Source organism: Choloepus didactylus, chromosome 13 (assembly GCF_015220235.1).
Source record: "Choloepus didactylus isolate mChoDid1 chromosome 13, mChoDid1.pri, whole genome shotgun sequence".
Classification (NCBI taxonomy): domain Eukaryota; kingdom Metazoa; phylum Chordata; class Mammalia; order Pilosa; family Megalonychidae; genus Choloepus; species Choloepus didactylus.
This window is the reverse complement of record NC_051319.1, coordinates 19,729,903-19,801,991: the sequence shown is the minus strand read 5'-3', so window position 1 is coordinate 19,801,991 and position 72,089 is coordinate 19,729,903.

Below are 72,089 nucleotides of genomic sequence, written 5' to 3'. Positions count from 1 at the left end.
CAGAGCCAACCCTTATCTGCCCCATATTGTGGCCAGAATACATCCAGCAGCAAAATACATTCTTTTGTCTAAACATAACAAATTTGATCATTTTTCTTTTATCCTTTCCCTTGGTCTGATCACTTTCAGCCCAGTGTTTCAACATGTTCCCCAATGGACTATTTAGGGGAATGTTCCCAGGGGACCTACAGGTACCCCTTTCCCTTTATTCCTGGCTTGCCGACTGCCTCTATTGCCCATTCTGAGTCTTGTCTGGGCATCTTTCCCTTAGGATCAGCCTCAGACTCATCAGAATGTTCCAACAACCAAGGTAATACTTGATATTCCTTTTTTTTTTTCTTACCTTGGTCTATGCACACAGTTACCTGGTTGCTATGAGGCATGTTTTTCCTTCCCCTTTTCTTGTCCACAATCAGCAGACCTAAGTGTCTGATCATGGGTCTCACTAGCAGTCAGAGGTGGGCCCCCAGCGACAGAGTCTGAGACTGCTTAAACAGTGCGGCGTGCCTTCCCCTCTTCCATCCTGGGGGTCCTCCTTGATGCTTTGCATCCCGGATGAGCCCCCAAGTTGTTAGAAACAAGCAGTATACCTTAAAAATGCTCACCCAGTTGTGGAGGAGAAAAGAATTTATTCACGATCTTACAAGAACAGGCACACAGCCAGAAACATGGCAGGCACACGCCCGCCCCCCCCCAAAACATGGCAATAGTTATATCCTACACCTAATATGCATGTCCCTCCTGTTTCCCCATTGGCTGGGTACTCCAGAGGTTACAGCTTATCCGAGAGAGCTATTTAGCCCGCCTTTGGGAATTTGAATTGTGCAACCTATCTGAGAGTTAACTAGTTCAAATGCTTCGCCGAGAGTCCCTGCCTTTGACCATACCCCTACATTCTTTTAAATTCCAGTAACCCTGGTTATCTTTCCCATGTAAGGAACTGGTGCTGATTCTAGACTTACATCATGGTGCTCTCTCTCTCTTTCCTTCCCCTCACCCCGGGGCTAGTTTAAGCCAGGTCTTCTGCCCAATCTCTATCTTTCCTATTCCATGTAACCTTTATGTGAAGGCCAAACTTAACACTTTCTTACACTAATTTATAATGGAAGGATAATGGAAGGATTTTTTTTTTATATATACTCCTAGGGACAGTCACTATTAGCAGTCTAGAGACCCACCCACTAAGAAGAAAATGATTTTAAAAAGGGCTGCTCTCAGTTTTCTTCTCTCTAGAGTCTAAGGAAGGAGAAAACTGCAGCACAGATAGCTTTGTACTTTGCATAACAGTGAACCTTCCACTGTTGAGTAGTAAAACTGTGATTTGAACCCAGCTGCCTGACTCCACACAGATGCTCTTAACTATTACACAGTGTTACTTTTGCTGGAGCCCTTAGAATAACTGTAGCAAAATGTGAGGGAAATTAGAAAATGTTTTTTTTTTTTTTCCCATCCAAACAACTAGTCAGCAAATGACTTACTCTTTTCATTTAATCAGAATGTATTTGCTCTAATTTGTAGTTTCTATATACTCATGGATGTTCTTCTTATTCATTATGTTAGGTTGGCCTGATGCATTGTAGCTCTGAGTCTGTCTCAAAGCCCCAACGCTGCCTCAAGGCCCTATGCAGTTTATTAACTTCGACTCCAATGGCCTAGTTCCTAGATTTAACTCTCAAGAGGAAAAATGTTAGGTCTAGTACCCTTTGGGGACTAGTCACTGCCAGGAATTGGATTTTCTTAGGTCATGGGTCCACCCCTGATCCAATCAGCTGTGGTTGCTGGGGAGGGTCAGGAGAAGCAAAGCATGGCTATCTAGGCATTAGAAGTGTTGATGTGAAAAATTTCTTTGTGAGGTTGAAATGACAGGTACTGTAGTCAGATTTAATACAAGGGGATGAAGCTACCAAGGAATACTATTCAATACTAAGTGGTGATTCCTCTTTCCTTAAAGGAGCACTACCTCACTGCCAAGGATTATTACTACCTTCTCCCCCACCAAGCTCCTCGAGAGGAAGGACCTTGTAATATCCTCAGTACCTACATCAGTGTTTTGACAATCAAATACTTCTCTAAATCCAAAGTCAGAAAGATAAAGTCAATTTTTTTTAACCTTTTCCCCTTTAGTAAAGTTTTGCCCTTGTCCGAGATGAATAATAATTTGAACAAGATTAGGCAAATTCTGTGCTTAAGATACTAATATGGAAATCCATTTAATGAACTCAAGCCCATTTGACATGCAAACTTACTCCTGAAACAGCTGTTGCTAATTCTTTACAACATTATGATTCTTCATAATCTACATTCCTGCATTAAAGTCTTATTTTTGTCGCCACTGAACCATTTTCATATTGCTTTTTACATATCCTAATAACCTAAACCTTGATGTCAAGCATGATTCATAAACCATGACTAAATGCATCTGGGGCAGCACAATCTAATATCAAGTAAGAAAGGATTCTATTAATGCTAACAGATATCACTTTCAAAATACAGTTGTTATGTTGAAAATTGTTTACATATTAGCCAGGGGTTAACCATGTCTCCATAGGAAGAGACCAATTGGAAAGCAATTTTTATAAAAACCACCGTGTCTTCTGATTTAGAGTTAAATCAGTGGTTCTCAACTGTGGACAATTTTGCTCCCTGGGAATATCTGGCAATGTATGGGGACATTTTTGTTTGTCACAAATGGGGCCTGGGAGGTGGGAGGTGTGCCAGTTTGAATGTATTATGTCCCCCAAAATGCCATTATCTTTGATGTTATCTTGTGTGGGCAGATGTATCAGTGTTGACTAGATTGAAATTCTTTGAGTGTTTCCTTGGAGATGCACTCCACCCAAATGTGATGACTCTGATTGGATAATTTCTATGGAGGTGTTACCCCACCCATTCAGGGTGGCTCTAAATTAAATCACCGAGCCATATAAATGAGCTGACAAACAGAAGGAGATCAGTGCAGCTGAGAGTGACATTTTGAAGAGGAGCTACAGCCGAAAGGGACACTTTGAAGAACACACTGGAACTGAGAGAGGAGCTTCAGCTTACAGAGACATTTTGGAGATGGTCTTTGAAAGCAGACTTTTGCTCCGGAGAAGCTAAGAGGAGACAAATGTCCCAAGAGCAACCAAGAGTGACATTTTTGAGGAGCTGAAGCCTAGAAAAGGACATCCTGGGAGAAAGCCATTTTGAAACAAGAACTTGGAGCAGAACCCAGCCATGTGCCTTTCCAGCTAACAGAGGTTTTCCGGATGCCATTGGCCATCTTCCAGTGAAGGTACCCAATTGTTGATGCATTATCTTGGACACTTTATGGGCTTAAGACTGTAACTGTGTAACCAAAGAAACCCCCTTTTATAAAAGCCAATCCATTTCTGGTGTTTTGCAAAAGGGCAGCATTAGCAAACTAGAAAAGGATGCTCTACTGGTATCTCCAGGGTAGAAGCCAGGGGTGCTACTAAATTCAGCAATGCACACAACAATCGCTGGAACAAAAATTTATCCAGCCTGATACGTAAACAGTGCCAAGGTTGAGAAACTCTGAGTAAACCACAATAGGAATCCAATGGTGCACCACAAACTGACAGTCACCAAGAAACATGAGCCCTTTGGATGGGATCAGTCCTAAGGGTTGAGCAATTTTATAGCTGGTAACTATTTCTCTTGTTCAAACTGCAGCAACATGGAATCCATTCTGGAGAGGACTTCCTCTAATGAGTCAGAAAACATCTTTAACAATGTTGACTAATATCTGCATTTGGTCTAGTGCTTTAAACTTGTCTCTAATGTATGGTAGTGACTGCTAGTGATGCATCAGAGTCCATTTTCACCTTTTTGCATGGGAATGGAGTCAATTATTGTTGGGAACATGGTTGTTCAGCCAGAGACCGTATTTCCTAGGCTCCTTTGTATGTGACTCTCTCCAGGGGCAAGAGTTGACCTTAAGTTATTGGGATGGATGCTTCCATAGCCATCTTTCCTTGCATGTCTGAATATGGTCTGGCAGGGCAACAGGGTTGCTCTGAGTCTCCAAATGACTGAGTGGAACAGAGTGACCCTGACAACCTAGTTTCTACTATGCGAAGGAGAAATAAACTTGTATATTCTTTAACCACTCTATAGCAGGGCATCTTTATTACAGCAGACTAGCCTTTACCTTATTAAACACATGGTATATATTTCTAGTAGTCATTTTGATGACTGGTGGTATTGGTGGGGTAAACTTGAGAGGACTTGCAACTGAGCAATTTATGTGCTAAAGTATTTTGACCAATTCATCTTCATTTATCCATTCAATAAACATTTATTAAACCTATACTATATGCTTGAGATAACTATAAAGGATAAATATTCCTCAGTAATAAATTCTGGGAAAAGTAAAGGTAATATTTGTAGTTTGTTCTCCTTTAAAAGGATATGAATGATGATCCTCAAACTTCACCCTCTCTACCAGTTCACCTGAGAACCAGATGAAAGTTGCAAACTGAAAGGCCCTGGGGTCATGCAGGTAAAAATAAAAGAGTAAGGCTGGGAGGACTGTGGGAAGATGACAGTGTAGGTAGCTCCAGAACTCAGTCCTTGCCCCCAAACAACTATTAAACAGTTAGGAGCTGTCTGAAACAACTATTTTGGAACTCTGGAGGCCAGAACACTGTATAACATCCAGGGAAGAGTGGGAGGAAGATCCTGAAAAATCACAGTAAAGAACAGTAAATTGCTCTTTTCACATGGCAGCTACCAACACCCATCCCCTTACTCTTGACGCAGGCTGCTGCAGGGTCCAGCCATGGCTAGCTGCTGGTAACAAAGATGGACGTAAAAATCCTCTTCCCCAAGAACAGGGGTGAGCAAGGCTGATCACTGATCACAGCTTTTGATTAGCAAATTCAGTTCATTAGGGGCCCAGATCTGAGGACAGCTATTGTTCCAAACTGCCATGGATGGGGCAGTTGTGGTGGTGACTTAAAGATACTGCACTTCCTCAGGACTCAGGGGACAGTTAATTGAAGGGCTGCATTTGCTGGGCAGGCTAGGAAAGCTCAGCTTTGGGGATCCATGGGAGAAGCTCTTGGATCACTTCCTGATCCCCTTCCCAGGGCACTATGGAGATAGTCTGTGCCCACTTTGTGGATCCCTGGCCCTGTTTTGTCTGGGAAAGTCCTCTCCATTGTGATCCCTACCAGAATTTGCCCTCTAGGCAAAAACAACTTGAGACAACGAAAGGAGTGTAAGAAACTATAGATGCAGACAATCTGGGACAAAGACTTACCAGTTTCAAACACCCTAAGGAGAGAAGTCTGTCTTCTGGGAAACAGAGGGGAAAACCAAACCCTTATTAACAAGGAACCTCCAAAGCAATTAAGCAAAAACCCAGGACAAGACAGAGGCCTAGAAAGATAGGGAAAACCCTGCACTCTGTATTTGACTTTGTGCAGACCTTCCTGATAGGAGGGCTGAAGCTCAAGAAAATCTCTGTCTTATCACCAGCTCATTACAAAACCAAGAAATAGGTGTCTCAGGGAATAAATCCCATGGTTAATATTTAAAAAATTTAAAAATATACAGTATGCAACAAATGAGTACAAGATAAATAAAGAAACAGGAAATGATGGTCCATCCAAAGGAAGATCATAAAAATACAGAAAATACCAATGAAAAAGACAAAGAATGTGGGCATACCAAACAAATCCTTTAAAGAAATGATCTTAAAAATGCTAAAGGAGATGAAGGAAAATACAGAGAAAAAAACTAAAGGATATCAGGCAAACAATGAACAAGCAATATAAGAGTCTTAGTAAGAGATAGAAATTTAAAAAACAAAAACAAAAAAACAAAAAACCCTAACAGAACTAGTGAAGTTGAAGACTACAATAACTGAAATGAAAAATGCCCAGGATGGTTTCAAGAGCAGACTGGAGCTGGTAGAGGAATGAATAAGTGAATGTGAAGGCAAGACACTTGAAATGAGTAAGCTGATGAGCAGAAAGAAAAAAGAACTATTCAAAGATAAAATAACCTAAGACACCTCTGAGACACCATCAAGCACACCAATATGCTCATTATGGGAGTCCCAGAAGGAGAAGAAAGACAGAAAGGGACAGAAGGAATATTCAAATAAATAATGATAGACAACTTCCCAAAGTGAGTATTCCAGTTTGCTAGTGCTGCCATTTGCAAAACACCAGAGATGGATTGGCTTTTATAAAGGGAGTTAGTTTGGTTACACAGTTACAGTCTTAAGGCCATAAAGTGTCCAAGATAAGGTGTCAACAATAGGGTACCTTCACTGAAGGATGGCCATTGGCATCCAGAAAACCTCTCTTAGCTCAGAAGTCACGTGGCTGGCATTTGCTTGTGTTTTAAAATAGTGTTCTCCAAAATGTTGCTTTTGGGGCATTTTGTCCTCTCTTAGCTGCAACTGTTCTGGAGTCCTTCTGTTGTGAGCCCCTTTATAAAACTCCAGTGAACTAATCAAAGCCCATGCTGAATGGGTGGGGCCACATCTCCATGGAAACAATCAGAGGTCACACCCTAACCAAAGCTGTCACTCACAGTTGGGTGGGTCACATCTCTATGTACCCAACCTAATTCCAGTATCCCACAACATTGGATTAAAGAATATGGCTTTTTCTTGGGGACATAATATATACAAACCAGCCCAGTGAGCAAAAGACATGAGTATCCACATCCAAGAAGCTCAGGGAAAAGCAAACAGGAAAAACATGAAGAAGAATACACCCGATTGTATATTGATCACAATATCAAATGCAAAGGACTTGCAAAGAGTTCTGAAAGCTTCAGCAGAAAAACAGCATGTTACATACAACAGAGTCCCAAACTGATGAGTCCTGATTTCTCATTGGAAACCCTGGAGGCAAGAAGGCAGTGGGTTGAAATACTTAAAGTGCTAAAAGTAAACAACTTCCAGCCAAGAATTTTGTATCTGATCAGACTTTCATTAAAAAATGAGGAAGGGATAAAGACATTTTCAGATAAACAAAACTAGACCTACCTTACCAGCAACACTAAAGGGAGTTCTTCAGACTGAAAGGAAAGGAACTAGACAGTGGTTCAAAATGTTCTAAAGAAATAAAGATTGGTAGTAAAGGAAACCATCTGGATAGTTATAAATTCCAACATTATTTTAGTGTATTATTTGGTTTGTAACTCTACTTCTTACTTCCTACAGGTGCTAAAATGCAAATGCATTAAAAGTAATGATAAATTTATGCTTTTGGACATAAAATGTACAAGGATATAATTGGTAACAAGTACAAAAATAATGGTGGGGGGACTGAGGGGTATAGGAAAAGTGTATGTGCATGCTATTGAAATTAAGTTGGTGTCAAACCAAATATGATTGCTATATATTTAGGATGTTAAATTTTAACCCCACAGTAACCACAAAGAAAATAAATAGGAATATATATCCAGATAGAAAAAAGAAGGTACTCAATATGGTACAACACAAAAAATCAAATATATAAAAAAGTAGGCATTAACAGAAGTGAGGGACAAAATAAGGTATAAAACTAACAAAGGCTAAATAGCAAAATGGCAGAAGAAAGCCCGTATTTTCAGTAGTGACTTTAAATGTAAATAGATTAAATTATCCAGTTGTTCCAGTTTGCTAATGCTGCCATTATGCAAAATGCCAGAAATGGACTGGCTTTTATAAAGGGGGTTTATTTGGTTAAAAAGTTAGAATTTTAGTCATAAAAGTGTCCAAACAAAGGCGTCAACAATAGGGTACCTTCACTGAAGAACAAGGATGGTGTCTGGAAAACCTCTGTCATCTGGGAAGGCACAGCACATGACTGGCGTCTGCTCCAGGCTTCTGGTTTCAAAATGGTTTTCTACCAGGATAGTTTCTCTCCTGGAATCTGGGGATGTTCTCTTAGTTTCTCCCAAGCAAACTCTGGACTAACAAAAGTCTACTTTTAATGGCCATCTCCAAAATATCTCTCTTGGCTGCAGCACTGAGTTCCTTCTGTCTGAGCTCTTACAGGGCTCCAGTAAATTAATCAAGACCCAAGCTGAATGGATGGGGCCACACCTCCATGGAAATAATCTGATCAAAATTATCACCTACAGCTGGGTAAGTCACATCTTCATGGAAACAACCTAATCCAAATATCCCATGTGATTGGATTAAAAGATCATGGCTTTGTCTTGGGGGACATAATGTATCCAAACTGGCACACTGGTTGAAAAGCAGAGATTGGTAGAATGCATAAAAAAAATGTCCCAACTCTATGCTGTCGGCAAGACTTATAAATTCAAAGACACAAGTAGGTTGAGGGTGAAAAGGTGGAAAAAAAATACATATACCAGGCAAGTAGTAACCAAAAGAGTGCTGGTTTAGCTATACTAATAATAGATAAAATAGACTTTAATTCAAAAACAGTTATGAAAGATAAATATGGTCATTATATACTGATAAAGGGGACAATTCAGGAGGAAGATGTAACAATTTTAAATATACATGCACCTAACAGCAGAGCTCCAAAATATGTGAAGCAAATACTGACATATTTGAAGGGAGAAATTGACAGTTCCACACTACCAGTAGGAGACTTTAATACATCTCTCTTGATAACGGATGGAACATCTGGTCAGAAGATCAATAAGGATGTATAAGACTTGAATGATATTCTAAACTAAGTAGCCCTCACAGACATATATAGAATACTTGACTCCCACAAAAAAACCAGAATACACATTCTTCTCAAGTGCACATGGATCATTCTCCAGGAAAGACCATATGTTGGGTCACAAAACCAGGCTTAATAAATTAAAAAATATTAAAATCATACTATGCTTATACTTCAACCACAATGGAATGAAGCTAGAAATTAATAACAGATGGAGAAATGGAAAATTCACAAATATGTAGAAATTAAACAACATTCTTATAAACAACCAAAGGGTTTAAGAGGCAATCAGAAGCAAAATTAGGAAATATATTGAGGTAAATGAAAATACAACACATCAAAAATTTACGGGATGCAGTGAAGGCAATGCTGAGAGGGAAATTTATAGCTCTAAATGTTTACATTAAAAAAGAAGAAAAAGAATCAGAGACCTAACTTCAAAACTAAACCCAAAGTGAGCAGAAGGAAGGAAATAACAAAGATTAAAGCAGAGATGAATGAAATGGAAAACAAAAAACAATAGAGAGAATCAACAAAACCAAAAGTTGGCTCTTTGAAAAGATCTACAATATTGACAAACCTTTAGCAAAAATGACAAAGGAAAAAACAGAGAGGATACAAATAACTAAAATCAGAAATGAAAAGGGAGACAATTCTACTGAATTTGCTGGGGAAAAAAAAGGACCATAAGAAGATACTATGAACAACTGTATGCCAATAAATTAGATAACCTAGATAAAATGGACAAATTGTTAGAAACACACAATTTACCTGTGTTGACTCAAGAAGAAATACAAGATCTCAACAAACCAATTAGTAGTAAAGAGATTGCATCAGTAATCAATAGACTCCCAACAAAGAAAAGCCCTGAACCAGATGGCTTCATAGGAGAATTCTACCAAACATTCCAAGAAGACTTAACTCCAATTCTGCTCAAACTTTTCTAAAAAAATTGAAGGAAAGGAGCATTTCTTAATTCATTCTATGAGGTCAACCTCACCCTCAAACAAAAGTCAGAGAAAGATACTTGACGAAAAGAAAAATACAGACCAATATCTCATATGAATATAGATGCAAAAATTCTCAACAAAATACCAGCAAACTGAATCCAATAGCATATTAAAAGAATTATACACTGTGATTAAGTGGGATTTATCCCTGGTATGTAAAGTTGGTTCAACATAAGAGAATCAATGAGTGTAATACACCACATAAACAGAATGAAGAGAATAATAACACAGGAGCATCTAATTGACTAGAAAAGGCATTTGACAAAATCCAACACCCCTTCAAGACAAAACTTAGAACACTAGTAATAGAAGGAAATTTCCTCAACATGGTAAGGGCTTATACATGGGCTTATATGAAAAGCCCACAGCTAACATCCTACTTAATGGTGAAAGACTGAAAGCCTTCCTTCTAAAATCAGGTGTAAGACAAGGATGCCCACTGCCACCACTGTTAGTCAACAATGTACTGGAAGTTCTTGCCAGAGCAATTAGGCAAGAAAAATAAATAAAAGGCAACCAGATTGGAAAAGAAGAAGTAAAACTTTCTCTATTTGCAGATGATATGATCCTATATACAGAAAATCCTGAAAAATCCACAACAAAGCTCCCAGTAGATAATAAATATATTTAGCTAGCAGCAGGATACAAGATCAACAACCAAAATCAGTAGTGCTTCTATACACAAGCAATGAACAATCAGAAGAAGAAATCAAGGAAAGAATTCCGTTCTCCTAAAATAATCAAATATCTAGGAATAAATCTAACTAAGGATGTAAAGGGCTTGTACCCAGAAAACTACAAAACATTGCTAAAATAAATCAAAGAAAATCTAAATAAATTTAAGGACATTCATGCTTATGGATTGGAAGACTAAATATTGTTAAAATGTCAATCCCACCCGAAGTAATTTATAGACTCAATGTAATCCCAATCAAAATTCCAACAACTTTCTTTGCAGAAATGGAAAAGCCAATCATCAAATTTATATGGAATGGTAAGGGGCCCCAAATAAATAAAACCATCTTTCAAAAGAAGAATGAAGTTGGAGGACTGACACTTCCTGATCTTAAAACTAATTACAAAGCTACAGTAATCAAAGGAGAATGGTAGCAGCACAAGGACAGATATACAGACTAATGGAATCAAACTGAGAGCTCAGAAATAATCCTCATATTTATGGCCAACTGATTTTTGACAAGGTGGCAAAGACCACTCAACTGGGAAAGAACAGCCTCTTCAAAAAATTGTGCTGGGAAAATTGCGAAAAAATTTGCAAAACAACAACAAAAAAACAAAACAAAACAGGAGGACCCATACCTCACACCATATACAAAAATCAACTCAAAATGGATCAAAGACTTAAATATAAAAGCTATAACTATCCCACTCCTAGAAGAAAACATAGGGAAGCATCTTCAGGATCTTGTGTTAGGCAATGGTTTCTTAGACTATACCTAAAGCACACACAGCAAAAGAAAGACTAGAGAAATGGGACCTCATCAAAATTAAAAACTTTTGTGCCTCAAAGGATTTTATCATGAAAGTAAAAAGGCAGCCTACACATTGAGAGAATTGGAAATCTCATACCCTACAGGTTTGATATTCAGAACATATAAAGAAATCCTTCAACTTAACAACAAAAAGACAAAAAACCCAGTTAAAATGGCCAAAAGACTTGAATAGACATTTCTACAAAGAAGATATACAAATGGCCAGAAAGCACATGAAAAGATGCTCAACATCATTAGCCATCAGGGAAATACAAATATCTTTGAACACCTATTAGAATAATTGCTATATAAAATATGGAAAATAACAAATATTAAAGAAGATGTGGAGAAATAGGAGCACTCACTCACTGCTAGTGGCAAGGTAAAATGGTGCAGCCATTATGGAAGAGTTTGGCAGGTCCTCAGAAAGCCAAGTATAGATTACCATATGACCTGGAAATCCCACTACTAGGTATATATCCAAAAGAACTGAAAGCAGATATTTGCACACCAATGTTCATATTGGCATTATTCCCAATTGCCAAAAGATGAAAGCAGCCTAAGTGTCCATCAACCAATGAATAGGTAAATAAATGTGGTATATACATACAATGGAATATTATTCATTTGTGAAAAGGAATGAGGTTCTGATACATGTGACAACAAGGATGAACTTTGAAGACATCATGTTGTGTGAAATAAGCCAGACTGAAAAGGACAAATATTGTATGATCTCACTAATTTGAAACAATTAGAATTAGCAAACTCATAGAGTCAGAATCTAGAATATAGGTTGCTAGGTGATGGGGTGGGGATAAGGAATGGGAAGTTAAGTCTTAAAATGTACAGGGTTCCTATTTGGAATGATGGAAATGTTTAGGTAATGGATGGTGCTGATGGTAACACAACATTGTAAAAGCAATTAACAGCACTGACATATGTACCTAAATATGGTTAAAAAGAGAAATATTAGATTTTATGTATGGTAACAATAAAATTTTTTTAAAAAGTACATGGAATTATATTACACAAACAGGAACCCTAAGTTAAACTGTGGACTTTAATTAACAGTACAATTATAAAAATGTGAACAAATGTTCCACACTAATGCAAGTTATTAGTGGTGGGGTAGTATATGAGAAATCTGTATTTTATGCATGATTGTTCTGTAAACTCACCCTTCTCTAATAAAGAAAAAGAAAAGTAGTAAGGCTGGGTGGCAGGACTGTATTAATCTGGATAGTATAAGCCACTAGTTGCTACTAAACTCCAAAACATTGATGCTATAAGGAAATAGAGATTCAGTTGCCAGTGTTAAGAGTAGCTAGAAATATGGATTTTTATGTGATCACTCCAAATTTTGAAATGTCGGCAACTTGGGCAAAATGTTTACTGAATTACTTGGATTGGTAATCAATAAGTAAATCAACACACTTATTCAATTCTAAAATATGGGGTAATTTCAGTGGACTGGATGCAGAGATCTACAGTGATGGACGGAGCCCTACGTACAGATGGATATTGTGAAAGGAAAAAGTTCAGGAACGTTTTTGAGGTGCAGGATAGGGACAGAGATCATGTTGAACATGACTGTCTAGAGACTTTCCAAATTTATTTTCAAGTTACTTTTTTAGTGTGATCATCCAGATAAACTATACTGCTAAGACAATAGGAAAACTTCTATGAAAATAAATTTGTTTATGGAATGAAATTATAAAATAATATGACTATACCATTTCAGAAACACCATGTAAACAGAGCAGTAAAACCCTCTGAAATCTTTCTAGAAAACAAAGAAAGCTTTTAAAATTAATAGTGGTTGGATCACAAAATACCCAGGTTATGCTCCCATAAGCAACATATGAGAATATCTATTTATTGTAGGTTTGTCAACATTGTTAGGAATGTTTTTCACGTTTGCCTATCTGATAGCCAAAAATGGTATTCTGATGTAGTTTTTTGTTTTGTTTGTTCTTTAAATTTCACTAGTTGTGTTTTTTTTCCCAGTATAGCTTTAATTTCCATTTCTCTTATTGTAAGTGGGTTGAGCATCTTTTCATATTTTATCAACCATTTATCAGCTTATATTATACACTTATTTTTATTCTGGGTTCCATTTATAATCGGAATTTGAGCTCTCAAAGAGGCCTTCTCACTCTGAGTCTGGCAAAGGATCCTGGCACCCTGACAGACTGAAGACAGTTGGTATTTAGCATGATCAAAACCCCAAGGTAGTATGGTCGTATGCAGAAAACAAAGAAACTTCTAGTGAAAGGTAAATAAAGGGTAATTGCCAAAATCTAAGATATACTACCTGGTCAGAAACTAAAAAAGTGATTTTAGTCATCTAATGAGGGATAAGGAGTATTGAAATTACTTTTACTTTTCCTCAAATTTCAAGTTTCTTTTGAAACAACTTTCTATTGATCAAAATTTCCAGAAACTGTATTTCTTATTATATATTACTTGTTAGGTAGGAACAGACATAAGAAAAAGCAAAACTAAAAGTAATGATAGCTCATGATAAGTGCTAAGAATCAGACTCTATAAGTCACTTTGTGGGTAAGAAAAATTTTAGAACTATAAATGACAAATGAGGATATAGATAAAAATTGAGGATAAATGTTACCTAATAATAAATTTTGGAAAAGGTAAGCATTAAATGTAATGGTTTTAATGGAGAACAAACATGAAATATGTTCTTCATTAAAAAGATAATAATAGTGTTCCTCAAACTTTCTCCTTTCCCCTCTCTACCAACTCACCAGAGAGCTAAATGTATAGTTTGAAAACTTCCCCAGATTATGTTGCTTGGACTAAATTGGTGCTCTGAAATATGAACACAGAAAAATATTTACTCCTGATTCTCCCTCCTCTACATTCCACAAAATATTAATAAATAAAAACGGGTGAGAAAAGCAAAGTTTCAAAGAAGCTAGAAATTAGGAATTTTTAACTGATCTGCAAATACCAGGAAAAAGTTTATCTGGCAAACACATGAATAAAACCCGAAGGCAGAAGTGTGGGGCCACACTTGTAAAGACCAAGAGTGTTTGTACTAACTGCAAGTTGGTAACCCTACCTTAGAAACAACAGGCCTTCTGTTCTCAGCAAGGAAGCTGTCACTTCTACAGTGGAAGTAGTTTTCTGGATAGTGTAGGATGGTGTTTTAAGTCACCACCTTTGGAATTGCATAGAACCTGGGTTCCAAATATTAATACTAGTACAACAGTGAGCTCAGTTTTGGAGAATGCCATAGTCTGTCACATGGGTGGCTCCCAATGAATTATAACTTCTGATATTCCTGCCCTTTTGTTGTCCCTTCCCCTTGAATGTGGGGTAACCCTGTGACTGACTTTAACTATTGAAATGTAGCAGAGGTGACGCCGTACTGGTTCTAGACGTAAGCCTTAAGATGACTTGACAGCTTCTGCTTTGCCCACTTGGAAACCTTAAGCCACTTAGGAAGTGGGCTACTGGGCATAAAAGTAAGTGGGCCACCCCTGCTCTACTTTGTTCTTGAAACCATGTTTCGTGCCTTCTGGGCACAGAGCATCAAATAATGGTCATTGATTTGTGATTACTCTGTCCTGGAGGATGAAACTTCATCCTAGTAAATTAGTCCCTCAGCTGCACCAATTTAAGAACACTCCATTGCTTTATCCAACTGGTAGCTTCTGGGTGGTACAGTTCATGTTTGTGATAGGATCAGTGAATTCCGTGGACACATGCCCATTGCTGCCTCTTTTTCTACGATAGTTTCTTTGGTCCACTGGGATGTCATATAGCATGCCATGTCAGTGCATCAAACATTCTATAAGCCCTTAAGTAACGGTGCTGACTGAGGACCTATGGGTAAACAAGACAAACCTTGACTCAGAATATGTGCCAAATTCAGCCAAGATGAATAACTGCCCCTTTCAGGGAAGAAGTTGCCTAACTTTCCATCTTGATACTTCAAGTCCCAGGTAACAGTCTCAACTTGGACCCTGTACCCAGCAGTGCTCAAAATATCTGAGTTTTCCCCTTTTCCCAGAATACAGTTACATGAGTAAACAGCCATAGAGCCCTTTTGGGAAGGACGGGGGGATTTATTATCTCTGTACTTACAGTGATGTTGCAGGGTTCTTCCTTCTGGGACCTGGCTTCTCCTTCAGTCACTGAGCTCTGTACATGGAAACTGGCTCAGTTCCTAAAACTGGGAAAGGGATCCTGACTTTTCATGGGGCAGCTGCCCTTAGACTCCCGATCATTGATCCTTGATTTCTTTTTATTGTAAAGATTGAGCAATTTCCTGTTGACTGCCCGCTCATCTTGCTGTTAGGAGGATATTGTGTTCTGTGTAGCTCCCTCCAACCTTGTCTTTCATTACTATACTTGCATACATGTTTCTTCTGATAGTTAAGAGCCTCTCCCTGACTTCTACTGTTTTAGGATCCTATTGCCCTCTTTGCTAGCAGGGACCCCAGTTATCTAACACTGTCTCCTTCTGCTTATCCTGGGAAGAGTCACCACTGAGCTTCTCAGCAATGCTGGAGAACTTCTCCTCTCACCAGTTCATTCCTTATCACTTTGAAAATGTACTGTTTTCTGGGCCGTCTTGGATTCATAATTTCTGGGACCTTGTTTCATTTGAACATACAGAATTAACTGAGAAACCATCAAACACTGACATTATTAATAGCCTATAATTGGGAGTTAGGAAGTTCTAAATTAGTAGAAATAAACAATAAGAAAAAATCAGCTGGATGTACAATTGGACCATCCCATTATGGGATAAAGACACAATAACAAATATCTCACTACTTTAAAACCATTATCATTACTTTTATTATTATTAGTTTTAAAATAAGGTTAAATTATTTTTTAAACAACTATCAATGTATGTTTAATTTGTTTTATAAAAGGTTTAAAGGCTGTACCAAAATTTGTCCATCTTCTCTGAGTTCTGGGATTATCAGTGATTTACTTTACCTTAATTGCATTTACTATAAAGTTATCCAAAATTTCTACTGTAAATATTTATTAATTGTGTACTATTTTTACTTAAAATTTTTACTTAAAATTAAATCGCATGTCTATTTTTCACCAAAATAAATATTCCTTAGTTACAGTATTCAAAGTTCTACAATGTTAAATAAACTTTTAAAGTGTTTTTTCAGTGTTTTGATATAAATATCCTCATTCATTCTATCAATGATCTTCATTGTATTCTTAAAATTTTTCCACTCAGATTCCTATTCAATTTTTCCCATTTATTCTTAAATTCTTTGTTAATCAACAACAATAATAATAGTAACTGAAATATGTGCAGCACTTAAAATGAACTAGGCACTATACCAGCTCAGGGCTTTTTATACATTCTTATTTGTAACCACACTGTGATCTAGGTACTATTACCCTTGTTTAAGCAGATGAGAAAATTGAGATACAGCGAAGCCACTGTGGTTTGCCCAAAGTGACACAAATTTGCATAGTGAAGCCGTAGTTTGGCTGATTCCAGAGCCTCATTTCTCAGTCCCCATATCTGCAGTCCACCCCCTGCTTTTCAGCACAGGCATCTTGGTATTGTGAGGTTAGGATCATTGTTTATTCCCACTTTTTTGGAACTGGATACTGATTTCTTAAAAAAACACACACACACACAACAAAACCATTATCTCCGTACTGCTTAAATGGTGTTTAACAGCAGGCTTAGAGAGCTTCAGCTTCTGGAGGTATTTTTTTAAATATATATATAATTGAGATTGTTCACATACCATACAACTATCAAAAGATCCAAAGTGTACAATCAGTTGCCCATGGTACCATCATACAGCTATGCATCCATCAACACAATTAATTTTTTTTCAATTTTTGGAACATTTTCCTTACTCCAGAAAAGAAATATAGACAAAAAAAGGAACTCAAATGTCCGGCGCTGCCCCGCTCGGTCCCCGGTTCCCGGCCGGCGAGGGGAAACAGGGAAGGAGAGAGAGAGATGCAGACTGCGCGAACTAACCTGGTCATGAATCACGACTCGAACCACACGGCAGTTGTGAAAGCAAGCCCTTTACTACAGCTAGATGAACATTCTGTGTTACTGGTTCCCACACGGGGCACGGCGCCTCGTGGGAGAGCAGCCTCGATGTGGCCGTCAGGCACGGCTCCTTGTGGGCTGTCTCACCCTACCCCGTCCGGGTAAGACCTTTTATACACAATTAACAACCAATAAGCTTCTAGGCTAGTATCGCGTATACAGGATTTCGATTGGTAGGAGCGGGTGGCGGATACATGCGTCACTATGCGGAAACAGGATGCAGGCGCCATCTTGGCTCACTCGATGGGCGGGGGTAACTCTAGAGCAGGCTGCAGCGCATACGCTAGGCCCGATTCGGGAGGCGGCTTTCCACATATCCCCCTTTCTTATTTATTTTTGACCCAGTGTCTCCAGTGATGAGCGTGCTCCCGTGAACCCAAATGGTTCACAACCTCTTTGGTGCTTTGGGGAGTCTGGACTAGGCCTCAGCCATCCAGCGGCGGAGCCTCTAGCACCAACCAGAATGCTCACGTCATATGGAGACCGGAGAGTCCGTAAGCTGGAAACAACGTGACTCTCCCTGCAGTGCTTTGCCTGGCAACTGGGGAACAACGACGGGGGCAGGAACAGCAGTAACCAGAGTCGGGGGTGTCACTAGGTGTCTCTGTGCAATGGCTAGGGTCCAGTCTGGCCACAACTAGGACTCTGCCCTAGAGACCCACCTGAGACAAAATTATGACTACTGGTGTCGCCTTTTACACCCGAGAAACAGCCATGCGATTCGCTACAAATTTTGCTCCAAAGCGCCCCACCTGAGGCGACCAGGAAGGGGTATGGTTAATAAATCGGTCACTATCGGGGGTAACAGAGGTGGGAGTCATAGCCATCATAGTGGTAACACGCAATTGCTGCTGCGCTTGAAACAGGCGTTCTAGCAAACATTTAACAACGACTAATCCCACCAATAATCCCACTGCAATGAGGATCCAATTAGTTAAATTGGGCCAAGAGAACCAGGAAGAAACACTGTGCAATAGTTTCTGTAGAACCTCGCCTAACCCGGAGAGATCGACTTTAACGGGTTTTAACTTGATCCCCCCAATTGTGTCTAAACTAGACTCCACCTGTTGGGAGAGATTAACAAATTCAGGAAAATATGACCTTTTCAGCCAATCAGAGACTCTGGAAATGCTTCCGGTCACGTTGGCCCTGACAGGAGTGACACAGAGTTTAACCGTAAGCCACCGGGTGTCACATGTTTGCTGAAGCACTCTCCAGAGTCCATCTATTTCCAGTCCAAGTTCATCTATCTCCGCTTGGAGTTTCTGAATGGCCTGGAAATTTAAGTTCAGCATCTGATTGTGGCGGCGTAGCACGTCTCGGGTAAGGTTGACCAAGCCATTTACCGTTTCCATCGTTATGGCGAGCTGCCGATCTGTCCATGCTTGTAGCACAGCCTGCCCGATCGTTGGGACAAACAAAGAGGAAGCTACACTGGCAGCATTCGATAGCCATTCTTTTATGCCTCTTGGACGCCTAGACTTAGAGAAGGGGATATTGTTAAGTGAAACAACTTGAGAAACAGGGCCAACCCAGTCGGTTGCCTTGACGGGGAGCCAGACATAACTTGGGCGATACACTAGGATAGCGGGGCGGCGAGGCATCCGGGTCTTTGGAACGGTTGCAGACTGTAGGAGCAAACCCCGGAAGGAAAAGGCACCTTTGAGTCTCCTTTTACTCAAGATCCCTTCACAAGACTGGCGGCTCTTCCCTGTAACGTTAAGAAATTCAAGCAAGACTCCCTTACTTAACTCGCCATTACCAGTTTCACAAGTAGCATTCGCCGCAACTGTGGTGTTGACAACCTTGACAGAGAGGTTAGCAAAAGAGAGGATCAGTGTGTCATTGGTGAGGGGGAAGGACTCGTTGAAGCTTGTGGAGGAAATATAGTTCCACTAAAAAGAAAAAGGCAGATTAGAAGGATTGCTATAGGAGAGCAAAGAACAGAGTTACCAATCCTCTTTTTGGGCAACCGCGGGGTGGTCAGTCCTACTATTATCGTCTTGTCGGTCGTCGCCATCATCAGCAGGGTCGGAGGCTTGGTCTAATGGTTCAGGTTGTATATTCGTTGGCGTTTCTGACAGCTGTTCCTTGGCTTCTTCAGGTGATGTCACGGTTCTCACCAGTCTTTCCGGAACCCACACTGGTTGACGTCCTGGTTCCTGGGGAAAAACACAAACAGAGCCTCTGGCCCAGCTGAGCACCGGGTCAGGGCCTTTCCACTGCCCCGACAGGACATCCTTCCAACGGACTAGACCTCTATGCGGAGGACTCGGGGTGGTGTGTTGCAGGGCAGGTGTCATTCCTTGTGAATTTTCGTTTAAAAAATTATATGTGAGCAAGGCTACAGACAGTCGAGCTTTTGGGGACAGGCCGTGGCCTATACCCTCTTTCTGTTTTTTAAGCAAGTCTTTGAGAGATCTGTGCGCTCTTTCAATGATTCCTTGCCCCTGAGGGTTATAGGGGATGCCATGTTTTAATTGGACATCCATGTTGTCACAAAATTTTTGGAAGGATTTACTAGTGTAGGCAGGCCCGTTATCCGTCTTTAACGTCTTTGGCTTACCCCAAGCTGCCCATGCAGCAAGGCAGTGTGCAATGACGTGGGAGACTCTTTCTCCTGGTTCAGCAGAGGCAAATAAAACTTGGGAGCATGTGTCCACCGACACATGTAAGTACTTGATCTTACCATACTCTGAATGATGAGTGACATCCATCTGCCAAGTATCCCCTGGGGTGAGACCCCTAGGGTTGACCCCAACCGAGGGGACTGCTCTCTGCTCTGCACAATTGTTGCAGGCTCGGACAATATCTCGAGCAGCTGCACGTGGTATGCTGAACCGCTTAGCTAGGGTACCTGCATTGATGTGAAACTTGGCATGGAATTCTCGGGCTTGTTGATACGGTACCAGCGTCGGAAAGATGTGCAGCTGTCGAGTGGCTACATCTGCGCTATGGTTCCCCTGGGCCATAGGGCCAGGCAAACCTGTGTGGGCTCTAATATGGGTTATGTAAAAAGGGTGTTGCCTGGTCCATATAACCTCCTGTAGTTTGGCAAAGAACGTCCTTACTGTAGAGGAATGTTTAACAATGCCCACCGTTTCTAAAATTTGTACAGAGTTCACAACATAAGCAGAATCCGAGACGACATTTAAGGGCTCGGAAAGGCTTTCCAGGACTGCAATGATAACCTGCAGTTCTACCCATTGAGGCTTTTGTGGTTGGAAGAGCACTGTTTTAGGAGTGTCCCCCTCCACACAATACGCCCCTGTTCCAGAGCTGGAGCCGTCCGTGTATACGGTGGGGGCGCCTGCTAGTGGCCTAGGAGAGGTTACTTTGGGAAAAATCACTGGGTGCCGGGTGACAAACTGCAAGAGAGGAGCCTTAGGGAACTGATTGTTAATGGGACCAAGAAATGTACACCGGAGAATGGCCCATTGATCTATGCATCCGGTGAGTATCTCAAGCTGCTGGGAAGAATAAGGCACCCTGAGATTTTTGGGCTGCTGACCGAAATGCTGCACAGCCCTTTTAATGCATTCTAGGGCCAAGTCTGCAACCGCTGTAGGATAGTGCTCTAGGACTTTTTTGGGGGAAACTCCAGGGTGGACCCAGAGCAGCGGCCCCCGCTGCCACAGTACCGCAGTGGGCTGTAATTCTGTCGGCAGCACGCAGGCTTCAAAAGGCTCATCAGGGTCTATTCTCTTCAATGCAGCGCCACTGAGCGCCTGTTCCACCTGGCATAGTGCTCGCCTTGCCTCTGGAGTGAAGCTTCGAGGTGAGTTTATATTAGAATCCCCCTTCAACAGGTCGAACAAAGGTGTTAGTTTGACATTGGGTATTTTTAGGTATGGACGGATCCAATTGATATCCCCCATGAGTTTTTGTAGATCATTGAGAGTGTGTATATTGTCTAGCCTGAGAGACACCTTTTGGGGGGAAACATGAGTGGGTGCGACTTTCGCCCCCAGGAAAGTGGTAATGTCAGTCATTTGGATTTTTTCAGGGGCAATCTCTAGGTTAGCTTCTCTAAGAGTAAGGACTAAATGTGACAAAACTGTTTTAAGAAGATCTGTGTCTCTATGGGCTAAGAGAATGTCATCCATATAATGGATGATTTTCACTTGAGGGAACTGCTGCCGAGTGCTAGCTAGCTTCGCAGCGACATACAGCTGGCACATGGTAGGACTATTAGCCATGCCTTGGGGCAGGACTGTCCATTCAAAGCGTTGACAGGGCTCCTCTTGATTACTAGAGGGCACAGTAAAGGCAAACTTAGGGGTGTCTTCAGGGTGGAGCGGAATAGAAAAGAAGCAATCTTTCAGATCTATGATGAAAATCGACCAGTGCTCCGGTAATGCCGAGAGGAGGGGCAGTCCCATCTGAACGGGCCCTAAAGGCTCCATGCAATCGTTAATAGCTCTTAGATCATGTAGCAGTCTCCATTTACCAGATTTCTTTTTTATTACGAATATAGGGGTGTTCCACGGTGACGTGGAAGGGGCGATATGGCCCTTTTCTAGTTGTTCTGATACTAGGGCGTGCAACGCTGCAAGTTTTTCCTGTGGCAAGGGCCACTGAGGCACCCACACCGGAGCCTCGGTTTTCCATTTTAGTTTTATAGGTGTGGGTGGGAATCTCTCCTCAGTGGCCCCTATGAAAAACCCAAGCCTCGTCTGTCAGACTTGGGGGCAGCTTGTATAGGCTCCGCACGTCCGTGCAGTGAAGCTCCTAAACCCTTGCCGGGGGTATACCCCATTTCTTTTAGCAGTCGCTTAGAGGTTGGGGAGTAGCCGCTAATTAAAGTAACGTCCATTTGGGTCAGAATGTCTCTTCCCCACAAAGACACAGGCAGGGCTAATACATAAGGCTGGAAACTGCCTTGGTGTCCTTCTTCATCGGCCCAATGAAGGGCAGCTGCACTGAGCATGGGCGCTGAAATTTGGCCTATTCCTCTAATGGGCTCTTCCGCCCTGCTCGTTGGCCAGGTGGGGGGCCATTCTTGTTGTCTTATGATAGACCGATCGGCCCCTGTATCGAGCAGGCCCAAGAAAGATCTGCCTTGCACCTTAATGGTTAGCATAGGTCGAGACTCCAGGGACATATGGAGTCCCTCAAAAATCGCTCCACTGGATCCGAACCCTTTTTCCCCTCTCTGTCTGATTCTGCTTGGAAAGACTGCATGTAAGCTGGGTAAGAGCAGGAGCTGCGCCAGCTTATCACCTTCTGCAATGACTAAGGTGCCCCGCTGAGATTGAACCATAACTTGGGCACGGCCTGTGAAATCTGAATCTACAAGTCCTGGTATAACTGTTAATCCTTTCAGGGCCGTGGATGCTCTTCCCAATATGAGCCCTACAGTACCAGCCGGTAAGGGCCCCTTGAAGGAGGTCCCTACTAACTGGACACCCATGGAGGGGGTTAGTACGAGTCTGGAGGTGGCACAGAGGTCCAGTCCTGCTGAGCCGGGGGACGCACGAATTTGATCGGATCCTGTGTTGTCGAATGGCATGCAAGGGGGTCCGTCGAAAGGGCGGACCCCCTCTTCCCGTTTTTTGGAATCTGCTCGGGGTGGCCAGAGAGGCGTCTACCCTGCGCATCGAAAACCGATTTACAGTCTTCTGCGCGGTGGGGGCTTTTGTGGCAACGGCCACACGGCCTGGTTGCTGCACCTGGTTCGCCAAACCGTTGAGTGGCAGGGGGTTGACGTCTATTGGGACAATCTCTCTTAAAGTGCCCTGATTGGCCACAGCCATAGCACCCGTTAGACTTTGCCCCTAAGGTTCTCGGGCTTTTTGTAGCCACCTGTAGGGAGCTGGCTAGCATGGCAGCTAGACCTGCATTAGTTAAAGGGCTGCCAGCATCTCTACAGAGCCTGACCCACTCTGTCAAATTTTTTGCTCTGTTTTGTGCCAGGATAACTTTGCACTCCTTGTTGCACTGCTCAAAAATCATTTGCTTAACCACAGTCTCTGCTACTCCTGGATCTGAGAAGATTCTCTCAGCTGCGGTTTGCATCCTGGCTACAAAATCCGCAAATGGTTCTGTGGGGCCTTGGTGTATATTGCTGAGTGAGGCCTGAGCCTCTCCCTCACCTGTTAGCTTTTTCCAGGCACCCACAAAACAGCGGAAGATCTGGGCATAGACCTCTTGTGGGAAACCCGTTTGGTTCTGGGCATGGGCGCCTCTCCCCAACAGCATGTCAGCATTCCACCCGCCACGTCTCCCCGCCGCATTCCTTGCGGCCTGCTCTTCAGCTAACTCCTCAAACCATGCTTTCCAATCTATGAATCGGCCTGACGGCAAGCAAGCACGGGCTAGCTGAAAAATATCTGCGGGTGTATGATTTAGAGCAGAGAGGTTCTCGATCATGTTCAAGGTATAAGGGGCATTGGGGCCATACTGATGGACGGCCTGCCTCAATTCCCTCAATAGTTTGTAATCATATGATTCGTGCCGATTGCCACCTTGGGGATTGATAATAACCGGGTACATTTCTGAGACTGGCTGCGGCTCAAGTGGCTGGTAGCCACCCAGCATGCCAAAAGGTCTAAATGTTGTGAAAGGGTTCCATCTCCAGAAATGTCTCCCACCACTACCTAATGGCAAAGGGTCCTGAGGGCCTGTATACTCGGGCGGGGGGTACGGCAAAGGTTGCCCCTCCCCTGACCGACCCATCGGGGTTTCCGGGTCTGGCAGCAAAGGATAATTACATTTACTGGGCATGGCCACTAGAGGGAGCTCTCGGCGAGGTCCTTTGGTGGGACCGCCCAAGGCGTCAGTTGGGAGCTGGGGTGTCCCTGGGGGTGCAGCGGTAGACATTGGCGGGGCGGAAGGCCGCACGGGTGTGGCGGGAGGCTCCTCCCACTCAATTAGCGGGGATGCTTCCGCCTTCTCGTCAGTATCGCTATCTGACTCTGAGTCAGAGTCACTGGACTCCGGCGGTTTGCCCTTACAGGAGCCGTCCGCTGACGAAACTGACTGGGTTTCTTGGAGCGCGCACCGTGCTTCTTGCAAGACAGAGGACGGGCTTAGGCCGGTAGCCGATTCTAGTTCAAGGACCGCACGGACGGTCTCCCATATGGGTACTAGAATCGGGTCCATACACACGCCCGTCTGGCGCGCTCGGTCTATGTCGCGACCGAGCTTCATCCAAGAGGGTAGGCTAAGGCTGCCGGTGCAGGCAAACCAAGGGGCAAAAGTATCAACATCATCAAGAAAACGCTGAAGGGAGCTTTTCCTGACCGAGATACCCCGTTGTTTCAAAAGGTTCTTTAAGGGAGCTAAGAGAGGTGAACTTCCGGACTGCCCCATGATTGCAGTCGGCACTATACTTCAGTCACTCGGAGAGCTCTTCCGAGTCCCCCGGGGTCACCTGAAAACCCACGGGCCCTAACTATCATGTAATAAGACGCACTCACCTTCTCGCGTTGATCAGGCGCGGGAAGTCCGCCGTAAGCTCGACGCGCAGCGCTGCTCTCCTCACAGAGGGACCGTCGAGAGCGAGGCAGGAGGAGGAGCTTCCCCGTACGGGCCACCACTTGTCCGGCGCTGCCCCACTCGGTCCCCGGTTCCCGGCCGGCGAGGGGAAACAGGGAAGGAGAGAGAGAGATGCAGACTGCGCGAACTAACCTGGTCATGAATCACGACTCAAACCACACGGCAGTTGTGAAAGCAAGCCCTTTACTACAGCTAGATGAACATTCTGTGTTACTGGTTCCCACACGGGGCACGGCGCCTCGTGGGAGAGCAGCCTCGATGTGGCCGTCAGGCACGGCTCCTTGTGGGCTGTCTCACCCTACCCCGTCCGGGTAAGACCTTTTATACACAATTAACAACCAATAAGCTTCTAGGCTAGTATCGCGTATACAGGATTTCGATTGGTAGGAGCGGGTGGCGGATACATGCGTCACTATGCGGAAACAGGATGCAGGCGCCATCTTGGCTCACTCGATGGGCGGGGGTAACTCTAGAGCAGGCTGCAGCGCATACGCTAGGCCCGATTCGGGAGGCGGCTTTCCACACTCAAATCCTCTCATACCCCTAACCACGCCGCCCTCCACTATTGATTCATAGTTTTGGTATAGTACATTTGTTACTGTTGATGAAAGAATGCTAAAATACTACTAACTGTAGTATATAGTATATACTATATATAGGTATATATTTTTTCATATACACCTCTCTATTAACTTCTAGTTATAGTGTCATGCATTTGTTCTAGTTCATGAGAGAGATTTCTAATATTTGTATAGTTCATCAGAGACATTGTCCACCACAAGATTCACTGTTTTATACATTCCCATCTTTTAACCTCCAGCTTTCCTTCTGGTGATATACGTGACTCGGAGCTTACCCTTTCCACCAACTTCACACATCTTTCAGCACTGTTAGTACTCTCACAACATGCTACCATCACCCCTGTCCATTTCCAAAGTTCACCCTAGTTGAACATTCTGCTCATAATAAGCAACCACTTCTCATTCTTTAGCCTCATTCTATATCCTGGTAACTTACATTTCAGGTCTATGAGTTTACATATTATAATTAGTTCCTATCAGTAAGACCCTGCAATATTTGCCTTTATGTGTCTGTCTTATTTCACTCAATATAGTGCCCTCAAGATTTCTTCATCAACCCATTTTTTTAAAGATGGTTTTGTTCACACACCATACATTCCGTCCTAAGTAAACAATCTTTGGTTCCATGTATAGTCACATATTTATGTATTCAGCACCATTGCCACTATCTATATAAGGACATCTCCATTTCTTCCACTAAGAAGGAGGAGTCAAAGGAGGCAGAGAGACAAAAGAAAGAGAAAGAAAAAAAACAAAAATAAAAAAACAAAACTTGACAGCTAGAAAGCAACAAAAGGAAAGATAGCATTAACCTAAAGTAGAATAAAGAGTCAGAAACATCACCAATGCCAGGAGTCTCATACCCTTCCCTTATTACCCACCCCACCCCCCATGTGCATTTAGCTTTCATATATTGCCTTTGTTATATTAAAGGATGCATAATACAATGTTTCCGTAAATTATAGCCTCTAGTTTCCATTGATTGTATTCTCCTCCCAATCCCACCCTATTTTTTTTTTATTTATCCCTTGTATGGAATTTTTTTAAAAAATTCATTTTATTGAGATATATTCACATACCATGCAGTCACACAAAACAAAGCTTACATTCAGCTGTTCACAGTACCATTACAAAGTTGTGCATTCATCACCAAAATCAATCCCTGACATGTTCATTACCACACACATAAAAATAACAAGAATAAAAATTAAAGTGAAAAAGAGCAGTTAAAGTAAAAAAGAACACTAGGTGCCTTTGTTTGTTTGTTTGTTTGTTTTCCTTCCCCCATTTTTCTACTCATCCATCCATAAACTAGACAAAGGGGAGTCTGGTCCATATGGTTTTCCCAATCCCATTGTCACGCCTCATAAGCTACATTTTTATACAATCGTCTTCAAGATTCATGGGTTCTGGGCTGTAGTTTGATAGTTTCAGGTATTTACTGCTAACTATTCCAATTCACTAGAACCTAACAAGGGTTGTCTATATTGTGTGTAAGAGTGCCCACCAGAGTGACCTCTTGGCTCCTTTTGGAATCTCTCTGCCACTGTAGCTTTTTTCATTTCCTTTCGCATCCCTCTTTTGGTCAAGAAGTTGTTCTCCATCCCACAATGCCGGGTCTAGATTGCTCCCCGGGAGTCATATTCCACATTGCCAGGGATATTCACTCCCCTGAGTGTCTGATCCCACTTAAAGGGGAGGGCAGTGATTTCACCTGCCAAGTTGGCTTAGCTAGAGAGAGAGGGCCACATCTGAGCAACAAAGAGGCGTTCGGGAGGAGGCTCTTAGGCACAATTATAAGGAGACCTAGGCTCTCCTTTGCAGCAACCATCTTCCCAAGGGCAAGTCCTGTGGTAGAGGGCTCAACCCATCAAATCACCAGTCTGTGAGCACATCAGCAACCATCAAGGTGGGGAAGCCCAATACCCCTGCATTCTCCACCAGCTCCTCAAGGGGGCTCTGCATATTTTTTTCATTGTTTTTATTTATTTTTTAATTAACTCTTTTATTAGTTAATAAAAGATATTCAGCTATATAAAAAAATTTATAAAAACATACACTAAAAAAACATTTCAAACAAACCACAACAAGGGAGTAAGAAAAAGACAACTAACCTAAGATAACTGCTTTACTTCCAACATGTTCCTACTGTACCCCAAGAAAATAACCTAATATACCAACATTTCTGTGAACTTGTTCCTACCATACCCATCAGAAATTAACACATCATAGTCATTCCTGACCATTCCCAGAATGTTAAATTTACCCTCGATAGCTTATCTGTTCTTGTTGAGTTATAATCCCCCCTTCCTTAATTGTTCTGTATCACTAGTACCCCTACATTCTACATTATAAATCATTTGTTTTACATTTTTCAATGCTCACATTAGTGGTAGCATATAATATTTCTCTTTTTGTGCCTGGCTTATTTTGCTCAGCATTATGTCTTCAAAGTTCATCCATGTTGTCATATATCTCATGACATCATTCCTTCTTACAGCTGCATAGTATTCCATTGTGTATATATAACAATTTTATTTATCCACTCATCTATTGAAGGACATATGGGTTGTCTCCATCTCTTGGCAATTGTGAATAATGCTGCTATGAACATTGGCATGCAGATATCTGTTTGTGTCACTGCTTTCAGATCTTCCAGGTATATACCAAAAAGTGCAATTGCTGAATTGAAGGGTAACTCTGTATCTAGTTTTCTAAGGAACTGCCAGACTGACTTCCAGAGTGGCTGAACCATTATACAGTCCCACCAACAACGAACAAGAATTCCAATTTCTCCACATCCTCTCCAGCATTTGTAGTTTCCTGTTTGTTTAATGGCAGCCATTCTAATTGGTGTGAGATGGTATCTCATTGTGGTCTTACTTTGCATCTCTAATAGCTAGTGAAGCTGAACATTTTTTCATGTATCTCTTGGCCATTTGTATTTCCTCTTCAGAGAACTGTCTTTTTGTATCTTTTGCCCATTTTATAATTGAGCTGTCTGTACTCTTGTCCTTGAGTTGTAGGCTTTCTTTATATATGCAAGATATCAGTTTTTTGTCAGATACACGCTTTCCAAATATTTTTTCCCATTGACTTGGCTGCCTCTTCCCCTATTTGACAAATTCCTTTGAGGTACAGAAACTTCTAAGCTTGAGGAGTTCCCATGTATCTATTTTTTCTTTTGTTGTTTGTGCTTTGGGTGTAAGGTCTAGGAAGTGACTGCCTAGTACAAGGTTTTGAAGATGTTTCCCTGTATTATCTTCTAGGAGTTTTATAGTACTGTCTTTTATATTGAGATCTTTGATCTACTCTGAGTTAATTTTTTGTGTAGGGTGTGAGGTAGGGGTCCTCTTTCATTCTTTTGGATATGGATATCCAACTCTCCCAGCCCCATTTGTTGAAAAGACCATTATGACCTAGGTCAGTGACTTTGGGGGACTTATCAATGATCAGTCGGCCATAGATCTGGGGGTCTATCTCCGAATTCTCAATTTGATTCCATTGATCAATATGTCTATCTTTGTACCAGTACCATGCTGTTTTGATAACTGTGACTTTATAATAAGCTTCAAAGTCAGTGAGTGCAAGTCCTCCCACTTCGTTTTTTGTTTTTAGAGTGTCTTTAGCAATTCGAGGCATTGTCCCTTTCCAAATAAATTTGACTACTAGCTTTTCCAAGTCTGCAAAGTAGGTTGTTGGAATTTTGATTAGGATTGCATTAAATCTGTAGAAGAGTTGGGTAGAATTGACATTTAAAAAAAATTTTTTTTTGAAATAAATTCAAACTTACAGGAACAGTTGCCAAAGCAATACAAAACCCATACACAGAACTCCAGCATAACCCAACCCCCCCTCCCCCGATACCCCAATCCACCAACTTATCCTGTCACACCACCATTTCTTTCTTTCCCTCCCTCCCTCCCTATGTATCATTGATCATCTATTGCTCTATCTTCTGAACATATGAGAGCAAGCTGCACACATCCTTGAACAAACACTATAATTCACATATATAATTCCCATGAACAAGAACATTCTTTTATGCAACCCCATTAAGTGCAGCTAAGAAGTTCAAGAAATTCAACACTGATACAAAGCTTACATTCTACATTTCCCCCCCCTTTTTTTTTCCTTATGTCCCCACTGTGTCCCTTTGAGTCTCCTCTCCTCCATCCTCAGTTCCCATCCAGGCTCATCCTTGGCATTTAATTGTCATTATCTGTTTAGACTGTCTTTCTCCTTTTTTTTTTTTTTTTCTTTTTCAATTGTGGAAACATATATATGGCCTAACTCTTCCCATTCCAACCCCTCCCTAGCATTCCATTAGTGGGATTAATCATATTTAGAATCTTGTAATGCTATCACCTTCCCACCATCCATTACTAGGAATTTCCCTTCACCCCAAACAGCAACCCTACACTCATTTCTTAATTCCTCATTGCCCCTTCCCCCACTTCTCATAACTCATACTCTACTTTTCATCTGTATGGTCATATTCTCTGATAATTTCTTTGTGTTTACTGTGGGGCTTAAATTTAACTTCTTAAATCCATAACAATCTTGTTTTTCTTTGATACCAACTTAACTTCAATAGGATACATAAACTATGTTCCTATACTCCTTCATTCTCCCACCTTTATGTAGCTCTTGTCAAAAATTACACATTTTATATTGAGTCCAAAACCACTGATTTGTCATTAGAGTTATGTATTTTATATCCTGTAGGAAGTAAATAGTGGAGATACAAATCAAAAATTATTGACTTCTATTTGTATTCCATTGTGATCCAAGAATGTGCTTTGAATATATTCAGTTTTTTTTTTTTTTTTTTTAATTTATTGAGGCTTGTTTTATGTCCCAGCATATGGTCTATTCTGGAGAAAGATCCGTAATCACTAGAGAAAAATGTGTGTCCTGGTGATTTGGGATGTAATGTTCTATATATGTCTGTTAAAATTCTCTATATCTCTCTCTCCTTTCTCTGTTTCTCTGTCGGTAGGGCTCCCTTTAGTATCTGAACTAGGGCAGGTCTTTTATTAGCAAATCTCTCAGCATTTATTTGTCTGTGAAAAATTTAAGCTCTCCCTCAAATTTGAAGGAGAGTTTTGCTGGATAAAGTATTCTTGGTTGGAAATTTTTCTCTCTCAGAATTTTAAATATGTCATGCCACTGCCTTCTCACCTCCATGGTGGCCACTGAGTAGTCACTACTTAGTCTGATGTTGTTTCCTTTGTATGTGATGTGGTGAATTGCTTTTCTCTTGCTGCTTTCAGAACTTGCTCCTTCTCTTCAGTATTTGACAGTCTGATCAGAATATGTCTTGGAGTGGGTTTATTTGGATTTATTCTATTTGGAGTTTGCTGGGCATTTATGCTTTGTGTATTTATATTGTGTATTTATATTGTGTAGAACAATGTTGTGTTTTCCCCAACAACTTCTTTGAATACTCTTTCTAGACTTTACCCTTCTCTTCCCCTTCTGGGACACCAATGAGTCTCAAGTTTTGACATTTTATTTTATCTGTTGTATCCTTGAGATCCATTTCAATTTTTTTTTATTTTTTCCCCATTCTTTCTTTTGTTCTTTCATTTTCCATTCTGTGGTCATCAAGGATGCTGAGTCATTGTTCATCTTCCTCTAATCTTGTATTATGAGTATCCAGAGTCTTTAATTTGGCCAACAGTTTCTTTTATTTCCTTAAGATCTTCTATTTTTTTATTTACTCTTGCAATTTCTTCTTTATGCTCTTCTAGGGTCTTCTTTATGTCCTTTATGTCCTGTGTCATGCTCTTCTTCATGTCCTTTATATGTCCTGTGCCATGCTCTTGTTGTGTGATTTTATGTCTTTGATTAATTGCGCCAAGTGCTGTGTCTCTTCTGATCTTTTGATTTGGGTGTTTGGTTTTGGGTTCTCCATATCATCTGGTTTTATCATATGCTTTAAGATTTTCTGTTGTTTTTGGCCGCTAGGCATTTGCTTTACTTGATAGCATTCTTTCTGTATATAAAAAAATACCAATCTCTAAACTTCAGCTAGCCAGCAGATGGCATCTGAAAGTCACCTATTCCCCTCAAGTCAGTTCTCCCTGACTTTGTCTTTGTGGTGTGTGGGGATCTGATTCTTGTGGGGTTCAATTGGTGCACTAAGTTTGGGTGTGTTTTGGTGCTGTCTGCCTTGAATGTGGGGCGTGTGTCTGGGTGGTTAGGGAGGCAGAGCAGCTTTAATAATCAAACCTCCTAGGTGTTCCCAGAGATTTAAGGCTGTTACATGAATCTAAGCTTTCATTTCAGTCTTGCCACAGATTGTCTCTGCCACTGACCCACAAGTCCTTGGTATTGGCGTAGGGACCCTGGGTTTTCCGAGAAGTTCTCTATCCCTGCCATGCTTTTCCAGGACCTCTGCTGAGGGAAGGCAGTGCCATGTCACAAGTGCGTGCCAGCCTCCAGGGAAGCCCTGGGCCACTGGGCCATGCAGGGGTGTTCCCAGCCTGCTTTAAAGATAGTTGAATGGGGTGTGTTAATTTCCCCCTTTTTTCACAGCTCTGCCTTCCTAGTTGCAGGACAGTTAGTTGTGGGTGCACTAAAGGCGTCCACAACTGATATTGTGGTGTGTGCGTGGTGCTGTGGGAAAGACACCCCGTCACACTGGGTTTCTTGGCATGGCTCTGGGCTGTGGGTCTGGCCCCAGGCAGGAGCATCCCCAGGCCACTGGAGAGATGTCTGCAAGTGGTGCAGTTTCTTTCTTCTTTTGACTCCCCTCTGTCCCACTATCCCTGAGACAATCAGCAGTGGGTGTGGGGAGGGCTATTCTCCATGCCAGACACTGAGGAGTTGGCTACAACCTGCTCCTGCAGTGCTTCACTGCGTGGTTCTCACTGCCATATCTGCAGCTGCTCCTGGTTTTGTTTTTTTTTTTTTTTTTAAAGAGCTAGTCCATCTCCAAATGCCAACCCATGGTTTCCCCACACCGCAGCATGGCTGCAGGACTTTCAGCCAGCTTAGTCACTCATTTCAGAATGCAGACTCCCGGTGTCACCAAATGCACTCTACCTGTGGATTTAGCAGACCTTGGCCAGCTGGTGCCTTGCTGGAACTTGTGTTCTGGGTCACTTTCTGGCTTTTATCTAGTATTTTTAAAGGAGGTGTTTTTTTTGCACTGTCTCACCTAGTTGCCATCTTAGGTTCTTCCAGAATTGACATCTTAATGACATTTAGCCTTCCTATCTATGAATATTGAATATTTTTCCATCTTTTAAGGTCCCTTCTATTTCTTTTAGTAGAGTTATGTAGTTTTCTTTGTATAGGTCTTTTACATCTTTGGTTAAGTTTATTCCTAGGTACTTGATTCTTTTAGTTGCTATTGAAAATGGTATCTTTTTCTTGACTGTCTCTTCAATTTGTTCATTTCTAACATATAAAAACCTTACTGACTTATGTGCATTAATCTTGTATCCTGCTACTTTGCTAAAATTGTTTATTAGCTCTAGTAGCTGTATTGTTGATTTCTCAGGGTTTCCCAGATATAAGATCATATCATCTGCAAACAATGACAGTTTTACTTCTTTCTTTCCAAGTTGGATGCCTTTTATTTCTTTGTCTTGCCGGATTGCCCTGACTAGCACTTCCAGCACAATGTTGAATAACAGTGGTGACAGTGGGCATCCTTGTCTTGTTCCTGATCTTAGAGGGAAGGCTTTCAGTCTCTCACCATTGAATATTATGCTGGCTGTGGGTTTTTCATATATGCTCTTTATCATACTGAGGAAATTTCCTTCAATTCCTACCTTTCAAAGTGCTTTTATCAAAAAGAGATTTTGGATTTTGTCATATGCTTTTTCAGCATCCATTGAGATGATCATTTGAGTTTTCTCTTTTGATTTGCTAATGTGTTGTAATACACTGATTGATTTTCTTATGTTAAACCATCCTTGCATGCCTGGAATGAACCCCACTTGGTCATGTTGTATGGTTTTTTTAATGTGTCTTTGGATTTGATTTGCAAGTATATTGTTGAGAATTTTTGCATCTATATTCATTAGGGAGATTGGCCGGTAGTTCTCCTTTTTTGTAGCATCTTTGCCTGGTTTTGGTATTAGATTGATGGTAGCTTCTGTTCTAGTTCGCTAATGCTGCTGGAACGCAAAACACCAGAAATGGATTAGCTTTTATTAAAGGGGGTTTATTTGGTTACACAGTTACAGTCTTAAGGCCATAAAGTGTCCAAGGTAACACATCAGCAATCAGGTACCTTCACTGGAGGATGACCAATGGTGTCCAGAAAACCTCTGTTAGCTGGGAAGGCACATGGCTGGTGTCTGCTCCAAAGTTCTGGTTTCAAAATGGCTTTCTCCCAGGATGTTCCTCTCTAGGCTGCAGTTCCTCAAAAATGTCACTCTTAGTTGCACTTGGGGTGTTTGTCCTCTCTTAGCTTCTCTGGAGCAAGAGTCTGCTTTCAACAGCTGTCTTCAAACTGTCTCTCATCTGCAGCTCCTGTGCTTTCTTCAAAGTGTCCCTCTTTGCTGTAACTTTTCTTCAAAACATCACTCACAGCTGCACTGAGTTCCCTCTGCCCGTGAGCTCATTTATATGGCTCCACTGATCAAGGCCCACCCTGAATGAGTGGGGCCATGCCTCCATGGGAATATCTCATCAGAGTTATCACCCACATTTGGCTGAGGCACATTTCATGGAAACACTCAAAGAATTACAATCCAATCAACACTGATAGGTCTGCCCACACAAGACTACATCAAAGATAATGGCATTTGGGGGACATAATACATTCAAACCAGCACAGCTTCATAAAATGAGTTAGGTAGTGTTCCGTTTTCTTTTATGTTTTGAAAGAGTTTAAGTAAGATTGGTGGCAGTTCTTTTTGGAAAGTTTGGTAGAATTCCCCTGTGAAGCCATCTGGCCCTGGGCATTTATTTGTGGGAAGCTTTTTGCTGACCGATTGGATCTCTTTGCTTATGATTGGTTGGTTGAGGTCTTCTGTTTCTTCTCTGGTCAGTCGAGGTTGTTCATATGTTTCCAGGAAATTGTCCATTTCCTGTACATTATCCAGTTTGTTGGCATACAGTTGTTCATAGTATCCTCTTATAATTTTTTTAATTTCTTCAGGATCCACGTTAATGTCACCCTTCTCAATCATTATTTTGTTTATATGGGTCTTCTCTCTTTTTGATTTTGTCAGTCTAGCTAGGGGCTTGTCAATCTTGTTGATCTTCTCAAAGAACCAACTTTTGGTGATATTTATCCTCTCTATTGTTTTTTTGTTCTCGATGTCATTTATTTCTGCTTTAATCCTTGTTATTTCTTTTCTTCTACTTGGTTTAGGGTTGGTTTGCTATTCATTTTCTAGCTTCTTCAGTTGATCCATTAGCTCTTTGATTTTGGCTCTTTCTTCCTTTTTAATATATGCAATTAGTGCTATAAATTTCCCCCTCAGTACTGCTTTTGCTACATCCCATAGGTTTTGATATGTTGTGTTCTCATTTGCATTCATCTCTATATATTTATCAATTTCTCTTGCTATTTCTTCTTTAACCCACTGACTGTTTAGGAGCATGTTGTTTAACCTCCAGGTATTTGTGAATTTTCTAAGTCTCTGATGGTTAGTGACTTCTAATTGTATTCCATTGTGGTCAGAGAATGTGCTTTGAGTAATTTCAAATTTTTAAAATTTATTGAGGCTTGTTTTGTGTCCCAGCATATGATCTATTCTGGAGAAAGTTCCATGATCACCAGAGAAGAATGTGTATCCTGGTGATTTGGGATGTAATGTTCTATATATGCCTGTTAAATCCAACTCATTTATCAGATTGTTTAGGTTTTCAATTTCCTTATTGGTCTTCTGTCTGTTTGATCCATCTATAGGAGAGAGTGATGTGTTGAAGTCTCCCACAGTTACTGTGGAAACATCAATTGCTTCCTTTAGTTTTGCCAGTGTTTGTCTCATGTATTTTGTGGCACCTTTGATTGGGTGCATAAACATTTACGATTGTTATTTTTTCTTGTTGAATTGCCCCTTTTATTAGTATGTAGTGGACTTCTTTGTCTCTCATAACATCCTTGCAGTTAAAGTCTATTTTATCTGAGATTAATATTGCTACTCCTGCTTTCTTTTGACTGTAGCTTGCAAGAAATATTTTTTTCCATCCTTTCACTTTCAATTTCTTTGTGTCCCTGAGTCTAAGATGAGTCTCTTGTATGCAACATTTTGATGCTTCATTTTTTTTGATCCACTCTTCCAATCTATATCTTTTAATTGGGGAGTTTAATCCATTTACATTCAATGTTATTACTGTGAAGGCATTTCTTGAGTCAGCCATCTTATCCTTTGGTTTATGTTTGTCATATATATTTTTTCCATTTCTCTCTTAATGTCCTTTAATGTACCCAGACTGAATCTCTTTAGTACTAAACCTTTCTCCATATCTCTCTTGCCTCCCTTTGCTTCTCTGTCTGTAGGGTTCCCTTTAGTATCTCAAGTAGGGCAGGTCTCTTGTTAGCAAATTCCCTCAGCATTTGTTTGTGAAAAATTTAAGCTGTCCCTCAAATTTGAAGGAGAGCTTTTCTGGATAAAGAATTCTTGTTTGGCAATTTTTCCCTCTCAGAATTTTAAATATGTCATGCCACTGCCTTCTTTCCTCCATGGTGGCTGCTGAGTAGTTACTACTTAGTCTTATGCTGTATGCTTAGTCTTATGCTGTATGTGGTGAATTGCTTTTCTCTTGCTGCTTTCAGAACATGCTCCTTCTCTTCTGTATTTTATAGTGTTATCAGAATATGTCTCAGAGTGGGTTTATTTGGATTTATTCTATTTAAGTTCACTGTGTGTTTATGATTTGTGTATGGTGTTTAGAAGATTTGTGAAGTTTTCCCCAAAATTTCTTTGAATACTCTTCCTAGACCTTCCTGAGTCTTATATTTGGACATTTTTTATTATCTATCGTATCCCTGAGGTCTGTTCCAAATTTTTTTTTATTTTTTTCCCCATTCTTTCTTTTGTTCTTTCATTTTCCATTCTGTCATTCTCCAGGTCACTAATTCACTGTTCAGCTTCCTCTAGTCTTGTACTATGAGTATCCAGAATCTTTTTTATTTGGTCAGTAGTTTCTTTTATTTCCATAAGATCGTCCATTTTTTATTTACTCTTGCAATTTCTTCTTTATGCTCTTCTAGGGTCTTCTTCATGTCCTTTATATCCTGTGCCATGCTCTTCTTCGTGTCCTTTATATGCTGTGCAATGGTCTCATTGTGCATCTTTAGTTCTTTGATTAATTGCTCCAAGTACTGTGTTCTAGTTTGCTAATGCTGCCAGAATACAAAACATCAGAAATGGATTGGCTTTTATAAAAGGGGGTTTATTTGGTTATACAGTTACAGTCTTAAGGCCATAAAGTGTCCAAGGTAACACATTAGCAATTGGGGTAACTTCACTGGAGGATGGCCAATGGTGTCTGGAAACCTCTGTTAGCTGGAAAGGCACATGGCTGGTGTCTGCTCCAAAGTTCTGTTTTCAAAATGGCTTTTTCCCAGGATGTTCCTCCCTAGGCTGCAGTTCCTCAAATATGTCACTCTTAGTTGCACTTAGGGTGTTTGTCCTCTCTTAGCTTCTCTGGAGCAAGAGTCTGCTTTCAATGGCCATCTTCAAACTGTCTCTCATCTGCAGCTCCTGTGCTTTCTTCAAAGTGTCCCTCTTGGCTGTAGCTCCTCTTCGAAACATCACTCACAGCTGTACTGCACTGAGTTCCCTCTGCCCATCAGCTCATTTATATGGCTCCACTGATCAAGACCCACCCTGAATGGGTGGGGCCATGCCTCCATGGAAATATCTCATCAGAGTTATCACCTACAGTTGGGTGGGGTGCATTTTCATGCAAATCTAATCAGCACCATAACATCTGCCCCACAAGACTGCATCAAAGAATATGGCTTTTTCTGGGGGACATAATGCATTCAAACCAGCACATATTGTGTCTTCTCTGATCTTTTGATTTGGGTGCTTGGGCTTGGGTTATCCATATCATCTGGTTTTTCATATGCTTTAAAATTTCCTGTTGTTTTTGGCCTCTTGACATTTGCTTAACTTGATAGGGTTCTTTTAGGATTTGTAGACCAATTAAAACACTTATCTCTAATTTGTCAGATCTACAGCTTTGTGGAATACACTTTCTCTAACTAACCAGCAGGTGGCATCTGCGAGCCGCTTATGCCCCTCAAGTCAATTCTCCCCCACTTTGTCTTTGTTGTGAGTGGGGATGTGAGTCTTGTGGGGTCCAATTGGTGCACCAACCTTGCGTGTGTGGTTGGTGTTGCCTGCCCTGTATATGTGTGTGTGTGAGTGGTCAGGGAGGGTGGGCAGCTCTAACCATCAAATCTCCCTGGTGTTCCTGGAGATTTAAAGATGCTGCAATAGTCTAATCCTTCATTTCAGTCCCACCACAGTTTGTCTCTGCCACTGACCCACAAGTCCTTGGTATTAGCGTATGGCCACTGGGACTTGCAAGTGGGTCCCTCTTTCAAGGCATGCACCCACAGGTCCTCTGTTGAGGGATAACTGTGCTATGTCACAGGTGAGCGCTGACCCCCAGGGCAGTTCTGGGCTGCAGGACTGTGTAGCGGTGTTCCCAGTCTGCTAAAAGGATGGCTGAATGGGGCCTGTTAATTCAAAAGCTCCGCCTTCCCAACTCTGGGTCAACCAGCTGAGGGTGTGGGAAGGCTAATGTCCATGCCTGATTTTGTGGTGTGTGTGTGTGTGTGTGTTGTTGGAAACACTTCCCATCACACTGGGTTGTCTGGGTCAGCTCTGGGCTGTGGAGCTGGTGACTGGCAGGAGTGTTCCCTGCCCTCCAGGAAGATGACTGTGAGGGGATGACCCCCTTTTCTTGGGAAGTTGTGGTGTTTAGCGAATTTTTTCAGCTGCTGGACTTACTGCCTTGTGTCTCAGAGCTCTCTTAGCTCTGCTGTTGTCTGGGCCCAAATTGCAAGTCTTTGAGGCTTTCTATAATGGGCTTCTTAGAGTAATTGTTTTAGAAAAAGATGAAAAAAGAAAAAAAAGGAAGGGCCCTCCTTGCAGATCTAATGGGCTATTGAAATGCTAAGGGACAAGGAGATTAGGGCCATGAAGGAACAATCCAGGGAGAAGAGAAACCAGCTTTTCAGACAAAGAAACTTGCCTTCCAGATTTGCATATGAGCCTGACTTTGCCTGAGCTCTTCCCTTCCCCATTCTATGTTCACCAGAACTCCAAAAATTCTCTGCTTTTATTTTTGGGTTTTCCTTACTGTTTTTGCTATCCCTATCTCCTCTCCTCTGGGCTGGCTGCTCTCAGATTCTCCGGTGTCTGGTCTCTGTCTATCTATGTTTGGAGTTTGGATCAGTAGAATGAGTTTCTGATGAGAGCCACAACTACAGTTCTCCCTCCTTGTTCCCAGCACTGAGGGCCCCTCCTCTGATGGGACTGAGCCTGGGAGGGAGGGGCATGGGTCTCCTGGCCATGAAAACTTACAGATTTCACTGATCTCAGCTGTTCCATGCATTCATGAGTGTTGTATGAAGTATGCCCAAAGTCAAATTGCTCTGCAGTGTCCAGTCCACATAGTTCCTGGATTTCTACCTACTGTCCTGGAGGAGTAACTAAAATGTACTCCTCCCCACCCTATTTTTAGCAGCTTGCAATGTTGACATTCATTTTTGTTATATCTCATGTAAAAACATATTTGTACCTTTTATTACAATTGTTGATCACCCTAGGTTTCCCTGAGTTACACAGTCCCAGTCTTTATCCTTGTCTTTTGTTCTGGTGTCCCATATGGTCCCAGCCTTCCTCTTTCAACCATACTCACAGTCCTCTTTGTTCAGTGTACTTACATTGCTGTGCTACTATCTCCCAAAATTGTTTTCCAAACCTCTCACTCCTGTCTTTTCCTTTCTATCTGCAGTGCTTCTTTTAGTGTTTCCTGTAGAGCAGGTATCTTGTTCAAAAACTCTGTCATTGTTTGTTCATCAGAGAATATTTTAAGCTCTCCTTCATATTTGAAGGATAGTTTTGCTGGATATAGGACTTTTGGTTGGTGGTTTTTCTCTTTCAGTATCTTAAATATATCACTCCACTTCCTTCTTGCCTCCATGGTTTCTATTGAGAAATCTGCACATAGTCTTACCAAGCTTCCTTTGTATGTGATGGATCATTTTTCTTTTGCTGCTTTCAGGATTCTCTCTTTATCTCTGACATTTGATAATCTGATTAATAAGTGTCTTGGCATAGGCCTATTCAGATCTATTCTATTTGGGGTATGCTGAGCTTCTTGGATCCGTAATTTTATGTCTTTCAAAAGAGATGGGAAATTTTCATTGATTATTTCCTCTATTATTGCTTCTATGCCTTTTCCCTTCTCTTCTCCTTTGGGAACACCAATGACACATACATTCTTGCTTTTCATTTTGTCCTTAAGTTCCCAGAGATGTTGCTCAGATTTTTCCATTCTTTTTTCTATATGTTCTTTTGTGTGTAGGCTTTCAGGTGCCTTGTTCTCCAGTTCCTGAGTGTTTTCTTCTGCCTCTTGAGATCTGCTGTTGCATGTTTCCATTGTGTCTTTCATCTCTTGTGTTGTGCCTTTCATTTGTGTAGATTCTGCCAGTTGTTTTTTTGAACTTTCAATTTCTACCTTATGTACGCTTAGTGTTTTCATTATATGGTTCATCTCTTTTGCCATATCTTCCCTAAACTTTTTGGATTGACTTATGATTAATTGTTTCAATTCCTGTATCTCAATTGAAGTGTACATTTGTTCCTTTGACTGGGCCATAACTTCGTTTTTCTTAGTGTAGGTTGTAGTTTTCTGTTGTCTAGGCATGGTTTCCCTGGTTAACCCAATCAGGTTTTCCCAGACCAGAATGGGCTAAGGCCCCAGAAGGAAGAAATATTCAGTATCCAGTTTCCCTGAGGGTGTGTCTTAGAAAGTTGGCACACCCTGTGAGGCCTCAGGTCACTGTGCTTTTCTGCCCAGCAGGTGGTGCCTGTCAGCCTGTAATTCCAGACTGTTGTAAGGAGGTTTGGCCCGTGGCTGTTTTCCCCCAGGCTCTGGAGTCTGGTTCTGAATAGAAGGTGGGTAGTATAGCTGGGCTCCACCCATTTCCTCTTAGAGAAGATAACCCCCTAGGGAGAGGTCATTAGCATTTGAATAGACTTTGCCTGGGCTATCTCCACCCTTTTCTGGGTCAGAGCACTGGGAACTGAAAATGGCTAAGGCTTTCTCTACTGAACTGAAATAGGGACAGAAAGCCCCCTTCAGGGCCTGTCTGCAGCCACCCTCTTGCTTTCTGAGGTCAGTCATCACCTAAAGCCTCTGTCTGCTTGTTGGGGATTCATAGCAGTCCACACTTGTTAATTAAAACCCCAGTTGGAGCTCAGCTGAGCTACATTCACTTGCTGGGAGAGAACTTCTCTCTAGCACCATGAGGCTTTGCAGCTTGAGCTCTGGAGGGAGGGGGCTCCTGGCTTGGATCAGCAGTTTTTACTTACAGATTTTCTGTTGTGATCTCAGGCATTCCTCCCAATTCAGGTTGGTGTATAAGGAGTGGACAGTCACGTTTGTCCCCCCACAGTTATTCCAGATTATTTACTAGTTGTTCCTGGTTGTTTATTAGTTGTTCCAGGGGGACTATCTAGTTTCTAATCCTCTCTATGCTGCCATCTTAGATCCTCCATCCTGGAGGTGGTTTTGCATCAGTTTTTTCAATGTAATGGGGACTAAAAGGATTAACCAAGCAGGAGGATGAGAGAGACTGTATTCTTTCTGTCTTCCACATAGTCCAACCCTAAAGAGACACTTTCATTATTTTTCTCAAATATCAACAAGAATACGTTAGTGATATCCAAAAATAAATGCTTTTGGATGATCCATCATTTAGGATAAACCTTTAACTGTTTACATTAGCACTTAGCAAACTGTAAGACTGGGTTTGCTAAATAACATATTCATCTAGAAAAGTGTATCAATATACCTAATTCACAAATTAAGTCATTTTCTGTAGTGAGTCTGGCTTATTTTATTGTTGTACCCTCTCATTTTTAAGATAAATCATCTGTCTTGCACAAAGTTAGCTCCATCTGCCACCTTTCTCTTCACATGCAGCTGGAAGAGCTGGAGCAAATCATACAACCATGTGGATCAGGTCCTCTCTAAATTAATCACAACTTCCTCAGTGTGCCCAGCATCCATATTGTATTTCGCTTGGATCGGCTTTCTCTCATTCTCCAGAGTGACCACTTCAAACAATCTCCCTCTGCTCAAACATTAAACCACTATCCCTCACACATATCTCCCTTCAATCACCTCTAACCTCACCAACATAAAATCTAAATTCTTCACCATGGTCTCCTCCCTCTCATACCTGGCTCCACCTTAGGCCTTTATACATGCTAATCCTTCTGCCTGCAAAGCTCTTCCCTCGAATATTCCCATGGTTTGCTTCCTAACTTCACTCAAACCTCCACTCAAATGGCACATTGTCAGGAGACCTTCTTTTACTACTTTAAAAGAGCACCATCCCCCCAGCTATTCTCTATCCCATTTACCCTGCTTTAGTTTTCTTCATAGCATATATAACTAATTGACATTGTTTATTTATTCATTGACTTGTTTTTTGTCTGTTTCCCTGCCTAAAGTTAAGCTCCATGAGAAAAGATATTTTGCTCACTTCTGTATCTCCAGTCATTCCAACAACACTTGGCAATTCCGTTCCAAAATAAACATTTGTTGAGTGAATTAATCACAAATTGAGTGTCCCAACTTCTCTGTGAGTTTTCAGTCTCATGCCCCTCTAACATATTTTGTAAAGCGCCAGAGCGAATTTTCTTAATGTATTACTCAATTCAGAGGCATCAGCACCACCTTGTTAGAGCTTGTAAGTAATGCAAATTCTCAAGCTCAACTCCAGGCCTTCTATTCATACTCTCTAGAGGTAGAGAATAAGAAACCATATATATATATATATATATAAAAATTCAATTTTATTGTCATATATTCACAAACCATACAGTCATCCACAGTGTACAATCAACTGTTAACAGTACCATTATATAGTTGTGCATTCATCACCACATTTTTGAATATTTTCATTACCATACACAAATAAGAATAAAAATTAAAGTAAAAAAGAGCACACAAAACATCCCATTCCCCCATCCCTCCCTATATTTCATTTACTTTTTGTCCTTATTTTCTTACTCATTTGTCCACACACTGGATAAAGGGAGCGGGAGCCACAGGTTTTCACAATCACATGGTTACAGAGTGTAAGCCATATATTTAAACAATCATCTTCAAGAATCAAGGCTACTGGGTTGCAGTTCATCAATTTCAGGTATTTTCTTCTAGCTATACCAATACACTAAGAACTAAAAATGGCTATCTATATAACGCATAAGAATAACCTCCTGAATGACCTCTCAACTCCATTTGAAATCTCTCAGCCACTGAAACTTTATTTTGTTTCATTTCTCGTCCCCTTATTTGTCCAAGAAGGCTTTCTCGATTCCACAATGCCAGGGCCAAGCCCATCCCTGGTAGTCATGTCCCACATTGCCAGGGAGATTTATACCCCTGGGTGTCAAGTCCCATGTAGGGGGGAGGGCAGTGAGTTTACCTGCCAAGTGGGCTTAGAGACGCCACATCTGAGCAACAAAAGAAGTTCTCTGGGGCTGACTCTTAGGCACAATTTTAAGTATGCTTAGCCTCTCCTTTGTAATAACAAACATTATGAGGGCAAGCCCCAAGATCGAGGGCTCAGCTTTCTAAATTGGTAGCCCCCAGTGCTTGTGAGAATATCATTAATTCCCCAGGTGGGGAAGTTTAATATTTCCACATTTCCCCTAGTCCCTCAAGGGGGCTAAGAAACTATATTTTAAAAAGCATTCTAGCTGGTTGTATGTACACCTAAGTTTGAGAAGCATGTCCTAGGTTGAGAAGTGCTGAAAGGAATATATGATCATGTTATCAAGTGCTGTGAATCATTTATTGGTTTCTGTTTTCCCTTAGGACAAAGTCTGAAGTCTTTAACTTGGCTCCTAAGACTCTAGGGGCCCAACTCATTTCTGCTTTCCAGCTTCACTCAGTCACTAACACCCTTTTCACCTAAGCTCCAATTTGTTGAACTTGTTCAGATGTTTTCAGTGCTCTGCATTCTCTCCAGCTTCATCTTTCACACATGTTTCTTCTACTTCTGACCTCTGCCCTCCTCCCTGTCCCTACCTTTACGTTTCTCCTCCTTGTCCGTTAGGTTGTTAGATGCCCCTGTAGTGTTTTCTGTAGCATCCTGCACTTTCCCTTCTCACATGTCTTTTGTGTTAATATGTTTAATTGACTGTCTTAGCCACTTGACTAAAAGCTCCATGAGGTCAAGAACTACATGGTTTTTACTTACCATTTTGTCCACACTATCTGCCCCTTAATGGACATTTGTTAATATTTGTTGAATAAATAAATTCAGAACTTCACACACATTTTTTTTCCTGATAAAAACAATGTCACAAGTGATGGTTAGAGATAAATTAAATAGTATTTTTAGTTCTACACCTTGGGGAGTTTATTCATTAACTACACTCATGTGGGTACCTAATAACTTTGGAAATTCATTTCAAATCCCAAAAACTTAATTTACATGTTGTCTTAAATAAGATTTTCAACTCATAAATTTAGTACTGCCATTAATAAGAGGGTGCAATATAAAACAAGGAAAAGGAAAGCAGTTCCTAAAGAAAAGATCTCTGGAAGATTTAGCAAACCAGTAATTTAGCATGAGGTTTTGAAGAAAAATTTTAGAAGGTCACTCAGAATGCTTAAAAAAATAGATTGGCTAGCTCCAAAAGGCTAATTTTAAGGACTTATTGGAATGCACAACTGAAGAGGATGACTATGAAAGGAGAGGAAGTATATTGTGCCTTGAAGCACCCAAACTGCTAGTTTATTATATGATCCAAGGCCCTTCAATGAGTTGGAAGAGAAGTAATTGCAAAGGAATGCTCATATGTGTTATTGATTAACCTCTTCTTTTATGTTTCCACTCTAATAAAAGGAACTGTGGTACTTTCTTTTATTCTCTTTTGTCCCGACAAACACACAGTGAAGCAGAAGCTTGGTGAACATATTGGGATGATTAGTTGATCATTTAGTTCTTCAGTGCAAGTACTTTTCATACCTTATGCATTTATCTTCAAATGCATAGGGTCACTAGGGAATCTAGGTTACTTGAGCTGCCAGGAAGGAACAAAATCAACTTGGAACATACACAGACATCCTCCCTCCCCTTTCCTTGGTTTTATGTATTTGGTTTACCATTCTTCACTTGGGTGATATCAACTCAAATTGGATAATAAGGAGGCAGCTTAGAGTTTTGACAAGAGCATGGATTTTGCAGCCAACTAAAATTGAAATCTCGGCTCTGCTGACTACAAGCTGTGTAACCTCAGTCTAGTTATTAATTTCTTGGTGTCTTCGATACCTCCTTCTTAAAAAAACAGGGATAAGAGTAACACTTGTTATGAAGTGAAGTTACTGTATATAAAATGACTAGCTCTTAGTAGGCTATTAAAAAATATTAGTTCTGCTCCCTCCACTTACCTCATACTTTAAATAAGGAGATAATTAGTGATTGTTAATTTGATAATGTAGCATTAGGATTAGGATCTGGATTACCAGCTCTAAGTATTTTTATAATTATGAAATTCCCTGGCTAATTAACAGTTCTTTTTTTTTTCTACCTGCAAACAAATTAATGACCAGTCAGTCCCACATGTTGTAGAAATCTTTCTAAATCGAAGTGCCCGATTTGGGAAGCAGCTCATGGAAGGACAAACTGTATGTCTTTGAAGAATCAGATCTTGGAAAATCTTTTACAGGAAAGTGGTTAGAAACACCTGAGAAATGGAGAAATGGGGGTGTAGCATTGGGACTTCACTGATTTCTCTTAGAATCTCTGTCCTTTGTGGGCCTTATGTGCATCTCACTGCTTCCTGATGATGTGGAATATCATTTTTGGAGAGCACATTCTCTCCTTTGTCCTCAATTATTCCCTGCAGGGATCATAACCTTGGTTCTCATCCATTGCCACAGACAATGCCCCAAGATCTAGCCAACCATCTCACAGTTACATTTTATTATTTCTAGATGATTAAGTTGGAGAGATTATCACTAGGAAACTGGCAAAAGTATAAATGCTTGCCAGAAAGCAGTATACCAGAAATGGGTCGGCTTTTTCAATAGGGTTTTATTAGGTTACAAATTTACAGTTCTAAGGCCATGGAAATATCCAAATTAAGGCATCAAGAGGAAGAGACCTTCTCTGAGGAAAGGCTGATGGCATCCAGTGTTCCTCCGTCATATGGGCAGGCACATGGTGACATCTGCTGGTCCTTCTCTCCTGGTTCTGGTTTCAATGGTTGTCTCCTAATGTCTCTGAGCATTTCCCTCTCAGCTCTCTGGGCTTTCACTGTCTTTTATACTCTTGACAAAGGACTCCAGTAAAGAATTAAGACCCACCTTGAATGGGCTGGGTCACATCTCAATTGAAATAGCCTAACCAGAAGGTCCCACTCACAATAGGTCTGACCCCACAAGAATGGATTAAAGGAACATGGTCTTTTCTGGGGTACATAACAGATTCAAACAAGCATAACATTCTATAGAAGGTGAGTCAGTATATATCATTTTATATACATGGTGACCACATTTTCTAAACCCAGCATTGGGGCACATGGACTAAATATGGATGAAAATATTTTAAATCTTCATGGCTGTGCATAATTTGGAAAATATCCAGCCTTTAGGAAAATGCATTTAGTATTCTAAATGAGAGCTCACCTCATCTAACATAAGAACTGTGTGGTACACACATGTATGTGTCCATGTGCAGGTAGATACATGCTCTAATGTGTCAAGGAGAGGAGGTAAGTGAGCTAGCAAAGTCAGGACTAAAAGCACTGGTCTACAAAGTCTTGAATAAGTGTTCTTCATGGAGTGGATAAGATGGCTTTTTTGAAGGATTGAATTAGATCCATTCTACAAAACATTTTCACCAAACCAGAGTTTGACTCAGCAAATGCTCCCACACAGATTGGAGTTTCCTGTTGCTCACAGGGGAGTTTGACCGGTTGATTTAGCATTCCCTTCTATGTATGGTGCCTGGAATTATCAACAGACTGCAGTTACATGATAAATAATGTGACAGACAGAAGGCCAGGCCTGCCCAATTTTCCAAGGTGTTAAGAATAAGTGCTTTAAGACAGGGTGTTTATGAGAAGACAGGATGTGAAAGGCTAGCCTTGCTCTGGGCCTGGAGGACACTCCTTAACACCCACTCAGGCCAAATCACATTTCAGGGGTAGAGGGAATATGTAAGGTAATATATACTATACTTGGAAACACATTGAAAAAGTGCAAGTTTACAAATCTATGGAAAATGTAAGACTGTGTTTAACAAGATAGGACTCTACCTGAAATGCCTGAACATTTTTCCCACTGGCAATGAGTTGAATAACATCATTTTGGATGTTCTCTATCAAAAGAGTATAAAAAATAATCAGCATTTTAATAACCACATCTAATTAGAATTTTTTCCACATTTTAAGATTTTCCAAATTTTTAAAAAAACAAAGCAAAACAAAAACCCCTGGCTTCAATGCAAACTATCTCATCCTCCTGCAATACTTCAAATTTCTCCTGTGACTCTTAACATAACTTACGAGTATTCCAGCTATTTGGGGGCTTCTTTTTCTCCTATAGATAACAAGCTCCCAGAAACTAGGAAACTCATTTTATTCACTTCAAAATAATTCCTTACTGTCACAAAAAACTTGGTGTAATTACATTGTAAAAAAAAAATACATATTTTTAAATGCGTATATTGCAATGAAGTAAAACTTTTTAGAGATATGAAGCAGAAACTTGAGTCTACAGAAATCCTATTTTAATTATGTTCCATCAAAGTTCTATAGTTTGGTCAGAGTGGAGTGGATAACAAAGAATTAATATACTCCTGCATTGTAAGTTATGGGAAAGATCATAAATAATCTTGATGATTCACTTCCTCTAGTCACTTTATTACTTCCAATATGGGTAGGCCTTTTTGTTGCTTTTCTTTAAACTGATGAGATGTAAATGGGGAAAAAATAAACCTTGCCGTTTGAGGCTCTGAAATTAAGGCTGTTGAATAATTGTTATTTAATGTGTATATAAACCTTAAAATCTTATAACATTTTAAAGCCAGTTCATCCCAATGGCCATACTTAAAGGTAACTCAGTATTCTTAGTTTCATTGTGTAGTTGAGTGGATTGTGCTAAAGAGGTTGTCTATCTCATGTAAATAACAGAGGATACTCTCCATAATGTGCTGAAGATACCAATACAAGTATTTACATGCATTTGTATAGCTTGTGCCCCCGTTCCTGAGACAGATATTGAAAAAAAGTAACAGGGAAAAGTTTCTTTAATTTCTGAATGGTTTCTAATACTTCAGATTCTCTGAAATGCAGTTGAAAACCTTACAAGGTTTTGTCATTTCCAGATTTCTCTCTTCTTATACCTAACTCACCCACAAAGATGTTTTGTACACATGCACATTCATTACGGAAGACAAATGGCTTCATTTTGTTGTTTAGTTTTTTGCCTACATGTATATATATATATATATATTTGATAGTTTTGTTTTAAGCAGTTAGGACAGTCCCAAACAAAGCAAATGCTGAATAAATATTTCTGAATTATCAAGTGTAAACTTCTGGAAATTTGCCTATGGATAACTACTCTGAAGCTGCTAATTGTCTTTCATTTCCTTGTCTGTGTTCTCATTCCAGGATCCTCTGGCATCTGCTTCATTTCATTGTTCCCTCATTTTTCATGTTTTCACTTGGGCCATACTAATTAACTGCAGCATCATAAGTAGCAAGGATATTAATTCTGTACGATGCTTTAAAAGATTCTTCATATGATATTATATATTTATGGACAAAATTTTTCAGCCTCTATCCTTTCTCCCTATTCCTCCCCTTGAAGAGGGCAAAGAGATCATTGTAAGGTCCCTATGTATTGGCTGCTACCTCACTAGTAAAATGTTTCCATGGATTTTACATCCCTTATTGCTGAAACTTTGGACATTATAGATATGTTTTTCATTAAAAAGCCTACTTTTTATTTTTGGTGTGTATTTCCTGTTTTCCCTCTTCTCAATTCCCACACCTTGTTTCAGGACTCCCCTCAAATGATGGATTTACAGAGGGACATGTTAACAGGGCAATAACCAAACCTTTCCCTTCAGCTACTGCCTGTCAGCGCTCCCACCCAAGTGGTCTGAGACCTCAAGCCTGCATGTGATTGCCTTTCTTTTCTTTTAACACCCAGACAGACCTTTTCATGAATGGGGACATCCTCGGTTCTCAAATGGGCCTCAGGGGACCCTGAAATTTGCCTTCTGCAACTAAGACTTAACAAAAATTTAAGGAAACAATTTCTACGTGTAAGGTTCCTTGAATTTGGGAGCCAAGAAAACATTTTCTGCTGTTGCCAGAGATAAACTGAAGAGAATTCTGCTTGGAACAACCAGATGTTGTCTGAAGAATGTGGGAAAGTATTGGATAAAAAATTACCTTTTGGTAATTTGGGGAGATTTTGGTTTTGGGAGATAAGTCTGAGGACTTGGCACTACCTTCCAGATCCTCTCCTCCTCAAAGGCAGATATGAAAGTGAACAAACTTGGTACTGATATGTGGATGGAGGTATTAGTGTTGGTTCAAGCTCTGAATTCTTTAGCTTTCATCTCTTGACCCCTCCTCCTTCTCACTATGGTTATAGACTAGCACAATAATATGACTTGATCTCACACAGTCTGAGTTGCTCTCTGTCTCTTTCAATAGGTCTTAAATAATTAAAAGCATGTTGTAACATGAAACCCATTGTCTTTGCTAATTTTTCTTCACCCTTTTGCAGTAGGACTTTAGTAAAGAGTAGTCAGGAGTAATTTAAACAGCAAATTTTATTTTCATCAATTAGTACTTGATTTATTTTTTAAACATTCCTAAAGACAAAAGTCAACTCATTCCCAAACTACCAGCTTCTGCTCATTTGAATCATGAAGTTGACTAGAGAGAAGATTCTCTGAGGAGAATTCTGTAGTAATTCAAATAAATTTGCTAAATATGTTCAGCATGTCTTTCAGATAAATTTGATAAATTTGCTAAACATGTTCAAAAATTAGCTCAGGCTTTCAAGGGACAAAGCAGGAGAATTGGTGAAGAAGTTTTTTAAACTTTGATTGTCTATTAAAAGTTACAATAATCTCTGGGAATTAGAATTCATACCTACCATGGGTTTTTAAATACTTGACTGAAATCTTTGTTTATTGTTGTATTGATAAGTTTTTCTCACAAACTGATTTCTGTAAGAGAAGGAAATAATCTCTTTATATTCTCTGAGAAAGTCATGATAGGATTTCAAATCTATAATCACTTGTCAAGAAGAAACTGTTGGGGAAATAGGTTACAATAATCTAGAATTAAAGAGTGACAATAATAGAGGGCAGAGTTAGAGAGGACTTTAAAAATGATACCTGCTCAACAATGTACATGAGTTCCTGATAATTAAACCAATTCTAGCAGAAGCTAAATGACCACCAGGCATGGATGCTGTACAATATATTCCTATACTGGCTTCATTAGAAGATGACTACTCAGTTTGTTTAACACTTTTTCTGGCAAAGTTTTCAGATTCCTTGCCATCTGAGCCTCTGGATAAGCCACATCCTTCTTAAAATACAATGTTCAAAGTTTATATAAGATTGCAAATATAGTCTGACTAGGGCAGAATATAGTGACTAATATAGAAATTTCCTTTTATTAATGTAGACTAAAAATTATATTATATTAAAAATAACCTAACCATACTGTCAATTATTGATGAGCTTCTGAGAAATTAAAACTCCCAGATCTTTTCTCAGATGAATTCAAAGAAAGCCAGCCTCCTATATCCTGTTCTTGAATAATTGCTTTTTAAATTGGAATGAAAATTTTCATATTTATTGATGATGAAGTTCTGTATTATTGATTCTGAGGTCAAGATAATTTTTCATCTTGAATTATTTTGTTGCATTAACTATCCTTCCCAGCATTGTGTCATTTGAATAGGTAAGAAAGATGTCTTTCATGTCTTCTAAGATGCTGATAAAGGTTGAATAAACCTGAATCCAGGGACATTTGGATGGAGTCTTCCTAGAGGGAATTTTAAACAAGTTCTCTGGAAAGAACTTACAATTTTTAAAAGAAAAATTTTTCCCTTTAATCCATGAAAATAACTCTTTATCCATTCTTCACAAAGAGCATAAAATAAATCAATACACTATTGATGCAAGAATTTCCTACCAAGTGTTTTTTAAATTATCTTAGACTAAAAAAATATGAACTCAAAAAAGGACCTCCCACCTGCTCTGGGTTAATCAATAACCTTTGGTTTTTGCAAAAACATCTGTGACTGTTAAGAGTGAATTGAAATACATTAGAAATGGCATTACCAGGTGATGGTGGGGTCTCCAGCTTCACTGGGGAATAGGCGAGCCTTTGGTCCCTTTCAAAGCCTTTCACATCTGGCTGGTGCTGAATGAATCTACTGTCAAACTGCGGCTGCTGGGGTACCTGGTTTCTTATGAATTAATTACACGTTCAGAACAGAGGACTTAGGGGCGTCTGGGGACCCATGGCAGAGTTCACACAGTCTCTTTTAAACAAAGGAGGCTCTGTCTTTCCTTTTGCTAGTGCTCTTAACGAGGAAGTGAGTTTGATCACGGGCCACCTTAGGAATCCCTTATTTAGCAGAGCCAGTCATGATTGGATCAGTGTTTTCCAAAATTGCATCTTGTGCGTTAGCCATTGGGAGGTTAGCTTTGTTCTATTAGCTTTTAAATATGGTTCTTATCACTGACTGGCCTTAGTGAAAGGAAAATGGTATGATTGTGTTTCCAGGGAGGGGTGCATGCGTGTGTGTGTGTGTGTGTGTGCGTGCACATGTGTGTGTGTGGGGGGGGGCAGAGAGGAGTGTTGATTACACAAAGTGGGAGAAAGATGAAGGTCCTTGCAGGATAGAAGAGGTTCTAGAACAGGAGGCAAACTATCTAGTTTTAGAGGACTTCATTTGATTGCTGTTTTTACCTTCTGGCCAGGAATTTATATTTGTAACTTTTGTTTGGAGGAGGTTTTGTGCTGTCTAGAGGGACAACACTAGCCGGCAGCAGAATGCTCTGTGATCACATCACATCTCAGAGGTCTCACTCCAGAACCTGGGTCCCAGAAATCTAGAATTTTTAAACTGATGAACATTATGTTTAAGAATCGCTATTTTATAGTCCTTTTCTATTATCAACATAAAGTAGCACAGCCACAAGAGAAAGCCAACACTACTCTATTTTGGAGCTTGATCTAGGACATGGCATTAGTTGATGTTGCTTTTCCACTACCATGAGCATTGATTCTGTCTGTCTAATAAACCCATATCCATGCTTGTACTATGCAGAATGTTAAAAAAGACCAATGGAAAAGTGGACATCAAAAAGATGATCAAATGAGCAAGGGAAAAAAAAATGTAGGAATAGATAACACAAATTATAAACCGCTGGCCAAATGAGGCCATTAAGTTCTGAATGCACTCAAATGTTCCAGTAGCTCCTCAATGCCCAAGAAGACTGGGTGAAGGAACTTTCCTTTCGCTCCATCCTTCAGCCACCAGAAACTATTCAGAAAAGAAAAACAAGAGACAAATAACTAAGGGGGGAAGAAAAGAAGGAGGTGGGGAATGAAATGCTAGAAGGAATGCATGCATTTTAAAGCTCCTTTCTTTGGTAAAGCTAATTTTGCTAGCTGAGTTCTTTCTAGAAACTAAACTTGTATGCATTTTAACCCAGGCATTATGAATTACCACTATAGGAGCAAGATTTACCCAGACTCTACCGATGTTTCTTTCTTCTTTCATGTTGAAAACCTAAAACAAACAAACAACAAACCAAAACACTTCCAACTTCAAAGATCTTTTTGTAAAGTCTCACAGCCATTTAGTGGGAAAATCAACAAGTAATAATAAAAGTTGGCTCATGGATGGGTTTCTTTCCTGGTCTGTTTTGTATATGATGTTATGTTAGTTGTGCAGCTGATTTGTTCAGACTGCAAAGGGATGGAGAAGATGATTAATAAGAGACCTTTCCATCACCAGAGACTAGAATTCTAAATTGACTTGGAAGTGGAATGAGTCTAAGCAACTTGGAACCACAAGGAAAAGCAGTCTAAAAGGAGTGGGAGGAGTGGCTCTTATGTGAAATCATTACTTTTCAATTTTGTATTGTTTCCTAAGTAATTAAATCTACTTGAGCAACTAAACCCACTGCTTTGCGTCTGCTTCTCTTGGGGTCATGTTGTTTCAATCGCCTAATCTACAGAGACTTCCCTTTGACAAACAGTGAGATCCCTGAAAGCATGCTGGATCACACCCAAAAATGTTTTGGATCTTGCATTTTCTTTTCAATTACAAAAGCAAACTTAATTTTATGGATCTGGGAAGGGAGAGGTAAGTGTTGAGAGGGTGATCAAATTTTTAAAATGGAATGCATACTCTCATTCTCTTTACAAGGACAAAATTGTCATTTCTATATTGAACTAAAATAAAATTTCTGAACTTTTGGAAGAATGTTTCTGGAATTTTTTTAGGTATCACTTTGGTCAATTATTAGCTAATTATCTTTTTAAAAAAGTAAGACGGATATTGGCAAAGCAGAAAGTTAGTGGCAAAGTAGTTGATTGGCTCATGACTGCTCCTTGGTTCCACACGAGGCTAGAAATGTACATTGAATTTTGACCCGAGTTACTGACCCCTGTTGACTCCATAGGAGCAAGGCTATTTGGCTTCTGTTCCAATTCAGTGTTGGAAACTGCACCTTCAAATACCATTTGTTTGTATTTATGCATTTGCTACTGTGAAAAACACCTTTAGAAGATATGGTCTTTCATTTTATAAATTTTACTGTGGTTTATTACAATAATAATGTTGAGGTTTTAGGGGGTCATTACCTATTACCCCTTCCTTTGCTATATGAGTTCTGAACCAATTGGGAGATAGAACAAAGAGCTACAGACGGAGGTCAAAGTAGCATTCTTATTACAGATAAGCTAAAGAATGTGGCTTTAGATCCAATGCTAAAAGGGCTTATAGTTTTACACCTTGGCAGTAAACAGGACATATTCAATCAGTTCCTGACAATGCAGGTCTTTCCTGGAGCAGCAGGTCCAGATAGTAGGGCAGAGAACTGCCCACGTGTTTTGAGAAGACAGCTCAGAAGCTCTTAGCTGCGTATGCCTAATCTTTTCCTCTTCCCTGGGCAGTAGTGAAGGCAAGTTAGACAGAAGCCAGCAGTGTTAGTTCTAAATTCCTCCACATGGAATTATGAAGCCTGGAGGAGAGGAGATCCCCACAAAAAGTAATAATAATCATATTTCTATAGTGATTTCACATTCCTACTTACAAACATAGTTTACAGATGGAAGAGGATATTAAAAACTGAAAGAGACTGACATCTGAGAGGAAAACAAATATGGAACTTTGTGGATATAAGTTAAATTTGCCTCTTTTCAAGGCCAAAATATACTCCTTTTTTTATCTCACTAATTTGAATGATGGTCTTTGCATTCTTGCTCTAGGTACCAGCCATATTTCCTTTATTGCTGTAATTGTCTTAAAATTAAAAATGACTTTTAGTTTTATTTTCAGAAGTTGATATTGCATTTTCCAGTAATAATATGTTTGGTGACTTCTGCTGCTTTCCTACCTAGACTGTGAAAGAAATAGCTTAGATTTTTCCTAATTCACAAAGAAAGCAGTTTGTCTATATTCATGATGTTCTTTCTCTTAAACTCAGAAGCTCCATTTTCCTTTTCTTGTCTTCCTATCTGAAACAAAAAGAACCTAGAATATGGAATGATTTCTTTTCCCTTAGTGGCGTTCAAATTCCTGGTTGTCAATAGGTCAGGTCCTAGACACTACAAGGATTGTCCCCTTTGCGTATCTAAGTCTAGACTATAAAGTTTAGCATGACTTCAGTAAAGGTTCCAAGTTGATGGAATTATAACAGACCCGCAAAACTGGCTCTCCAGCCATAGGACTGATCCTGGCATCACATATCTTGAATCATCCCAAGCAGACCCCTGCATGGTTCCCATGTCAGGTCATTGGTTCTTCCCTGTCCAGTTATAAGCTTGCTTCACTGCATAGTTCTTGGCATGTCTCTATTTGGCTGCAATCCTCTTTCCCTCACCATCTGGGAACTCCCTTGATCATCTTTTGTCCAGGTCTGAGAGAGAGATCCAGAGAAGCTTCTTTTCCTAAGCTTCCTTCCAGAATATGGTCTCCCTTCCATTTCCTGATTTGATGTCTCAGTCCACTTCTTAGAATGATTCATAGATGTGCCTACTTCCCTCAGGGAAGATTTGCCCCTATACTCATACGTGGTGTAGCTTGTGATCTCAACAACCTCATCAAACAGAAGAGTCCAATATCAGTAGAAGAGTTAGCCATCTGGTTGCAGAGGTAAGAGGACATCCCTCCATCTCCTTCCCAATTTTAAAGAGAATACGTAGCCTCTTTCTTTTAAAAATATAATCTTGGTTTGATGTTGACAAATTTCATCCAAGAATGCCTCCTTTGGTATGAAGTTAAAGTAGGAATAATAGGCAAGACCAGTAGAGATAGATGAGGTAGAGATACGTGTTGAAGAATCAGAAGAAGAATCAGAAAAATAATCTTGTCCATCATCTTGTATCTACTTTTGAAGCCACTGGATTCTGGAGGATTACTAAGAATCCTCAATTTAAGGTCTCCAGAAAGAAAGGATGTCCAGTAATTAGGAGGAAGTGATGCTACTATCATTTAAATTTGGAAAAATGCAGTCCTGATTGCATGGTGACAAATTTTATACATGAATGCTTCATCTAGTGTGAAGTAAAGATCATGTCTATACTTTCTTCTACTTTTTGAGCTTTCAATCCTAATTTTATGTGTGCAATTGCTCAAATCAAATAAGCTGCCTCCATAGGCAAGATCAATGTTGTGCTGGTCCAGTGTTACATAAATTTCTCCTTGGAAAATAATTCTCTAAAGAAATTATAGACTGTGGAAATGCAGCTTTATCTATAGAACATGTCAGTTGTTTCTATACCCAGCTGTGTGTCAGAATCATCTGAGGAATTTTTACTAACACAGATTCCTGGGCCCTAACCCAGACCTACTGACAAGAATTTTTGAGTAGGGCCTGGGAATTTGAATATTTAAAAAGCTTTCCAGATAATTTAGATGCTACCGTTTGGGATCTTTCTCTTTTAATAGCTGTCTTGGTAAGAAGAAAGCTACTTCCACTCATGGAGTAGGACCCTGGGAGTGGGAGGATAGAAGGTATACATTTTCCTTTAATATCTCATTCCATCACTGCCTTTTTCACTGTGTGGTTGGCCTCTGAGATATATGCCAAATCCTTCCAAATCTACATTTAGGCTCTGCTAGGATATTCCATTATTTTTGTCCTAAATTTTTTAACAGTAACTATATATTATTTTAAAAGAAAACAACAACAACAAAAGCAGAGCATAGGGTTACAACAGGACTGGCTGAGGTTGACTAGAAGCTATCACACCTGAAATAGTCTAGCAGGACTAAGAAAAGTATCAGTCCCAGAATCCAGGGTAGGCAACAGCTTATGTATTTTTCTAAAATGCAATTTTATTGAGATATATTCATTTACTGTATAATCCATCCAAAGTATACAATCAATGGCTCACAGTATCATCATATAGTTGTGCACTAATCACCATAATTTTAGAACATTTTCCTTACTCCAAAAACAAATTAAAGTAAAAAAATAAAAAAAACAATAAAAGTGAAAAAGAACACCCCAAATATCTCACTCCCTTATCTCCCCTATTATATATATATATACACATATATATATTTGTGTTTATTGTATTACTCATCTGCCCATACACTGGATCCAGGGAGTGTCAATCATAAGATTTTCACAAACATATGGTCACGTGATAAAAGCTGTATAGTTGTACAGTCATCAGCAAGAATCGAGGCTACTAGATTGCAGTTTAACAGTTTCAGGTATTTCCTTCTAGCTATTCTAATACCCTAGAAACTTAAAGGAATATCTATATAATGCATAAGAATAACCTCCATAAATCTCTTAGCCACTGAAACTTTATATTGCTTCATTTCTTTCCCCTCTTTTGGTCAAGAAGGCTTCCTCAATCCCACAATGACAGGGCCAGGCTCATCTCTGGGAGTCATGTCCCACATAGCCAGAGAGACTTACGTCCCTCGGAGTCATGTCCCATGTAGCGGGGAGGGTAGTGAGTTAATTTGCAGAGTTGTCTTAGAGAGAGAGAGGCCACATATAAGCAAAAAAAGAGGTTCTGTGGGGGTGACTTGCCATTGGAGAGATAAGTTTCATAAGGGCAAGCCTCTAAATTGAGGCTTATTAAATTTAGAGTCCCTACTGCTTAAGGGAATAGCAGGAATTCCCCAGGTGGGGAAGTTTAATAGTTCCATATTTCCCCCCAGTCCCTCAAAGGGACTTTGCAAATACTTTTTAATTTTCTGCCCAAAATATTCTGGGATGTACTGGGGTATTACATTAGCCTGTACAGGATAACAAGATCTCATTCCCTATTCTAGATTCCATGTAATTATGTTGTTTAAATAAACCAACCAGATAGATTAAACCAGATAGTGTGCTACAGAAAATATAAATTTTGTACCAAATAATCCTCTTGTCCTTTGGTATTACACAGAAGTTGGAGTTTGAAAATACGGTCAATATCATCCTTTATCCTGTATTCTAATTTACCTTAGTCCTAACCAAGTATGTTTCACTCATATCTCTAATTGTAGTCTGACCTCTTTTTTAGCTTCTATAATAGTTGCTGTATGGAGTAATGCTGACTTTCAGAGCTGCAGAACTCTAGCTCTGAGTCTCAGGTATCACACAGATACCTACATTTCTAAGCAACTACCAGTTTATACACAAAGAGCCCAGCATCTTAGAATTTAGAAATATCAGTTAAAACTCAGGAATAGATGTGAATTCTGTAAGAGTTTACAATCTAGGGCCCTTTACAATAAACCTTATAGAACATTCTTTACTCCTTAATCATTCATTGCCCAACCTCTGACCCCATTCTATCCCCAGATAACCTATGCTCTCAAATTCAATTCTCAGCATTTGCTCATTGTAGTTAATTTATATTAGTGAGGACTTAAAATATTTCTCCATTTGTTTTTGGCTTATTTCACTCAACATAATGACCTCAAGATTCATTCACATAGTTGTGTGCCCCATGACTTCAGTCCTTCTTGTAGCTGCTCAATATTCCATCGTATATATGCACCACAGTTTGCCCCTCCTTTCATCCATCAATGTACCCTTAGGCCACATCCATCCATTGCAAATTGTGAATAACACTGCCATAAACATCAGTGTGCAAATGTCTATTTGTGTCCCTGCTTTCAGTTCTTCCAACTATACACCACGTAACAGGGTTGGAAGATCATATGGCAGCCCTACACTCAGCCTCCTGTGGAACCACCACACTGCCCTCCACAGGGGCTGCACCATTCTACTTCCCTACTCACAGTGAATAGATAAATCTCTCTCTCCACATCTTCTCCAGCACTTGTATCCTTCTGTTTATGTTTTAAATACTTGTATTCACACACCGTACAACCCATCCTAAGTGAATAATCAATAGCTACTCCCAGTATAATCACATAGTTATGCATTCACCACCAAATCTACATGAGAACGTTTCCATCTCTTCCACAAAGAAGGACAGGGAAAAAAACTAAAAAAAATAAAGAATAATAAAAATTAAAAAGGGAGACAACCACATTAACAACAAGAATCCCATACCTCTCCCTTATATCCACACTTATTGACATTTAGCTTTGGTATAGCGCCTTTGTTACAATTAATGTTACTGTTATCTATATACCCTACTTTCTATTGATTGTATTTTTTCCATATCATGGTTTTTTTTTTTTTTGGAAAAAACAAATAACCTAAAATAACTACATTGCTTCCAACATGTTCCTACCCTACCCCGAGAAAGTAGACAGACTATAAGCCAACAAAGAAATAAAAAAAACAAATAACCTAAAATAACTACATTTCTGCGAACTTGTTCCTGCCATACACCCCAGAAATTAACAAACCATAGTCATTCCTGAGCATTCCCAGAACATTAAGTTTACCTTCCATAACTTATCTGTTCTTATTAGATTATCATTCCCCCTTCACTATTTGCTGTCTATCACGAGGTCCCCTATATTCTACAATATAAACCACTTATTTTACACTTTTCAGAGTGTTCACATTAATGGTAGCATACAATATTTCTTTTTTGTGCCTGGCTTATTTCGACCAGCATGATGTCTTCAAGGTTCATCCATGTTGTCATATGTTTCATGACATCGTTCCTTCTTACGGCTGCGTAGTATTCCATCATATGTATATACCACATTTTGTTTATCTACTCATGTTGAAGGACATTTGGGTTGTTTCCATCCTTGGCAATTGTAAACATTGCTGCTATGAACATTGGTGTGCAGATATCTGTTCGTGTCATGGCTTTCAGATCTTCCAAGTGTGTACCAAGAAGTGAGATTGCTGGATAGAAGGGTAACTCTATATCTAGTATTCTAAGGAACCGCAAGACTATCTTCAAGAGTGACTATAACATTATGCACTTCCACTAACAATGAATAGAAGTTCCAATTTCTCCACATCCTCTCCAGCATTTGTAGTTTCCTGTTTGCTTGATGGCAGCCAATCTAACTGATGTGAGATGATATCTCATTGTAGTCTTAATTTGCATCTCTCTAATCGCTAGTGAAGCTAAACATTTTTCACGTGTTTCTTGGCCATTTGTATTTCCTCTTCAGAGAACTGTCTTTTCATATCTTTTGCCCATTTTATAATTGGGCTGTCTGTACTTTTGTCATTGAGTTGTAGGATTTCTTTATATATGCAAGGTATCAGTCTTTTCTCCGATACAAGGTTTCCAAATATTTTTTCCCGTTGAGTTGGCTGCCTCATCACCTTTTTGACAAATTCCTTTGAAGTACAGAAACTTTTAAGTTTGAGGAGTTCCCATTTATCTATTTTTGCTTTTGTTGCTTGTGCTTTGGGAGTGAGGTCTAGGAAGTGATCTCCTAATACAAGGTCTTGAAAATGTTTCCCTATATTATCTTCTAGGACTTTTATGGTACTGTATCTTATATTGAGGTCTTTAATCCATTTTGAGTTAATTTTTGTGTAGGGCGTAAGATAGGGGTCCTCTTTCATTCTTTTGAATATGGATATCCAGTTCTCCCAGCCCCATTTGTTGAATAGACTGTTATGTCCCAGTTCAGGGGTCTGGGGAGCCTTATCAAAGATCAGTTGACCATAGATGTGGGGGTCTGTCTCCCAATTCTCAATTTGATTCCATTGATCAATATGTCTATCTTTGTGCCAGTACCATGCTGTTTTGACTACTGTGGCTTTATAATAAGCTTCAAAGTCAGGGAGTGTAAGTCCTCCTGCTTTGTTTTTCTTTTTTAGAATATTTTTAGCAATTTTTAGCAATTCCCCTTCCAAATAAATTTGATAACTAGCTTTTCCAAGTCTGAAAAGTAGGTTGCTGGAATTTTAATTGGGATTGCATTGAATCTGTAGATGAGTTTGGGTAGAACTGACATCTTAATGACATTTAGCCTTCCTATCCATGAACAAGGAATATTTTTCCATCCTTTTAGGTCCCCCTCTATTTCTTTTAGTAAAGTTATATAGTTTTCTATGTATAGGTCCTTTACATCCTTGGTTAAGTTTATTCCTAGGTACTTGATTTTTTTAGTTGCTTTTGAGAATCCTATCTTTTTCTTGAGTTTCTCTTCAGTTAGGTCATTTCTGGTGTATAGGAACATTACTGACTTATGTGCATTAATCTCATATCCCGCTATTTGCTGAATTTGTTTATTAGCTCAAGTAGCTATGTTTTTGATTTCCTAGGGTTTTCCAGATATAAGATCATATCATCTGCAAATAATGACAGTTTTACTTATTCCTTTCCAATCTGGATGCATTTTATTTCTTTGTCTTGCTGGATTGCTCTGGCTACCTCTTCTAGCACAGTGCTGAACAACAGTGGTGACAGTGGGCATCTTTGTCTCATCCTGATCTTAGAGGGAAGGCTTTCAATGTCTTGCCATTGAGTACTATGCTGGCTGTGGGTTTTTCATATATGCCCTTTATCATATAGAGGAAAGTTCCTTCAGTTCCTACCTTTTGAAGTGTTTTTATCAAAAAAGGATGCTGGAATTTGTTGCATGCTTTTTCAGCATCTGTTGAGATGATCATTTGATTTTTCCCTTGTGATTTGTTAATGTGTTGTAATACATTGATTGATTTTCTTATGTTGAACCATCTTTGTATGATTGGAATGGACCCCACCTGGTCATGGCATATGCTTTTTTAAATGTGTCTTTGGATTCAATATGCAAGTATTTTCTTGAGAATTTTTGCATCTATATTCATGCGGGGGATTGGCCTGTAGTTTTCTTTTCTTGTAGCATCTTTACCTGGTTTTGGTATTAGAGTGATGTTAGCTTCGTAAAATGTGTTAGATAGTGTTCCACTTTCTTCAGTGTTTTGAAAAAGTTTAAGATTGGTGTCAGTTCTTTTTGGAAAGTTTGGTAGAATTCCTCTGTGAAGCCAACTGGCCCTGGGCATTTGTTTGTGGGAAGCTTTTTGATGACTGATTGGATCTCTTTGCTTGTGATTGGTTGGTTGAGGTCTTCTATTTCTTCTCTGGTCAATCTATGTTGTTCGTGTGTTTCCAGGAAATTTTCCATTTCCTCTACATTATCTAGTTTGTTGGCATGCAGTTGTTCATTCTACTCTCTTAAAATTTTTTAACTTTCTTTGGGATCTGCAGTAATGTCACCTCTCTCATTTATTATTTTGTTTATTTGGGTCTTCTCTCTTTTTGATTTTCAGTCTAGCTAGGGGCTTGTCAATCTTGTTGATCTTCTCAAAGAACCAACTTTTGATGTTATTTATTCTCTCTATTGTTTTTTGTCCTCTATGTTATTTATTTCTGCTTTAATCCTTGCTATTTCTTTTCTTCTACTTGGCTTAGGAATAGTTTGCTGTTCATTTTCTAGCTTCTTCAGTTGCTCCATTAGTTCTTTGATTTTTGCCCTTTCTTTCTTTTTAATGTATGCATTCAGAGCTATAAATTTCCCCCTCAATACCACCTTTGCTGCATCTCATAGGTTTTGATATGTTGTGTTCTCATTTTCATTCATCTCTGTATATTTATCAATTTCTCTTGCTGTTTCTTCTTTAACCCACTGATTGTTTAGGAGCGTGTTGTTTAACCTCCAAGTAATTTTGAATTTTCTAAGTCTCTGATGGTTACAGACTTCTAATTGTACTCCATTGTGATCAGAGAATGTGCTTTGAATAATTTCAATTTTTTTAATTTATAGAGGCTTGTTTTATGGCCCAGCATATGATCTATTCTGGAGAAAGTTCCATGCGTGCTAGAGAAGAATGTGTATCCTGGTGATGTGGGATGTAATGTTCTATATATGTCTGTTAACTCAAATTCATTTATTAGATTGTTTAGGTTTTCAATTTCCCTGCTGGTCTTCTGTCTGGTTGATCTATCTATAGGAGAGAGTGATGTATTGAAGTCTCCCACAATTATTGTGCAAACATCTATTGCTTACTTCAGTTTTGCCAATGTTTGTCTCATGTATTTTGGGGCACTTTGACTGGGTGCATAAACATGTATGATTATTATTTCTCCTGTTGAATTGTCCCTTTTAGTAGTATACAGTGACCTTCTTTTTCTCTTATAACATCCTTGCATTTAAAGTCTATTTTATGTGAGATTAATATTGCTACTCCTGCTTTCTTTTGGCTGTAGCATGCATGAAATATTTTTTCCATCCTTTCACTTTCAACTTCTTTGTGTCCCTGTGTCTAAGATGGAGTCTCTTGTAAGCAACATATTGATGGTTCATATTTTTTAATCCATTCTGCCAATCTATAAATTTTAATTGGGAAGTTTAATCCATTTACATTCAATGTTATTACTGTGAAGGCATTTCTTAACCAACCATCCTATCCTTTGGTTTATATTTGTCAGATATATTTTTTCCCCTCTCTCTTTTTCCTTTAATGTACCCTTACTAAATTTCTTTAGTTCTGAACTCTTCTCCATACCTCTCTCTCTTTTCTTTGTTTCTCTGCTGGTAGGGCTCCCTTCAGTATCTCAAGTAGGGTAGGTCTCTTGTTAGCAAACTCTCTCAGCATTTGTTTGTCTGTGAAGATTTTAGGCTCTCCCTCAAATTTGAAGGAGAGATTTTTTGGATAAAAGATTCTTGATTGGCAATTTTTCTCTTTCAGAATTTTAAATATGTCATGCCACTGCCTTCTCGCCTCCATGGTGGCCACTGAGTAGTCACTGCTTAGTCTTATGTTATTTCCCTTGTATGTGGTGAATTGCTTCTGTCTTGCTCCTCTCAGAACTTGTTCCTTCCCTTCAGCATTTGACAATTTGATCAGAAGATGCCTCAGAGTGGGTTTATTTAGATTTATTCTGTTTGGAGTTCATTGGTAGTCTATGATTTGCATACTTATGTTGTTTAGAAGGGTTGGGAAGTTTTCCCCAACAATTTCTTTGAACAGTCTTCCTAGACCTTTACCCTTCTCTTCCCCTTCTGGAACACCAATGATTCTTATATTTGTGCACTTTATGTTGCCCATCATATCCCTGAGAACTGTTTAAATTTTTTCAATTTTTTTCTCCATTCTTTCTTTTGTACTTTCACTTTCCATTCTGTACTCTCCAAGTTTGCTCATTCTTTCCTCAGCTTCCTCTAATCTAGTGCTGTGTGTTTCCAGAATCATTTTAATTTGATCATTTCTTTTATTCCCATAAGATTGTCTGTCTTTTTATTTACTCTTGCAAATTCTTTATGCTCTTCTAGAGTCTTCTTCATGTCCTTTATATCCTGTGCCATGATGTTGTTGTTTGTGATTACTTCTTTGATTAATTGCTCCAAGTGCTGTGTCTTCTTTGATTTTTTTATTTGGGTGTTTGGGTTTGGGGTATCCATATCTTCTGGTTTCTTCATGTTTTAAAATTTTCTGTTGTTTTTGGCCTCTTGGCATTTGCTTATCTTGATAGGGTTCTTTTAGGATTTGCACACTTATTTGAACAATTATCTATAATTTGTCAGAGGTACAGTTTGGTGGAGTACATTTTCTCTGACTTACTGTCAGATGGCACCCCTAAGCCTCCTATTACCATCAAGCCAGTCCTCCCCAACTTCATCTATGAGGCAAGTGGGGGTCTGAATCTTGCGGGGGTCTAATCAGTGCACCAAATTTCCATGTGTAGTTGGTGCAGCCAGCCCTGAAGGTGGGGGTTGTGCCCTGTGCAGTTAGGGAGGGAAGGTGGCTTTAAAACTCAAATTTCCCAGCCATTCCTGGAGACTTAAAGCTGTTGCATTAGCCCAGTCCTTCGGCTCAGATTCCCCACAGTGTCTCTCTGCCACGGGCCCACAAGTCCCTTGTATTGGTGTAGGGCCTTTTGTTCTTCCCCTTGAGATTCCACCTCTACACTGTGCCCTTGCAGGCTTTCATGGAAGGAAGACTGTGCAATATCACAAGTGAGTGCAATCCCCTAGGGAAGCTCTGGGCCATGGTACTGCACAGGGGCATTCCCAGCTTGCTGAGAAGATGGCTGTACAAGGCATGGTAATTTCTCCCTTCCATGACCTCCACCTTCCTAGCTCCAGGACAATTAGCTGCAGGTGTGTGAAAGGCTATAATCCATGCCAGATAATGAGGTGGGTGCCTGAGGCATGGAAGGCACTCCCCACCATGTTTGCACAGCTCTTGCTGCTAGATCCACAGCTGCTTTGGGGGTTTTTAAACTAATCTGTCTCAAAATGCTGACCCCCAGTTTCTCCTGATTGTGGAGTGGCTGCTGTTTCCCCAGCAGCCTCACTCACTCATTTCAGAGTGCAGACTCTCAGTTTCACCAAGTACACAGTCCCTGTGGATTTAGTGGACCTTGTCCAGCTGATGCAATGCTGGAACTGGTATTCTGGAGCACTTACTGTCGTTTATCTAGCATTTTTCACAGAGAAGTATTTTGCTCCATCTCTCCTAATCCACCATCTTGGATCCTCTCATGTATGTTTTTAAGTGATCACAACTGAAAAATGTGGAATGGGTAATGGAGGGTGAGGGGGTAAGAATCCAAGAAGACCATTAAATTCAAGCAAAAAGAAAAACCCTTGTAGATCCATGAGGACAACTACACTTGGTGTGGGTTCAATGATACTTCTATAAACATCCAAAAGGCATATTTAAGAATCTTCTGATTCTCTCTTCCTCCATCTTCAAAACCACTTGTTGATGTCCTATGTTAGTGATCCAAAAACAAGGATTGTTTTGGCTGAATGTAATATCAATCATAAGAAACAGAAGTATCCATGTACCAAGAATCACACTAGTGAAACAACATTGCTGTCAACAAGTCATTGACCAGAAGATTGATCCCCATCTATCTAAATAGTGATGGAATGCAGACATGGTTTGTCCAATAGGATATGAATATACCACAATGGAACACAAATAGGGTGTAGTTACTTTAAATACATTTTAGAGAAAAGCCAAAAATTGCCCTGAGTACCATTCTACCAGATTTTTAAAATAAAAATACAATATAACCTTATTTTAACTTCCACATGATATAAAAATTACACATTTCAGAGTTTATTGGTGCAATAGAATAATATAACTCTGGGTTTATGGTCAAAGTGGAAACCCAGATGAATTAGAAGCTGAAAACAGGATCCATAATTGATGATGAATTTGTGTGTTTGTGTGCACACATGTTTTTGTTATACCAACAATCTCATCTTTCTGGTAATGTTTTATTTCTCATTTAGATCACTAGGTAATTTCTTGGCAGCTAGCTAGTATCCAAAAGAGAATGTTGCTGGTATATGAAGATTTGGGGCTGACTTTTATAGCCTTTTTGACTTTATAGCATCATAATTGTGGTGGCTTTGTAACATATCAATTTGACTAGGCTGGACTACATTTCCCCTAGATTCCTTTACTGTATGTTTCCTGGTAGGGTAGACCACATGAGAGATTCTTGCATGAGAATTGAAAGGCAAAATGAAGTAGCAGCCATTTTGTATATCACAAACATTGTCGCTTATCTGCTGGAATTGCAACTGCTTCCCCTTCCCCTCAATCCTCTGACTTCCAGGCCTAAACGTGTGCTTAGTTCCATGCAAAGGACAGCCCACACCATCAAAGTCAGATGCAATGGAAAATCCTATGGGTTCCAGTGTGATCTCATATGTTCCAGTTTGTGCAGGTTACTTCCAGGTTGTTCTTGCTCTCTCCCATTTTACTTCTATTTTCCTTTCCTTGCTGTCTGCCCTGAGGATTACAAGCTCCAGCATCAGACATGCATGAAAACAAGTACCTTAAAGAGACAACTTAAGCAGTACTCACAGTTGTGTAAGGTCAGATCTCTGTAACAAATCTATATCTAAATCTATAGCTATAGCTGTAGATGATAAAGTATAGCTCATTTGCTCTATCTATATATCTATCTTTCTTTCCATCTATCTACCTACCTATCTATATCCTAATTGTTCTAGATCTCTGATTGAACTCTGATACAATAACTATAGGATTTCCATAACTTCTCAGGTTAAGCACTATTAAGCCAGACTTGTCTTAGAACACAAACATACACACCCACACACATTAATTCTTTTAAGGAGGTCTTTAGTGGAGAAGACCTTGAGGATTTAATGCTACATGCTCTTTCTCTTACTTTGTTGGATGGGGAATTGAGATACTCTTCTTCATTGTGTTAACTTTCATATATTTAATTCATATAAAAATCATATTTGGAAAAGTATCTATTAGACTTAAAATGTAGCATTGATCCAATAATCCAATTTCTGTGACTCTATCCTCCAGGAGAAAAAATCATCATCCCACTATTACCCTAAAACCAAAGTGAGACAAAGACCTTACAAGAAAGGAAAACTACAGACCAATATCTCTCATGAAGATGGATGCAAAAATTATCAAGAATGTGTTAATAAGTCAAATCAACAATGTTTAAAAAGAATTATAGACCATGACCAAATGGGATAAATACAGGTATGCAAGGCTAGTTCAACATTCAAAAATCAAATAATGTAATTTGTCATATCAATAAGCTAAAGAAGAAAAATCAAATGATCATATCAATAGATGTAGAAACAGCATTTGATAAAATCCAACACCATTCAGGATAAAATCTCTCAGCAAACTAGTTAGCGGGGAACCTCTTCATTTACTAAAGAACATATACACAAAACTACAGCTAACATCACAATTGATGATAAATTAGAAGTTTTTCCTCTAAGATCTAGAATAAGACAAGGATGTTCCCTGTCACCACTCTTGTTTAACATTGTACTGAAAGTCATAGCTAATACAGAAGGCAAGACAGGAAATAACAAGTACACAAGGAAGGATGAAATAAAACTGTCTTTGTTTACAGATGACATGATTGTTTACAAAGAAAATCCCAAAGAACTGATTAAAACAATCCTGGAACTAAGTGGTTATGACAAGGTTGCAGGATACAAAAGTCAGTTGATTTCCTATATATGAGTAATGAGCAATTGGAATTTGAAATTAAAGTCAGGACAACATTTATATTACCACCAAAAAGTTTAATGGGTATAAATCTAACAAAATATGTACAAGATCTGTGTGAGGAAAACTACAAAATTCTGATGAAAGAAATCAAAGAAAATCTAAACAAATGGAGAGATATTCCATGTTCATGGATAGGAAGACTTGATATTGTTAAGATGTCGGTTCTAACAATTTGATCTGTAGAATCAATGCAATCCCAATCAAAATATCAGCAAGTTATTTTGTGGATATTGACAAACTAATCCTAAAGTTCATATGGAGAGTCCAAAGAAGAATAAAGTTGGAGAACTGACACTATCCAACTTTAATACTTTCTGTAAAGCTACAGTAATAAAGTGTAGCATTGGCAAAAGAAAGGACAAATATATCCATGGAATATAAGATGGAGTCCAGAAATAGACCTATACCTATATAAGTAATTGATCTTTGATTAAGAAGCAAAGGCAATTCAGTGGAGAAAAGATAGCCTTTTCAACAAATGGTGCTTGAAAATTAAATATCCATATGGAAAAAAATAAAAAGAAATCTAGACACAGACTTTATACCTTTCACAAAAACTAACTCAGAATAAATCATAGACCTAAATGTAAAATGAAAAACCGTAAAACTTCTGTAATGTAACATAGGCAAAAACTAGGTGACATTGGTTTTGGTGATGACTTTTTAGATACAACTCAAACACACAATCCATGGGAAAAAAATTGACTAGTTGGTCTTCATTACAACTAAAAACTTCTGCTATCTGAAATACATTGTTAAGAGAATGAAAAGACAAGCCATAGACTGGGAGAAAATATTTACAAAACACATATCTGATAAGGAACTTGTATTCAAAATACACAAAGAACCCTTAAAACTTAACAATAAGAAAACATTAGCCACTGCCATTAGAAAAATGGTCAAAAGATCTGAAAGACACCTCATCAAAGAATATATACAGATGGCAAGCAAGCATATGAAAATATGCACAACATTATATGTTGTTTTGGTTTGCTAAAGCTGCTGGAATGCAATATATCAGAAATGGGTTGCTTTTACAATAGAAATTTATTAGCTTACAAATTTACAGTTCTAGGGCAGTGAAAATGTCCAAATTAAGGCATCAACAGGTCTGATACTTTCTCTGAAGAAAGGCCGCTGACATCTGAGACTCCTCTGCCACATGGGAAGGCAGATGGCTGGCCTCTGCTGGCCCTTCTCTCCCAGGTTTAGCTTCTGGCTTTGGTGGCTTCTCTCTCAGCTTCTGTGGGTTCCCTCTTAGCTCTTCCAGGGCTTTTTACTCTCAGCTTTCTCTTGGTGTTTCTCTCTGAGCTCTCTGGGGTTTTTCTGTCTCTTATCCTCATAAAGGACTCCAATAAAAGATTAAGACTCACCTTTAATTGGATGGGTCACATCTCAATTGAAATAACTTAATAAAAAGGTCCACCCACAATAGGTTTGTACGCACAGGAATGGATTAAAAGGACATGGACTTTTCTGGAGTACATAATAGCTTCAAACCAAGGGAATTCCAAACCAAAACAATGAGATTCCACTACACATCTATTAGAATGGCTAAATTCAAAATACTTACAGCACCAAATGCTGGTGAGGATGTGGAGCAACTGGACCTCTCATTCATCACTGGTAGGACTGCAAAATGGTACAGCCACTTTGGAAGATATTTTGGCAGGCTTACTGTATGGTCCAGCAATCATTCTCCTTTGTATTTACCAAGGCAAGTTGGAAACTTAAGTCCACCCACAAACCTGCACACAAATGTTTCTAGCAGCTTTATTCATAATTGCCCAAACTTGGAAGCAACCCAGATGTCCTTCAGTAGGTGAATGGATAAACTGTTGGACATCATACAATTGAATATTATTCAGCAATAAAAACAAATGAGCTATCAAGCCACAAAAAAAGACATGGGGAAACCAAAAATGCATATTGCTAAATGAAATAAGCATCTGTAAAGGCTGCGTACTGTGTGCTTCCAAATATATGACATTCTGGAAAAGGCAAAACTATAGAGTGAGTTAAAAGATTAGTGGAGGACTGGCAACTGGGGAAGATGGTGTGGAAGGCATGAAAACATGTAGCACAGGAGAGTTTCACGACAGTGAAACTATTCTGTATCATACTGTAATGGTGGACACAAGACATTATGTATTTGTCAAAAACCCATAGAACTTCAATGGAGAAAGAGAGAACTCCAATGTAAACTATGGACTTCAGTCAATTCATCACTTCTAACAAATGTACAACACTAATGCAAGATGTTAATGATAGGGAAAACTGTTCTGGGTGGTGGTGAGGGAGGGGTTATATGGCAACTCTTTGTACAGTTTGCTAAATTTTTCTGTAAACATAAAACTGCTATAAAAAAATGAAATCTATTGATTTTTTTAAAAAAGGATACCCTAATATTTATATGTATATATACACACAAAGAAAAAAATTAGATTCATATATAAAATGTTAATTAGCCATGTTTATCTTCTGTTAGTAGCATTATGGATGCTTTTTATTTTATACTTTCTGTGCATTCTGAATTTTTTTTTACTGTGAACATATAATACTTTCACTACACAAATTTAAGCATACCTATTCCAACTTAGAAAAAAATCCATTTTATTGATTTCCTCTTTAAGATATCTCCAGCACCATCTAGAAGAGTAAGAAAAAAAGTGGGATATTCTTGGGAAGGAAGCACTACAATATCAGTTTAATTTCTAAGCAAGAGCAAATTTTTCCTAGAGTAAGCTTTTCTATCTTATTTTCTCTTTCTTCCTTTCCTAGTCCCTTATGGCATATGGGTTGAGTGGGTTCTACTATTCATCTGCAAAGTGGGGTACACTTTGTCATTCCTTATTTTGCCAACAATTGTAGAACAGCCTATTTTCTGCAAGACAAATATAATAATATATGGCCTCCATCTTTCTAAAAAACTTATTAAAATACTATTTTTATATGAAAAGGATCTTCAAGATAATCAGGTTCAATTATTTTATTAAAAAATTAAAATATTATATATTTTCCAAATAATTTTGAATCATATAGGATAATATAAAACCCTTGTACCTGGCTATCATGCTTGACGAATGTGAACTTTTTACCATATGTACTTTAGATAATTTTCCATGAATAAAAGGTAGCAGATACAATATAAGGTTCCAGATCTCAGGCATTTCCCTCATCCTTCACAGGTAAAGAACCATTGCCTGAAATTTGTATGACCCATTCTTATAAATATTTTATCTCATAGCTTCTTTTGTCTGTATCTATCAATAATATATAGTATTGTTCTGCTTGCTTTCAATCTTTAGATAAATTTGTATTACATTAGTTGTGCCATTTTGCAAATCATTTAAAAAATTTATTTTTAGATTCATCCATATTGATATCTGCTGCTCTAGTTTATTCAGCTCAATTGCTGTATAGAGTTTCACTGTATAAATATACAACTATTTACATTTATTTTACTGAAGGACATTTACGTTTCCAATTTTTTGCTATTATTCACAATGTCAAGTAATAATAATAATAATAATAATAATAATAATAATAATAAACAGCTACAACTATGGGCAGACACTGCACCACTCTAAGTGCTTTTCATATATTAACTTAAGCTTCTCAATGAATCTCTAAGGCGGCTCTATTTTTTTTTTAATTTCAACCCTTTAAAACAAGTGAAAATGCATTTTTTTCTTTATTTTACTTTCAATAACATTATTTTAAGGAAGAACCAGCTTAGAATATGGGAGGCAAACCTCTATAGTTTGTCTTGAAGGGAGCATTGCCTTGGTGCATTAAAAGTATTTTCTCTGAAACTCAAATTTTCTCTTTTAATCTGTCTTCTCCTTGGAATCTACAGTAATCACAGCAATGCCCATGGATTTATTCTCTTTGGCCCTAAGTTAGGCCTTCAGGAACTAAACAAAATACTAGCAAACCTCACTTGATATAACAATGCAATGAAGTATTCTTTATGGAAATGGAGCTGGAAAGCTCAGATCAAGCTGCAGGTTTCCTTCACACAGGAGTATATAGCACGTAGGACTGGGCTATGGCAATTAAAATTTTATTTTTTATTGACTTGATGAGCATTGTAGTTATAGGTTTTAAGGTGTTTTAAATCACAAAGACCCAGTTTAGTTAAGGAGCAGTCTTGGGCAGTAAGTTGACCACTGACCACAGGAAATTTTTCCATTAGATAATGCAAATAGTCATTGAAAAATAAAAAGGCATCATTTTACATTTGAAAACCAAAACCCAAACTAATCAACTCACTAGTCAACTATCAAAACCAAAACAAAAGGAAAACCAGTTTTAGGGGATGGATGGATGAGTAAGGGATACTACTTATTTTATATCTGCTTGTATTTGAATTGTTACTGTGAACCACGTATTACTTTAAATTAAAAAAATTAAAAACTAATTGCTCTACAAAGAGTGAACCATAAGGTAAACTATGGACTATAGTCAACAATGTAATTATAATAATGTTAAGGGGACTCTATTTTACATGTGAAAAATCTGAGACAAAAAGTGGTCAAATAATTTGTCCATGGTCAGACTGATAGTAAGTGGCAAGGCTGGGATTCTATTCTAGGTAAAATATGACTCCAAACTTCATTGTCCTAATCACTAAACTCCATAGGCTCTCAACGCCACAAAAAGCAATTTCTGCATGTGGCCCTGCACGTAAGTGGAAGAATTTTTCTAGGGAAGTGTTTTACAAATTGTGTGTTGCAACTCATTAGTGAGTTAAAACCAGCATTTCTTTTTAAAAATGAAATAGAATAGAAAATACCAGAGTGTGTCACATTTAGTAAGCATACATATTGTTCTAGGAAAATTTTGTTTTAGTTACTTATATGCATATATTTGTTCTGGTTTACTATAT